We start from the raw sequence: 72089 nt of genomic DNA, 5'->3' as shown, positions 1-72089 counted from the left end.
AGATAGGGATTTGATGAGTGGACTGGAATTGGTTGGATGGTCGCATCCAAAAAGTAGTCATCAATGGCTTGAAGTCCAGATGGAGACCTGTGGTAAATGGTGTCCCTCTGGGATCTGTACTGGGAATGGTACTATTTAATATTTTTATCAGTGACATTGATGGTGAGTTTGAATGCACTCTCAGCAAATTTGCTGATGACACCAAGCTGAGTGGTACAGTTGATGTGCCGGAAGGATGGGATGTCATCTAGAGGGACCTGGACAAGCTGGAGGAGTGGGCCCATGTGAACCTCATGAGGTTCAACAAGGCCAAGTGCAAGGTCCTGCACCTGGGTCAGGGCAATCCTCGTCATCAATAAAGGCTGAGAGATGAAGTGATAGAGAGCAGCCCTGCAGAGAAAGACTTGGGGGTGCTGATGGATGAGAAGCCTGACATAAGCTGACAGTGTGCGCTCGCAGCCCAGAAGGCCAGTCATGTCCTGGGCTGCATCAAAAGGAGTGTGGCCAGCAGGTCAAGGGATGTGCTTCTGCCCCTCTACTCTGCTCTTGTGAGACTCCACCTGGAGTACTGTGTCCAGGTCTGGAGTCTCCAGCATAGGAAGGACATGGAACTGTTGGAAAGCATCCAGAGGAGGGTCATGAAGATGATTAGAGGGCTGGAGTATTTTTCCTATGAAGACAGGCAGAGAAAGTTCTAGTTGTTCTGCCTGGAGCATAGGTGACTGGGGAGACCTTATAGTGGCCTTCCAATACCTGAAAGGTGCCTGTAAGAAAGCTAGGGAAGAACTGTTCACAAGATCATGTAGCAATAGGATGGGGGCTAATCGTTTCAAACTAGAAAATGGGAGATTTAGGTTGGATATTAGGAAAAAATTCTTCAGTATGAGGGTGGTAGATCACTGGACCAGGTTGTCCAGAGACAGATGGGTTTCCACCTTAAACCTCTCTGTGGAAAGTGCGATGTTTATGGATAGCCGGATACCCACTAGTAGAGCCTTCCCTGCAGTCATCTAGGCCAGAGGCTGGGGAGAAGGTGGGCTTGGTGATTGGAAGGAGCTGCTGGGCAGCGGTTGGGTGTTTTCCCACTGAAATTTTTCAAAGTGAAAGGAAGAAAGTACTGGGAGTTTGTGTCTCTAATGCCAAAACATCACCCAGGCGATGGATGTTTGCCTGGCTGGATCATGTGCACTGCCATTGTTGAGCTGGCTTCAGCTGCGCTCTTCCCTTTGTTTCCTAGCTGCCTGTTTTCAAGGGCTCTGTGGATTGCACTCATTGTCAGTACAGCCAATTAGGGTAATTGTTGCCATTATTCCAGTGATATCTCACAGAAAGAACATGCTCGCAGACACAGCCTTCTCACTCCTTCAAAGTCATCACTGCACCATCAGAATTTTAGCTCAAAGGTTTTGCTTAGGCATATAAATAATATTTGTAGGTCTGTCCTTCACATGCTTGCAAATTCTTCGTTTAAGCTTCCATGTAGGAATGGAGATAATAAATATTCATGTATTTCTTCCTACCTTGATATGCTAATTCTGGTGTGAATAGTAATCAAGAAGCAGCTGAAAAAGATGACTCGATTCTGGTATTATTTATGAATCCTGCACTGAAGTATTGGGATGGGGGTATGTGACAATGCCAGTTAAGAGTGATTTAACATGAATTGCTCTCTAGGGATATCTTCTTGGCTTTAGTCATTGTACAAAATCATTTAAGATTACTGAATTCCCTAGTTATTACCTCAGTGAGTTGTCTCAAATTAGGTGAAATTGGTTCTTTCTTTCCCACCTCTTTCCCAGCCTTCTAAATAAGGTGCTGAACTCAAGTGCTTCAAGTTGTGCACCTAATAGTCTGATTGGCTTCAGTTAAATAGAGCCTAAATGTTTGTAAGAGTGGTGGATGTTTTACAGTTACCAGCTTTATAATATAAAGCAAAGAGTTTGTTTCTGAGTGTGCTGGATGGATGTTCAAGTTGGCTCATTTAGTGTTTGAAGCAGAGTCACACAAATTATTTCATAATGTTGGAGAATTAGAGATGTCTAAAATTAATTTAGATGCTAAGACCCTCAGACTTTGTTTCAGAAAGCTTCATATTTGAAAAAGCTGGGACAGAAACTGGTTTCTCTCGTGCACCTTGAGCAGAGATCTGAGCAGATACCTGATATCAATGAAATGGGTGGAAGTTTGGATTTAAGTTTCACATCGGGATTCTGAGAGGTGACTTTGTCTCTGCACAGATTATTACTGTGAAAATATAAAGTCACAACTGTTTCTCAGCAAATTATTTGTACTTCAGTGGAATCAAGACCTGCTTTCATCAGCATCAAATCCTAACCAAGTTAAAAAAGCAGTAGTGGCTCAAACCAAACCAGTCACACACCAAAGTAAACTCCATGAAGTAAACTCCATGATAAATGCTTGAAGAAAAGACCAAAGACAGCTTAAGCCACGTGTAAATTGGTAGCTCTCATCAGTGTGTCATGAACCATGCTGTATGTTTGCTAGAGGAGGTGTCATACAAATGGTGAGAATTAATTATTATTATTTTTAAAAGCATTTAAGTACTTAAGTAACAGGAAGGATTGGAAAAACTTATAACCCCATATAGCAAATTTCCTGAGTCACGAGCTGGTATCCATTTTTAATAAGTATGAATTGATGTTTGTCAAATTGACAAATCTTGACTGCTAGAAGATTTGAATTTGCTGACCTTTGAATGTAAGGGGTTAAAAAGACCAGATGCTCAGAACTGAGTTAATTGTAGATTCAAAGTGCTTAAAGCTAAAAGCTGAAAGACTGAGTGTTGTCTTTTCTCATCCAATGTTGCAGGTCACCAAGGTTACATGCCCTAACTGTGTGAAGGCCCTATGAACATGAAGACTTCTTCCTTTTCATCTAGTGGCTTGGTAGCAGAATAACACATATGGTTATAAATTACAATTTTCAAATGGTTGGAAAAACAAGAAGGGCTAAATTTAAAACATACATTCAAATGGTTTCAAGCTCTTTAACATGGCAACTGTGGGGATTGTGTTTAACTGGTGGTAGATGGCACTCAATTAAATAATATCAATTTGGCTCATGAGCTGCAGCATCACCAGATGTACCCATAAACTACAAGCATTCTCTTTATTCTGTTTCCCCATCAACACTGACTAGGTTAAGGAAGAATATTTGCCTTTGTAAGTGGTCAAAAATTCTCCAGTCCATAAAACGAGAGAAGTTGGTAAAAATGGTGTAAACATCTAATATAATTAAGTACAACTTCTCTACTCTCTCCCTAATAGGCTTACTGTAACCATATTATAGTTTTCAAACAATGTTTTCTGTTGGAGAGATCAGTTGCTTATCTGATTGATTTTATTATGCAGAGGGGATGGTTGCCAAATTCGACATGGTATTTATTCTGGGCCCAGGTTAGCTGGACCCAAATCATGAGGATGATGGAGGCTGTGGGATGCAAACCTATTTTTGTGCTTGCTCTTGAGCAGTCCTAAGGAGAGTGATATTTGTTGTGTCTGAGACTTATTCAGTCTCATTATTGCTATTTCATCCCGCTACAAGGAGGACTCTGAGAATGGGAGAGTTTAATATTAATTTCTCGTTAAGGACGTGCAGAGACAATAGAAGGAAGAGTGGGACCTCTGCCAGAGGTGTCAGGGGGAGAAAGTGGGTCATTGATGCCTTCTATCAAACTGACAACTCCCAGTAGGACTTCCTCATCGGGGACGGCTTGGGAGCAGTGGAAAGGTAGTCAGTTCTGTTAGTGACGGGGTGCTCAGGAGCTGGCATTGTCTCCATCGCACCCTCCCCCAACTGTACTGCGGTATGACCTGCTGGTGGGAAACACACTGTACAAAGACAGAGGCGCCGCTGGCATGGTGGGCGTCCTGCAGACGTTTAGAGACGTCAGGAAGGCGCTGACAGCCTGTGCTTTTCAGATTTGGTGACCAGCTGATGTGTGGCTTGTTTAGCAGAGCTATGGGAGGAGCAGGCCTTCACACGCTGCTTGGTGGTGGTGAAACTTGTTAGATGTGTTGGTCTTCCTCGCTACTGCTGAAGTTTGTGTGTGCTTTTTTTACTGTTTCAGGAAAGATGACTTCTGTTTCAGCAAAACACACCTCTATTAAAGATGTTCCTGGTTGACTACCATTTGGGGAACCTGCACATTCTTGTGGACAAAGGAAGGGTGAAGGACTTATCACTGCTAGACCAAGAGGGGACCTCTGCAGATGAGGTAACAAGGAGCTAAGTTACATCCCCATAACCAACCTAATTTAAGCTTTCAGCACATCTTCTAGACTGTGGTGCTTTAGGGTTATTCCCTGCTGTAGGGCATTATTACATTGGTCTCACCTAAATTTAACTGTCTGAAAGTTAGGTGCCCAGACTGAATTAGTTAGCATGACTCTAGAGTCTACTGCCATTGGGGTGACAGGGAGATGACCCATCCAGCCTGTTTCACATAGACAGACTCGACTCTGAATCATCTCATGCTTCTGTTCTTATGAAAGGATTTGGTGGCTGCATCATTCATAGCTAAGACAACTTGAGCCTCAGCTTTGCCATCCATGTTGATCAGACTAAAAAAGAAAGATGTGCTGTCCAAAACTGAAACGCTTCACAAGGATTCAAGTGTACCTACTGAAGATGGACTTAGAAGTGGTTTGCTGCCATTCCCATGTCAGCACAGATGGAATTTAATCTGTAAATATTTTTTCCTGAAATGTAATCCAGGCATGCATATTTAAAGTGCTTTCCAGATTCTGGCCTCATTGCTCTCTTCATGGGCGATTTTTACACTGCAACTGTTTTCTCCCTGGACACAAAAGGAATGGGTTCTCTGTAACATATAATGACACATTTTGCTAGAGGGACAGAACTGGCTGTTTCACTGAAGAAAGACCCTGTTAAACAACATCCAACTTCCTGTTTGCAAAAGGGGCAGTTACTATGGGAAGTTATGATTTATTTCTGTAAATGTCCTGGTTATAACGTGTTTTCTTTTGCATTTAAACTTTATCAGTAGCTCCTCACTAGTGCTGTTGTATCCTTAGGAAGAGCAATCCATTGCACTAACTGGCTGGAATGTCAGATGCAGAATCTGGCACAGAATGAAACTCAGATGGTCACTATCTGCTTACTAGACAGTCTGCCAGGAGTGGGATTCACCAGGAATATACGAGCTGTTTAACGCATCTTTAAAAAGGAGCACATCTTTTCTCCGTGCTTATATCTGTTCCCCTCTGTTCAAACAAACACTTGCTTTCCACTTTGTCAAAAAAGTTTGTTGGCCCTTTTTACAGTCTGCTAAAATACCTCATTCTTGGTCATGAGGTGTCCCACATTTTTATACGGGGCCATGGGATTTTTGGGTGCTGAATATTCCTGGATTTCAGCATCTAACAATGCTGAAATTTTTAAGTGCTTCAATCCAAAGAAATATGCAAACACAACTAAGGTGTAGGCACAAAGGATTTATTTCACCTCTAAAAGTCAGATGAAACTAGTTGTCTTTCTTCCTGTCTAATTAACAGAAAAAGCGCCACATCACAAATCTCAGACGCTTTATAGTAATATCATGCAGGTAATTTATTGAAATCACCTTCCTCTCTACTGATTTTAGAGATTAATCCCTCCCCGTGCTTCCTATTGTTTTCCCATTGACATCAGCAGGAAGTTGAATGTTGACAAGGAAATTAAGTATCTAAATATCTTTATGGGTATAGGTCTAAACTGGAAAATTTTGTTTGAAGATGTTTCTGTCTGCTTCTGAGTTCACAAATTTCATCTTACCTTTTTATTTTATTTTCCACAGGGCAGAGAAGAAAATTCTCTGCATAAATCCTTTCCTCAGAAAAATACTACAATCAGCTGAACACCAGTAATTGTGTTCTAAATCTTTATGGCCTTGGTTCTAGTCTTTAATGTATATTTAGAATAGCATATTTAGCTGTGTTTCTTCTCTTGCCTACAGAATGCTAGGCACACCAATAGAACTATATGAATAATAAATTATAATACTGTTTATCATCTAAATTGTTACCGTTTAGAATTTTTCTCTCAAGTGTTTCTTCTAGAAATCTGTTCAACACTCCCTGATGACACATTTGGATGAACATTTTTCAACTGTGAATGCCTAAAGTTAGTCATCTAGATCTATATTTAGACACAAAAATGAATGACCTGATTTTCAGAGTTGCTGATTACTTATTTTGACGCATTAATATGAAATTAATAGCTTAGCTGTAGGTGCCAAAGTCTTAAGAACGTTATTTTTTTTCTTGTGCACAACTTGTCTATCAAACTGCAGAACACATGCAGAATTAAATTACTAATGAATGATGACAATATGCCATATAAAAACAATGCTACATTGATTCATTTATTTGTTTACATGGTTGGCCAGGCTAATTTTATGCACAAAATCCACGATGAAAGTTGATTTATAGTGATTTGAACGGAAAAGCACATATTTCTCCCATTTCATGTCAAGACAATGGTGAATTCTCTGTGAAGAAATCACATCCTCTTGTTGTTCTTTGCCGTATGCCAATGAGAAATATAATCTGAAAACATTTTGCTCATTCTATCAGAAAAGCAAACTCAAGTTTTTCCTGATGACTTCCATTGCGTTAAAAATTGAGAAAAACTGGATACTGCACAATAAATCGATGCATCTTGAAAAACAAAATCCTTTTGGAAGACGTTAAGAACCATATGCTCATTTTAGAGATATATGTGCCGCTTTGAAATATGGCTTCCTTGCTGTTTAAAGACTCAATTCATTAAAGCCCTTGGCTACTTACATTAATGGGTCATAAGCATTCGCTTGAGGGCATTGCTGAATAGGAGAGGAATAGCCTGATTTGCTACCCCTAGTCGAACTGTGCTTGGGAGGGTCCCTAAACTACTTTGAGGATGCCTAGGACCCCTTAGACAATAAGGGTTGTGGAACTGTAGTGTGAATGGTAGGATCTAGACTTCAAAGATAAGAGCTACAAATGCCATTTGTTTAGAATTTTTTCCTAGTCTTTTTTTTTTTTTCTTTTTCTTCCCCACTGAATTATTCCTGTTGCACACAAGGGCTTATTTTGCAAAGAAAGAGATGAAGTGAGGATCAGCTGCTAGGTTTCTTCATCTTTAAGAGCTGATGCCTGGGCCCTGATCCAGCAGTGGAGGGATTCCTATGAGCCACAGGGGCAGTGGGTGCAGAGTGCCAACTCCTGCGCTTACTTTATTGGCAAAAACCCTTTAAGAAGGGCTTGAATAAAAGTAAGCTGAGTGAGAACTGCACAGCTCCACCTGACATTATATTGACAGCAGGTGGTAAATGTGAATGGAAGTGCCTGACTATTGCCGAATAAAGCACACAGTCCCTTCAGCGTCAGCAGCTGTGTGATCGCTGGGGAGTTGTTTGGTTACATGTGTTTTTTTCACATCTGTCATTTTAACTAAATTGGTGGTCTAAATGAGCAGTGTCATGCACAGGAGCATTACACGGATTTATGACAGCTGAAATGTATAGCACCTAGAGGACTTGGGGTCCGTGGAGCAGTGAATGGCTTTCAGGGAGTCATGATTTTCGTCTGTGGTAGATATAAGCTTGATCCATTATTCATCATGCTATGCAAAAGAGAATTGCGCATTGGGTTCACGGGGCAGTCTTCTGGCATTTCAGAAAGAAGAAAAAGGAATTTAAGAAAAAGATTTATATGTTTGTGTTGCCTCAGTTTATGATGTGGGCAAAAGAAGTCCAATTTCCTCCTAATTAGATTATAACAGGTGCAAGCGAATCCAACAGAAGGGAAGCTGTTTGTATAATATCTATACAGCATTTGGTGTGAGTGTAGCAGGGAAATGGGAAGCATCTCTCAGACGTGCTTTTCCCCTCTTATGGTCTGACACCTGGCATGTTCTCTGCTGTCAGAGAGCAGTGTTACTGGCCTTGGTGAGGTGGCATCACCCCGGCTCAGGTAGCACAGCTGAGTTCAGCTGAACGAGCTGGGAAAGTGAGTCCCCTTTTGAGACTCATTTCATGCTGCGCCTTGTTATTCCGAGAGCTCTGTCACCTCAAGCTTTCCCGTTCCCTCTCTTGCACACCCTCTGCCACACAGGCTTGGGTCCGTTGCTGTCACCCATGTGGGATGTGTTGCAGTCCTTGCCACTTCTTCACTGCTGGTACTGCCTCTTAGAATCATAGAATGGTCTGGGTTGGAAGGGACCCCAAGGATCATAGAGTTCCAACAGCCCTGTCACAGGCAGGGCCACCAACCTCCAGGCATGATCTGGACAAGGTTGCCCAGGGCCCCAACAAGGTTGCCCAGGGCTCCTCATCTTCTGCTTCACTTCTCCAACCAAAGAGACAGAAAGCAAAGTGTAACACATCCTGTACATGGACACGGCCTCCTCCAGCCATTTAAGCTGAGCTGCTGAGCTGCAAGCAAAGGTGGCTTGGGGAGTGTCACACATTCTGCTGTGTTACCACCGCACGGTACTCCCAGCAGAGTGATGTAGTGGACAGTTGAGAGGCAGAAACCTCTGAGAGTGTCATGCCAAGAACTTCCAGAACTTGACTGTCAGAGGTTTCAGGTTGTCTTGGTATGTGCAGGTGGTGAGGATTATTCTTTCTTCTCAGATTTGCACTGGTGAAGCCCTATTGAAGTTCCTGTGATATACCTCTGATTATGAGAACAGAGTCTAATTGGGCAGACGCTGAACAAACGTTGTAAGAAGACTGATGTTTGACCCCTGTTTTTAAGCAACCGAGGGAGCAATGTTACTTCAATTAAAATAAAGTGTAATAGAGAATCTTCCATTGCATTTTAAAGGAGGGCCAGATATTTTACTTTCATTTTGAATTGGAAGAAAAGTGATGATCTAATTTTTAATTAAAAAATTTGAAGAGATTAGAACTAAGATCCTGTTTGACTAGGATGCTAATTCTGTTCATTTAAAAACAGCTACTGAAGCAGAAAATCTAGAGGATTAATTTATGATTATTATAGAGAAATGGACAGAAACATTCATGATAGTGGGCTTAATAATTTTCTTTTGGGCAAAATGAACTATTCCAAAGTCATGTAGTCTATTTGTGAGGAAAGAAGGTCTATTTCTGTGTAAATACATTTTTACCACTGCTTCAGACTCCTAGTGAGATCATAAAGATAAAGCAGCACAAATACTGTCACAAACTGGCAGAAACCAGCCTGGCAGAGAAACTCCAAACCCAATGGCAAACTTCCACAGGCTATTGGAAATTATCTGCTGTTCCACTAAAACAGTGATTGGGAGTATGTCTTATGGGAAGGGGACTGAGTTTTTAATATGTAGATGTGCAGATGGGTCCTTGTCAAGTTTATAGTGTGACGCTCATTTACCTTCGGGGAGAAGCTGAAATCCAAACCGTAAAGAAAAAACAGGTTCCACAGGCAGGATATGTGAAGGAACATATTTGTTTGCAGATACTGCCACTGACTATTCAGAAAGGCATGCAAAGAAGTGCATTTACAGAAATTAATGGCTAGATAAGTGAACTTTACAATTCTGTTTTTGGGGTTTTTTTTTTACAAGCCAGATTTTCTGTCTGCTTCTCCTTCCTTTTTCCCATCGTTTCCTCTGGTGCTACATTCTTACCTGCTTTTGATATACATTTTGAGATATTTCTCCAGACTTGTCTATGTGGACATCTCTTAACAGATAACCATTCTCTAGGCAGGTGCTCTAATTGCACTGACAGAGTGTCTTTTCTTTCAATTAGCTTAGCTCAAGTCAAAGTGGACTTGAACTGATTCAGACCAAGTCACTCCTATTTTGAAATAGGAAACCCTGTCCAAAACTTGATTGAGGAAAGACTGACTTTTCTTTATAGTTGACACTATCTCAGTCTAAATACACTTGGTCGGGTAAACAAGCCCTGGGAGCATGCCATGTGTCCTGAATTACATTTGCAAGCTTTTGTGAGTGCTCCAACTCACGTTTGTGTGCAGTTCAACCTACAGCGATTCAAGATGTTATCAGTTCCCCATCTTCTCTGCTGTTCATCGCTGTGGTTCTGTCAGAAGTTCCTGCCAGGGTGGCAGATAGCAGGCTGGAGCACTGGCTCTTTCAAGTCTTACTGCTCCAGATCAAAGCTTACAGGACTGTAAACTGGAATGTGGTTGAGGATGCATATTTTGCTCCCTTGACTCAGTTTTGAGGCTGCTAAACTGTTGTGGGGAGGGCAGTTGTATGCAGCACCATCTTCAGCTGCTTCAGGGAGATGCACCAGTTGCAGAGGTTTGCCACAAGATGCCTGGGAGGTGGTATGGGTCGGTAGCTCACCCTGGGCTTTGGGCATTACCGGCTGGGGGGGTGGTGGTGGTGTGTGACCTTGCCTAGTGTCTTTGAGTTTTTCCTAAAAAAGGCAAATTTATGAACTGGCCAAATTGGATCAGATTTTTCTTGAGATCAACAAGAGAGCCTTTTTAGCCCCTGCACTAGGTTAATTTGAATGTCAGGATCCTCTGAAAGGCAGTGAGGCTGTTCAGAATTCTGCCAAAAAATAGCATGCAGGAGAACTCTCTGTTCTCCCTTTAACCTTGTTCTCAAAGAAACAGCAACAAAAAAATTGTTCTGGTTCTCCTGAGCCTTAAAAATACATTAAGGCAAGCACTGAGTTCACACACTTGAAATTCAGCTGTATTACAAAGGACTGAAAATGAGGCATTTGCCCTGGTAAATGTCTTAATAGAGGGGTCATTACCTGTGCTCTCTCTACAACTGGATTAAGCCCACTGCCGCTGAGGATGGATTGGACTAATAAACTCTGGAGCCTATAGTAAACCTGCTGTAGTCAATGGTAGGGAAAGTAATCAGTGTGCATGTTACAGCGTGAGCATTACTGTAGGAAAGCTTTCCTTGCTTAAGGGTCCCCAGAGCAGGGAGAGGGTAGGTTGCATGGGCCATTGTATTTTCTTCAGACTCTCTTGCTTCAGTTGCCTCACAGTTGAAAGTGCCTATGGTGATATGTTCTGAGAAGCAGGCTGGGTTGTGTAATAGCAAGTGCAGTTGAGGCAGAGCCTATCCCACCCTGAGATTTGCAGAAAACTGACTTGCCAGTATGGTTACAGTTCAGGTCAATCAGCTGCAGAGAACATCTCTGAGAATGAGTCTCCTTTGTGCTGCCCAATGTGCATGTTCTCCTGTGGTCCACCTATTTATTTCTAGGAGAGAAGGGCTGCTTTGGCATTGCTTGCAGTTGCCATTATGCAAAGTATGGATCTGGTCAGAACGTGTTATTGTGTCTATTGCAAAGCCCAATGCAAGCATGTCCACATCTACAGGTAAAATAGAACATGTTAATAGATCATAAAACCAAATTATTACTTTCTTTCCTGGGATCAGGTGTTGTCTGGGTGTGAGCTGTTTTTTCACTGATCCCTGAGTGACAAATGTAGCTGAAGAGAAGGGACTACTCACATGAACAGCTGCTCATCTGACCTGTTTGACCATAGCCAAGCTGCTTTATAGCCTATTCCGTGTATGAATGCAGCATGTCTATGGAGCACAATGTTGGGTTGTTGGAAGATACAATGGCCACACCTTGATCCTGGATATATTAATGCTCTCATGATGCTCCAAGGAAGCTGAGTAGTTGTAGGGTTGGTTTAACATTGTGTGTAAGCCACAGGAAAGGCATGAGAATATTCTCTTTACCTGGGAGCAATGAGGGTTTGGAATGCATGCAATGGGCCTCTTCAGGCATATCTAATATTAATGCGAAAATATTCACGATGCTAATGGATAAATAAAGCTGCAACTGTATCAAGCTGGTAGTCTATAGGTGACCTCGTGTTTTATTCCATCTCAGATATTTTCCATATCCTCATCATGGTAATATCTGGTTGAAGATGAAGACCTGAATTCTACTAATTCTTTCCTACCATGCCAAACCTAGAAGGTTTTGACTTTTGAAGAGCAAGTGGTGAATCATTTTTTGGTGTGGTTGAACATACTGCAGTGTACATCTGTTTGGCCAGATCCTCTTTGTATCTGTGAGAAGGAAAGTATTAGTAGAACTGCTGTGAAAGCCCATTTCTCATCTACCTCCTTAGGCTGGTCAAGGCAACCCTGGGCTGACATTGAAAACAGGTAGAAAGGGTAAGAAGCAGAGAACCACATCATTTGGCCATGGGTTTATCGTGGGGAAAAAGATTTTTTTCTCTCCTGTCCCTTCACTCTGCACAACGTGGTGTGTGTGTGTGCTTATTCAAATGGTCACTAAAGGCTTGCTGCCTCCTGGCTGGGCTGGACGCATTTCTTGTTCACAGAGCAGCTGGGGCCATCAGTGCATGAGGTTGGTGCTGCCCTGTGAGTTGACAGAGGCAGCAGTTTGCCTGGAACAAGCAGAGGCATAAAAGCATCTGGGAGACTTTTCCCTCTGGCTCACCAGCTAGCAGCATGTGTGAGCATTAGAGAAATGGCTTTTGTTTTTTTAATAAAGGTCTCACTGTTGTTTGGACGTGTGGTACGGTAGTGTGCGGAGCAGATGTTTCAAGGACCTTTCTGTATACAGTCTTTATTAAATAGGCGCCTGTAGGTGTCAGGGTTGGTATTAATGACTCACACCATGTTCCTCTGCTCCATGGGACTGGGAACATGTAAATGAAGGACATCTTTCTGGAGAAGTATGTATTCTCACAACTGGATGTGGTTTTAGGGGAAGGGACAGGGAACTATTGGCAAGAGTCTTGAGAGTTTTAACTGCAGTGTACTGAAATGTTAAACAAATAGCATCTTGGATGAGAAGACAACCCCTATTAGGTTGGGGGGTCTTTCCTAATTGCAAAGTCAGTTTATCTGCAACATAATACCAAAGTAAACAACTTCTTTCAATGTCATGCTGGCTTTGTTTCCAAGATGCCTTTTGAAGGAGCAGTTCTGTGTTGTCAGCAATAGGATGCCCCCTGCCTTGTCATTGCCCCAGGTTATTGTTCAGCAATTATCCTTTCTTCCTTAAAAGCATTTTCATGCAGGTTTCTTCTGCCTTTATACATATGGCTAACCATCCATGCAAATCTATCATAATCCCAGTGCAATGGTACACCTCTTTCCTAGCCCGACTATCCTTTGACCCTCCTTCTCCCATAGGTTTTCTTCTACCTTTGTTTGCTATGCTGTATGAATATACCTTACTCTCCAGTTTTATTCTTGTTTCTGTTAACAAAGTAGTTATTGTTTTTCCTCAAGTGTCCTTGCAATGGGATTTCATTCTTACTCACCACCACAGCATATTTTGATACTGCTACCCATGTTTCATACATACACACTGATGCTTCTTTTATGCATTCTGATGTTCTCTAACAAAATGTGCCAGTTTGCATCTATGCTCCCTTCTTTTTGCCATCCTCTCTCCCTTCTGCCTGTTGTCTTCGCCTTCTTAGAGACCAGGACTACACTTCCTTGATTTCTTTTGGCTTTGAGCTCACAGGCAGATTATGACAAGACACAATTAATTTATCCAAGAGTCTCTAGGTTGCTTTGTTTCAGGGTAACAACTTCTTCTGCTGAGCCACAGAACCTGTGGCAAATCATTTCTCAGCCTTCTGCCTGGTGTGTCCCTCTCCTCCTGTCCTTTTTCTCTTACATCTTCCTCAGTGAAGGTCTTTCTTTTCTAACATTACGGATTTTTCTTTTCTTCTTTCAGTTCTGGCAGCTCAATCAGCTCCGTTTGTGTCAGGGCATTTTAAGAGGTGTAAAGGAAATTTTGCCCTCTCTGCAAATAGTATTCTTTTTTTTTTTTTTTTTCATTCTGCTGCTTTCCTCTGGTTTCAGAAAACAGAGGCTCACCCTTATTAGCACCGCACTCACCCTCACTACCCTTCTTTTAAACTAGGTGTTAATATTTCTCCTGTGCTTTCTTACTTCGGACCTGGCCCAGAGGGATGGTTTTTAAAACACTAATCTGACATTCTCCTGATAAAGGGATTAAATGAAAGTATTTGCATAATGTCTTCTAAAAAGATGGGCTTTATGATAGATGACACCAAAATATATTGCATAAGAATGTGAATCCCTTGGAGGGGGGAAAAGTGCAAGTAATTTGCTAAGAGATTAGCAGAGTAGAACAGGGCTGTGTTGGTCATTGATATTGCAAAATAGTAAGTTTTCGTGATGTCAATTATTACACAACAACTTAGAGAAGAGAGCTGCTTCATTGTTTCTCTACAGGACCATCATATAGCCAAAGAAACCTGAACTGGGTAGCTTCAGAAAGAACCATTTTGCACCACCTTTGAGGAAAAAAAAAAAGAAAGAATATTAGCTGTTATGTTCTTGTACCACAGGATGAATTTGAATTAATATTTTCTCCATCTTTTTGGCTTTACTTCAGAAATACATAGTTTGGTGGGAGGGGGGATTTAACAAGCTTTAGGCAAGCTTTGCTAAATCCATCCACAGCACACAGGGTACTGGACGACATGCACTAGAATGCTGATTCCATGAGGCTCGGCGTCTTATCGCGTCTGCAGGCAAAGAGGAGAAACGTTTTTACATTAGACTTGCAAAACGTAATGTGCAGTGCAATACTTTCTGCCTGAACCATTCTGTCAAGTTAGCGCGATTAGGTTCTATGCCCCAGTTTGGATCTTCTTTTAATTTTTTGTTTTAATAAAATGTAAGCCTTACACCTGTCCTGGGAATGTCCTGAAATGTTTGGAGAGAGCTTGAAATTGTCACATCAGAGAGAACAGATTTATTAGTTGGTGATCGTTTGATAGGTAGAACCAAGATGCATAACTTACGTTCAGTTCTTCAGCCTGTCATTGGACTGCTGAGCTGGGACAAGTTATGTCCCTTTTTTTTTTGCTTTTCCTTTTGTATGTTTAGTGGGGTCCCTGTTCATGTAAGAGCCAAGTGCCTCTTATTCTGGCTAATGCATCTAATCTCAAAACATTGACTCTGAGGCAGGGAAATACTATTTTTTCTGATTGTACTTGGGAAACACAGATGCAGAGATGTTCATACTACCAAACATGATCAAATAATATTTGACTCCAATGACTTTGGATGCAGCCAGAAGCTTTAGAGAGCAGATGATCTGAATCACCCATCTCTCTTTTAAAAAACCCCAAATCACAGTAATCTCTGGTGTAATAAACACAGTGGTTAAGTTAGACTGGGCTTGAGAAGGGCTCTGCTGCACAGACCTCTGAGAGACAAAGAGGTTTTTTGCTAAGACATTTTGATCTGTAACATCCTACTGAAATCAAAGAGATGGACTTTGCTCTGGATTGCCCACTAGGTCTGTTGCACAATGAGGAAGTAGTGGTGGGTGCAGCTCTACAAAGAGAAAATCCATGTGTTTTGCTGCTTTCCTAAATGCGAATTCCTAAATAAGCAACACCTTCCTGTATGACATATAAGTAAAGTTTCTCTTTTCTAAAACACAGACTATGAGTTCGACTTACTTTTTCAGATGAAGGGCTCTGCCTAAATCTAAAGAAGATATATCAATTTAGTAATAATTATGCTTTGGCTCGGAATAAGAATGTAGGCCCCCATTGTCTCTGTGAGGTCATGTGCAAACAGAAGTATAAGAGAAATTGCCAAAGCAACTGATTAACTATCATCACTTAGCTAATATTTGCTTCCTGCCTCGGAACTGGCTTTTAAACATAAAGGACAAACTGTTGAGAAACTATCGCGCTTTGTGGGTGATTTACAGTACTGGCCTCCGGAAGGAACAGAGACTCGCTCTTACACTCAGAAAACAGGTTTTTCTCCTCATTAGAGATCCAGGCTCCAAACTCACAGACTGTCTACGCTGACTGCACAGCGCTGCCTTCAAAACTTGCATGCAACAAGAGCCCGTGAGCATGGCCATGCATGCTGCAAGGTCGCTGCCTCTGTGGCCAGCAGGACCTCAAGTGCCTAGCAAGGACAGTGGGCTTGTATGGGCCATGGCCTGCAGGTCGCCAAGGTGTGGATGGGGCATCCTGCTTGTTTGAGACCCACATACGTACAGATGCCCCTGTACTGCCAGGTTGTTTTCCTAACTCTCTGCGTTAGTCTTTCCCACAGGGCTGCATCTGTCCTGCAAAATGCATCTACCCTTGGGAATGATGCCTGGTCCACAGGGAAAGTGGCCTGTTTGCACCCTGCTCAGAGCTGGCTCCTTTGCAACAGCCTGGTGGTGGCTTCCCGTGCCTCCACATTTGTTTTTTGGGGTATCTTCTGAGCCCTTTGGTTCTAAGATGTGATCATTGCTTTTCTGTGCAGGTTGGTTTTTCTTTTCTTTTCTTTTCTTTTCTTTTCTTTTCTTTTCTTTTCTTTTCTTTTCTTTTCTTTTCTTTTCTTTTCTTTTCTTTTCTTTTCTTTTTTCTTTTCTTTTCTTTTCTTTTCTTTTCTTTTCTTTTCTTTTTTCTTTTCTTTTCTTTTCTTTCTCTCTTCTCTTTTTCTTTTCTTTTCTTTTCTTTTCTTTTCTTTTCTTTTCTTTTCTTTTCTTTTCTTTTCTTTTCTTTTCTTTTCTTTTCTTTTCTTCTCTTTTTTCTTTTCTTTTCTTTTCTTCTTTTTGTTTGGTGTCAGAAATAACCTGAGACACAGGTTGCAGCCCACCAGAATGATATTTCCGTAACAAGAGAGGGTTTCTGGTGGGCATTTGTCAGTATGGGACCTGTTGACATATTGTTGGAGGGCCGATTAGGATCAGGCAGGGTTGATAAGGAACAAAGCCTTATCAATACCACCTTTTAGGGGTGAACTATTTCCCAAACTTATGATTTTTCATGGAGAGCAGTTGGTTCACTGCAAAAAAGAGACTGGGAAGGAAGTGGTGATTATGCAGTATCAGGATATCACAATCTGAGAGTAAACTGGGAGTTAACTTGGTGGGCAGTGTAGGCTTACTACTTATTTGCAATACATATGTGCTGGTTTGCACCTGGAACCTGCTCTGTACTGCCCAAAGCTCCCATGATTCAGGTGGAAATGATTAGTGACTTACTTGGCCAATTAGACACCTACAAATCAATAGGGCCAGATGGGACCCAGCTGAGGGTACTGAGATGGCAGATGTGCTTGCCAAACCCCTTTCCATGATCTATCAGCAATCCTGGCAGATTGGGGAAGTTCCACTCGACTGGAGGCTGCCAGATGTTACACCCATATATAAGAACAGCCGGAAGGAGGATCTGGGAACTACAGGCCTGTCAGCCTGACCTCAGTCCCGAGGAAGATCATGGAGAGGGTCATCTTGGGAGCTATCATGCAGCGTGATGGCCAGAGGATCAGGCCTAGTCAACATGGGTTTATAAAAGGTAGATCCTGTCAAACTAACCTGTTTGCCTTCTATGACAAGGAGACCCGCTTAATGGACGAGGGAAAGGCTGTGGATGTGGTCTAATTGGACTTCAGTAAAGCCTTTGACACAGTTTCTCACAGCATTCTGACTACAACTACCTGAAGGGAGGTTGTAGAGAGGTGGGCAATGGTCTCTTCAGCCAGGTGACAAGAGATAGAACAAGGGGAAATGGCATGAAGCTGTGCCAGGGCAGGTTCAGATTAGATGTTAGGAAAAAAAAATTCACTGAAAGAGTTGTCAGGGCCTGGAACAGGCTGCCCAGGGAGGGGCATGAGGATGGTTGAGTCACCTTCCCTGGAAATGTTTAAAAAAAGGGTAGATGAGGTACTTAGGGATATGGTTTAGTGTAGGACGGGAATGGTTGGACTTGATGATCTTAAAGGTCTTTTCCAACCTTGTGATTCTGTAATAATTCATAGCTTATAGCTGCTTGATATAAGGCAGTCTGCTCTTCTTGGCCTGGAGCTCAGGGCTTGAGCCCTTCCTGAGACACTAATTACAGCTTCAGACTCTCCATTCCCTCAAAAGCACTCCTATAAAGCAGAGCATTATAAACCTGGGAGAAAGAGGCCTGGATTCATTTTCTTTCTCTACCACCATGGCTCTGGTTCTTTTTGCTTAGACATTTTCACATGCCTTCCAGATATTGTCTATCTTACATTGAATTATAAGCCATGAAATCCTCCAGTGGAGATGCAGCTTCTGCTGTGTAAAAGTGTTTTTGCAAGAACATATTATATCCATTCCCTACAAAATGAGCTACTCCTCAAAAAATATGCTGCTGCCAGCCTTGTGAATCTGTCAGGAGACTTACGCTTATGCGAAGCTGTGGTAAAAACATGTTACCTCAATGGACTTGGCTGCTCTGAAGGGTTTGCTAGTATGGATCTGCCCTAAGCCTTAGCTTTCCCATTTGCCACCTGGAGCTGACAGTGCTGTGGTAACACAGCAAAGCTTTCTGAGTTCCTCAGCTGCAAGGTGGGTTTTGTATGAGGTAGTACTGCTGCTCCAAAATACCATGGATACTGCCCTTGCCACTGCCCTCCAATGGAAGGGAAGGAGGGTCTCCTAACCACTTTGCCCACATACACAGAGCTGCAGCCATTTTGCTGCTGACACAGTAGAAGAACAAAGTCTGACACAACGAGGAAGGAAGGGCTAAATGCTTTGGTGGAGGTACAAGCACAGGCAATGACAAGAGATGGCAAATTTTGTCTAGGGACTTCTTTTTAAAGTCCCAACTGGAACATTCCTCCCAAACACCAGCTCACTTTCCCAGTGATACACAGAGATTTGGAGGGAAGCCCTAATTTCTGTTGCACCAGGTGGAAGCTGGCGGCTGACTCCACCAAGGTGGTAGCTTGTTGGAAGAGGGGAGTTCCTGCGGTGGGCTGGATACCTTGGGAACTGCAAGCAAATCTCTGCCTGTCATACAGTGGAGTGGTACAGCAGGCGAGTGTGGGGCCACACTAGAGGTTCCCTGCAGCCTCTTTTGTGTGTCATTCTGGATCAGTGCTCTGGATCAGAGACAAGGATCGCTGTGGTCAGGTGGCATGAGGTTCTGTGAGAAGAGAGCAAGTGAGAAAACATTGATGGGCATGTGGTGTTGATGGACAGCATTAATGGGTACATAATGTTAATGTACAAGGCATAAGCCTACTGGAAGGGAAACAGGAGGACACGGTCTGTTTGTGTCCCATCTGTGCTGGGGGATCTGAGAAGGTGTAGAGACCACTGTGCATTTTATTTATTGTCAAAGGTCTGTTGGCCTTTGAAATAAAGGGACAATGTTTCTGGTGTGTGAAAAGTCTAGCTTGACCTGCTTTTTGCTGTACCTATAAGAAGTAATAAATACCACACAGACCTGTATTGTCTGCATAACTTAGAAGGTATCTATAAAAATTTTTGTGATTGACTCACTGTAAGAGGAAACGTCTCTCTACCTGTACCAGCAAATAAGCACCCGATGTTCTGCATAACCAAGATTAAGATTAGATATGGCACCATATGGGAAAGCTTTCTTGTTAGGAAATTGGATGTAGTTAATTTCTGATGGCAACTTGTATGTTCTTTGTAAATTAGTAATTTGGCACCAGTTATTATATGACTTCATGACATCAGTTCTCAAAAACTTAAAAAAATATCATGCAAGTTCCTTAAGGTTTGGTTGGGGAAATCCCCATACTCTACTATAAAAAGACCTTCTTTGTCCCTTCCCTGACACATCTGCTGGCTGAGAAGATGAAGCACATGCGGGTGGCTGTGCTGCTCCTCATGCAAAGCCTGATTGCTCTGGCTGAAACGACACCAACAACTGAAGTGGTAAGATGGGGGAATCTCATAACCTTGGTGCCTTCTTGTCTTCTCATGTAATTTTGATTGCTGAAAATTCTTTTAAGGTTACTGGAAAATTATTAGGCAAATGTTGAGATCTCTACATGGAGAAAGTTTAAAGTATTCCTCCACCCCCCCCCCCCCCATCCCTCAGCTAATGTATAGGGACTGGGTAATAAATGTAAAAGTGAGGCACAGGTTTAAAATCAGAGTCAAATTTTGCCTTTGGTTAGATGAGTGCAACTCCCAGTGAGGATCTGAGTGGATATTAAGTGCTCTGTGTAGCTTCTAATTAATTAGCAAGGGCTTATAGCAGGAAAGGATCCACATCTTTGATGTGTAAGGAGTTGGGAGGTGGAGGCTTTCCCAGTTGCATGACTGCTGTCATACCCTGTGACCAGGCACATGAAAGCCATGCTGGGTGGTTTTTGTGGAGTGCTTTCCCTCTTGTAAAGCTGTATGTGGTTGTGCAAGAGAGAAGTTCAAATCAAAGACATCAATTGGGAAAAGGTACAAAACCCCAAAACCCCATGAAAACCAAGTCCAGGGAGAAAGGGAGAAGAAAAAACTTTGAAAAAATATAAAATATAAAAAAAATCATCAGTAAGATTTGTTTTGATTTTGTACTGCATCTTTAAAAAAAAATTAAAAGTGGGCTTAGGTTATCAGAAGAAGTTTGTTTGTAGCTTAAAAGCTTTTCCAAATGAAACAAAGCATTTTGGCTTTGTTTGGCACAAACTGACTGCTTTTTGGTATTTTTTAGTTGAAATTTGGGAAAAAAGAAATGACTCCCAAAGACTCTTTCTGGTTTGTCTGTCTTAGTTACTAACTGGAAAAATCCTGTGTGCCCCTCATTATATTTTGTGAAGTCTGGGGGCACGGTGGGTGCAGACAGTGAAGTCAGCATCTGCTGGGAAGGTGCTCAAGGAACAGAAAGTTGCAGAAGTCGAGTGGGAGGCGTAAATGTATGTTGGTAAGCTGAGGGTAGAAAACTTAATATGGGAGACGATTCTCCTTAGTCTGCTAAGCTTTAATTGTGTAATTTACACAACTCATGATGTTCTCAGCTCTGCCACTGTTAATTTCTGCTAGCTGCCCCCACCCCAGTGTAATCATATGAGCACACAAATGCTTGTTCAAATGGGTTCATTTGACAAACTGTCCCACAAATACTTAAGCTGTGCCCTTTGCTAGACCTGCCCTTTGCTGGCCATTTGGATTTCCCCACCATTCCCTGGCTCAGGAATGGGGCCCTGTTTGGGATTTGGGAAAGGCAGAAAGACCCAGGGGTGAGCGTCTGGTTGTGAGGGAAACTCATTTGATGCTCCATCTGTCACACCATTTGACACCGAGGAGGTCTTGCTACAGTTCCCAGTTTGCTGCAGATTTTGGTGAGACCCCGTTAGGGGTGGCAGTGTGCTGCACCACGGTGATGCGCTGTGCTCTGCACCCTGTGTGGGGATGGGGTAGACCTTTAGGGACACACACACATGGTACAGTGCCAGGGTGGCAGCTGCACTCCTTGCTATGACAGGAAAGCAGGTGCCAGCCACAGATGAAAGTTAAAAGGGATGCGTACACTCTCACCACATAAAAGACTCCCAAGGTGGACCTGGCTGAATCCTTGGCAGCATGGCGGCTTCCCCCAGCACTCCCTCCCTGCAGTGGGATGCTATCCCCACTCCTTGGTGCTAGAAGCAGAGCAGGACGTGTGCCCCAGCTGTCACAGCTTGAAGCCTGACAGCTTGGCGTGAAAGGGGCAGTGAGTCCAGCGCCAAGAGGCTGGAGTGTGAGCTGGGCAGTGAGGAACTGATGTCCCTGCTGGGAGGACAGCGGTCTCTGGATTTAGGGCAGGGGGACACGGTACTGTCGGTTTAGACTACTGCGCGGTCTGCCAGGGCTGTCAGAGCCACAGCTCACACCTCCCGAGCAGGCTGAGCATCGCCTGCCTTGGACTGGTCACACAGAGCCTTTCTTCAAGAAGAGGTGTCTACGAAGTGACACAATGCCTGGGGAAACGTTAGTCGCCTCAGCAGCAGATCAGAAAAGCCAATTAATTTTAGTGTTGCCGGGTATGGCTTCCATAATAGAAACAGAGTGCTTTGGAGCTGCAGGATGGGGGATAGCTGGTGGGGAAGGAGCAGAGCCACGTGCAGAATTTCACACTGAAAAAGGTTTTGCTTTGTCTTTCAGTCTCCGCACCGCAGCACGATGCTTTCATATCTGACTCCGCCTAGCAAGCCGGCTGCTGACAGGAGCACTGCCCCAAAGGTATGACCATTACTGTACACACAGTACCATTACTGTATGTAAATACAGTAACTTGTGTCTCGTTTTTTAAATGCTACACAGTGACTCTGCAATTCAGCCTTCCTATGTGTTCAGCAGTTAGGCTGCTCAGGAAAAGGCACTTACTTGTTGTGTATCTGGGATATTAGGCAGTAGTGAATTCCCAAAACCATGCAGTGTGCCCTGGTGGCCAAGAAGGCCAATGGGATCCTGGGGTGCATTAAAAGGACTGTGGCCAGCAGTTCAAAGGGGGTGATCCTCCCCCTCTACTCTGCCCTGGTCAGGCCCCACCTGGAGTATTGTGTCCAGTTCTGGGCTCCCTGGTATAAAAAAGACAGGGATCTCCTGGAGAGAGTCCAGAGAAGGGCTACAAAGATGATTAAGGGCCTGGAGCATCTCCCCAGGCTGAAAGAACTGGGGCTGTTCAGCCTTGAGAAAAGAAGACTGAGAGGGGATTTTGTTAATGATTATAAATATCTCAAGGGTGGGACACAATGGGAAATGGCCAGCCTCTTTTCGCTGTCTGTGGAGACAGGACAAGGGGCAATGGCTTCAAGCTGGAGCATAGGAAGTTCCGCACCAACATGCGGAAGAACTTTTTCACAGTGAGGGTGACAGAGCCCTGGAACAGGCTGCCCAGGAGGGGTTGTGGAGTCTCCTTCTCTGGAGATATTCAAGACCCGTCTGGACACCTACCTGTGCAATATGTCCTAGGGAGCCTGCTTTGGCAGGGGGGTTGGACCAGATGATCTCTTGAGGTCCCTTCCAACCCCTACGATTCTGTGATTCTGTGATCAGTGCTGCTGATTCAATGCCTTAAATCACATCCAAAGCTCTGGCATTGCCCTTGTGACTGCTGAACTGGACCCCAGGCATGAATCAATTATGGAGTTCGGAGCCTCTCTCTGAGCCCTAGTAACAGGACCCAAACCTCCTTTCCCAGCTGGGGTGGCCTCTGTCCCTTCCATGTGGTTTCTGTGGATCTCATGGTCCACAGAAGAGCTTAGGAGCCCTGAATTTAGGAATAGCAAATAGCTAATTCAGAGCTGTGAATGGGCTACGGTGTAGCTGGAAATTAAGCACTGAAATGGCTAAGCTGTTTTGAGGCTGTAACCTTAAGTCCACATGTAGGCAGGTGAATAAATTTCCTGGTTTTCAGAAAACCAAGTACCTGTCAGCTTCGTAAATTGAAGGGATGTGGGAAATGAACATTTCTCAAAGCTTCGAATATGGTATGTAACAGCTTAATTTTAGAGAGTGAAATGTTGCTGTCAAGTCCCTGCTGTAGACCTGGACAGCTTGCTCTCTCTTAAGCCTTTAGTGTAAATTATTAAACTTAAAAACCCACGCAACTCCATCAAAACTAACAGCCTATCTTGTGCATTTTTCTGCAGGATGAGGGAAGACATTTCTCTTACACGGTTATCGTTTGACTGGTACTATATTTTGATTGAAACACTTACTGACCCAAGGGGCTTTTAACTAAACTATGCTTCTTGGTCTTGTGAACATCATGATCCCAATGTTTGTGATGGCAATGGAAGACTGGGAGCAGTGCAGTCTGCTCAGGCTGTCTGCTCCACTGGGGAAACTGTCTCAGCTTAAACACAAGCTACACTTACTGCCTCCAGATCAAAGCCCTCTCATAACACAAAAGTGAAAATATTTAAAGCTACATAAATATATGTAAAATTATTATTTTTCATGTGGAGTTTAAATGCACAGGTTGGGGTTTTATTTTTGGGAGATCATCCGAAAACCTTTATGAGGGGTCTGTTTAGCACATGGAACAAGCACAGTACCTCTAGATAAACTGATGGCTACACAGAGTCAGGACTGCAGTTTATAGCAGAGTACACAATGTGTAGTTTGCACTATACTATTTAAGGCAACATATATATGTATAGTACATAGTATACTATCTATAGTATTCTCTCTCTTGGTATACATATACACATATATATTATATTTGTGTTATACACAGAAGGGATAGAATACAATAACACCCACACAAAAATCAGCATGCCAGAGCACAACAGCCTTATAGAAAGTCCTGTGTACTCACTAAGCCTCATTTATTGCTTCTTTTGGTCTCCCCCCACCCCATCTGTTTCTTTTGTTAGTGCTGAGCAATTTTCCATCCCTGTCACGGCCATACGCAGAGGACTCAGAGGTGCAGAAGCATCTAAATGACTTAGGAACCTATCTTTCATAGCAGTTTAAGCAGTTGATAGCCATGTCTTCAAAAGTACTAGGAAACTTAGAAATAGTTTGCAGTATGTTCTCAGTGGGATGTTCAGAAGTGCTTTGGTAATCTACCTGGCAGGAAAATCAATGGAAGTTATGTGCTGGGATGTTCTGGAATGCCATGAGATACTTCTCTGCTTCCTTTCATGTTAAATGTCTTCAGCAGTCTGGCTATGAGCGAGGTTTTAAGACCCATGGTGCTTGAATAACACAGATAAAACATCTTTTCATGCTTTCTTTCAAAATGAGATGCATGCTGTTTGTTACGGCTGTGGTAAAGAGGTTGCCAGAAGTGTGAACTGGGATCATTCCTGCTCTCTGCTGTTCTCTTCTTGGGCTCACAAATCAAGACAGCTTTGCTTCTGGCCATCACTGCATGCTCTGGGCTGGTTTGATGGTGAGGAAGTTAGTTGAAATCACTGTGAAAAAGTGAGGGAAGGAGTGCTGAAATGTCAGCTTTCAGTTTAGTTGTTTGCTTGTATATTTTTAAGAGGGAGAAAGAGGAAACACGTGAATAGCTGGGATTTCTGCAAAGGAAGAAGGAGAGATTATTGAAAGAAGTGCATTTAAAGAGAAATCCTGTAGTTTTAAAACATGCAGCTATGTTGCAGTGTGTGCTAGAATATTTTGAATCAACATCTAATATCTTAATAAATTTCTGATAGATTCATGAACTGAGAAACATTTTGTATGCAAACAAAAAAGAACCGCTTCAAACACGTTCAGTATTCAGCCCAGTGTCCATAGGAAATGGTGTGCTTGGACTGTAGATAATGGCAAGACCAGGAATTGCCAGGCCTGACCTTTCCATACACTATGCACGTTGCTCCATTGGTGATGCTTTGAACACTGAGACAGCCAGGACCAGGCTGTTCATGCTAATGGCATGAGCAATAGCTTTGCAAACTATCCACATACGTGGTGGAGAGGGCCGTGATGTGTGGGTCTTACAGCAAAATTAAGTATTTCTACTTTGGGCTGAGCCCACATATTTAGTCACCTTTCCGTGGTGTATAATTAAACGCACATGTCTGTTTGCTGGGGCTGCCTGAGAAACTTCAAATGAAGCATTTTTCTTGTCAAAACTTTCCCTGTTAACCATGCTGCAGGTGGGGTCTCAGCCTTTTCTATGGGCTGCAGGAGGACACCCACTCCGCCATGGGTTTCTCCACAGGCTGTAGGGGTGTCTCTCTCTCTGGCAGCTGGGGCATCTTCTCCCCTCCTTGATTTACCCCGGTGCCTGCACAGTTTCTTACATCTTCTCACTCCCTTCTCTGGTGGCAAAAATTGGCTGCTTTCTGTGTTTTTTTTTTCCTAAATATGATTCCCAGAGGTGCTGTGACCATCACTGATGGGCTCAGCCTTGGTCAGCGACAACTCTGGCCTTGACCTGGCTGGTGTTTGCTCTGTGGGGCCTGCAGAGAGCTTCTGGCTGCTTCTTGCAGAAGCCACCCCCGCAGCTCCCCTTCTCCACCAGAACCCAGCCACGCAAAACTATGACATAGTTCTGTTTCCATCTATGGATGGAAACAACTGGATTATCTGATCAAGACAATTCAGATTAACAGTACAATAACTACAAGATCTAACCTACCAAGTTGCTATTTTCCTGGTGTTGTATGCTTTTCCATCTGCTCAAAAGGCTATTTCATATCTCAGGAACATTGTCTACCAGACTGGGAAAGTAAGAACTATTGTGTGCCTCTGTTTTTCCAATGGTAAAATCATTACGGTGACATTCAGCTATTTTCAAAAAGGTTTGTAAGGCTGAGTCATAAAAATTGCTAGATATTTTTAGTTCCTTGGAAGGAAAAGGTGAAAGATGTTTAGTAATGACATTGTTGATCTCATGATTGTCATAGCTCGTATTATTGTCAGGCATTAACTACTGAGAAGAATATTAACACTTTTTATATATGATTTTTGTATTGCAGCTCTTTGCTAACGTGTCCGGCTCCGTGGATGACGAGGGAACCTGTCAGTGCTCTGTATACTTGCCGGATACCACCTTTCCAGTGCAGAAGGCTGAGGAATTGGAAATTATAGCCACAACACTCACACAGAAATTTGAGACAGAGCTTTCTCAAGTAAGGTGTTCTTTTCTCTTAAATGTAGCAATTGCATCTTTGCTGGAAAATGGTTCTCTGTGAAAAAGTACAGCAGTCAGAGATTTTCTGTGACCTGTGTTTTGAGCAGCAGGAGAGGGGGGGTAGTCCATAAGAGTAAAGAGAAGGGCGATTAAATCTCAAATCTTTGACATCGTAGCATGTCATACATTTGAGTATTTTCAGGTCTCTTTTCTAGGCCTTTACAGCTAGAGGCATATGGTATTTTTTTGGAAGAATGGTTATGTTTTTCCTCTTTTGGCTCAGTTTTATTGGTTTGTGATAGCTACACAGAGCTATAGGAAGCCAAGCCTCCTGCTCTTTCATGTGTTATTATTTGTGTCAAGCCAGCCAGATTGTAGGAGGGAAATGAAGGGAAAGAGGAGAAAGGTCACCACGGCCCAGAGTGAGGAAGTAGGTGAATATTTGTCCCTTCACTTCTCCTGCTCTCATAGACTTAAACAAAAAAGAAAAAAAAAAGACAAATATCTTTGTCAGCATCTGAAGTCGTAGCAGTGAGACTGCTGAATTCTGCAGTGTTGTTGGAGATGAACACACCTTATACTACTTTGGCTGCTTTTTGCATGAATTCAGATCCATTTTTTGAGGAACTCCGGCAAACCTACATATGCTGCAGTGCACAGGGTGAAGCTGCCTGTGAAGACAGAAATCTGTCTTTGACTTTTGATAAATATTCAGGATCCAGATTAGGTGTCCAGCAAAAGCGTTTTCTTCAGGAACCCAGAATCTTAAGAAATGAAGTGTCCTTGAATTAATCAGCAGAAAAGACACAGCATTAAATTATAAATTCTAAACATAAATATTCATAACCCTCCTCTGGTATAATCAAGAACAGATAAGAAGTTGTGCATAAAAACCACAACAACAGGCAGAGGAACCTGTGTTAAGATCTTTCAGTTCAAATAATTTGTTTTGAAAGAGCTGGAGCTAACAATGAAACACATTCAGCTGTCAACAGTGATGTGAAGGGCGAGTTGACAGAAGTGCCACTGCCTCCAAGCACAGGAGTTACACGATCTGGCTTAGAGTTAATGACCCATGAAAATTAGCAAGATTTCAGGTCCCCATACTGTTCCCACCGTGGTCAGTGCCAGCTTTTTAGGCTGATTGGACTGGGACAGGATGAGGGCCATGATCCCCAGCCAGAAAATTGACATGATTCTTGAAGGAGTTTGGGTACCACCTTTTCCAGTCACTTGCCCTGGTGTAGCCAGTCTCTTACCAGTACTTTCATTAGAATGGTGCATGCTTCCTTTAGGACATGTGACTTATCTGCTGGTGCCGCACAGGTCTGCAGAGCATCTCAAGTGCTGCGTGACTTCTCTGTGTGGACAGCCTCAGATCTCCATTGAGTTCAGACATCTTGCTCACATAAAGACACAGGTTACTATAGATACCTAAATTAGGTGTTCAGATTTGTATGAGAAACTCACTTCTAATATCAGGGCAAGCTGAATCCCCACTGTGGACTTTAATGTCTAGGTTGCCAGCTGGTGCCAACTGGTGTAACTGTGTTGCCATCCTTAGGTGCCCATCAGTGTAGTGCAGTGCAGCCACTGACCTTGGCTTTCAATTCTTACTGCAGACAGTGAAAATTCTTGACCTAACACAGGCTTTGCTTAAGTTCATCCTGTCGAGACCAATCAGCCAAGCAGTATTACAATGCATCTAGTTAGAAGTGTGACATCCACTTTGGTGTGATCTAGGCAAAGAGACAGTTTGGGTCAGAAAGGAAAACAAACATTTCATTTTGGTGTAACTCTGTGTGTGCAAGATTTTTCAGTTATAATCTTTTCCCGCAGAAAAGAAAGGTGTTGAACATTGCCCTATTGATATCTGAACTCAAGGAGCCTGAGATCTTGTGATACGTTGGTCTCCATGCTTAAAAATTCTTCCTTTCCAGTTGTGGAAAAAAAAAATCTCCCTGTGCAATCCTGTACGCTGATTTTGCCATGATAATGCTCATAGAAAGAAGGAAATAATTAAATGAAGGAAAGCCCAGTTCTTGTTATTGATCACTTTTAGAAATGATCTTGAGCAAAATCCTGGGGAATTATACTCAAACATAACCTAGCCACCAGAGGGGTGGGAATTTCTAAGGAGTGCTTGCTTTTTTGACTCTGAGAACCTATGCCTTATTCGCTCTTCTAAAACACCCTTGAAACTCATGGGAGCTTTTCCTGGGTAAGAACGGCAGGATTGGACCCTCTTAAAGATGCTTTCCATGTGCTAGAAGCCCCAGATAAACAACCTGATTGAATCGTTAACCTTTTCCCTGATTGTAGGCTAATTCAAAAAGCAAGGGGGTCCTTTTATAGAATCAGCAGGCAAGGAAGCTCGCAGATAAAGAGATGCTTTCATGTGCCAAATGAGTACAAACCGTAGGCTGAAAATACCAGACTAATTTTTCCTCTGTCACATCAACCTTTGCCAGCATAATTATGATTACAGAAGAAAATTAACCTTTCAAAGCAGAGCGGGAATTGGCTGCTCTTCTCAATAAGAAAGGGGAGAGGACACCTCCATAACAGGGATGGATCAGCACGTGATCCCAAGCAAAGAGAAAGCCTTTCACAACTTGGCTCACAACAGCCACGACATCCTCACGTAATGAAAAAAGGAGGAAAAAACCTCCTCAAAAAGCATGCCTGCCCTCTGCCAGGAAAAGCTGTTTTCAAAATAGGTTAACCTGCAGTGGAATTCTTGGTGTCAGCTTGCAGGCGGCTTGCCAACCTCATTTTTTGCAGGGTCTGTAGAGGTGAGGCCTGCCCGAAGCCAGTGTCCTGGGCCGAGTCACTCTGTGGAGACTCTGGTTTTGTCACTTCTTTCTTATCTTCCCTCAGTCCTCCCACTTCTTCTTCATTTTTTAAAAATTTTCTTTTGCATCTTCATCTTGCACCTTTGCTCCCACTTCTGTCCTCTCCAAATGCGTGCTGGAGAAGTGTCTGTTTGCATGCAGCAGAGCTGGTGTTGATAAATACCAGTTGCAGGTAAATGACAAAGTAAATGAGCATTGCAGATTTTTTTCCTGCCCTTTTCATTCCATGAGGGTGGCAGTGATTGGAAAGCAGGAAAAACTGAAACTGAGCATTTTTTTTCCTGCATACGCCTCACATGGCTCCATTCTCTTCCTATAAGGGGCTAACACAGGCCCTTATGCACCAGTCAGACCCTACTTCAGTCTTTTTAGAACAAATGTGGCAGTTATTGGTCTGCATCCCTAAATATGGGATATGAACAGAATTTCTGTGCCAGTCTGTCAATAGACAACAGCCAGCTCCTAGCAGGTAGCTACAGTTAGAAGATAGGGATTAAAAGCTGGTTAAATCTATCTGCCAAGCCACAAAACAACATCATGTTCCTTTTTCCTTATTTCTGAACTGGGGTAACTCTTGAGCCAGATCTGAGCAGGTGGGAATGTCCACACAGGGCATTGCAATGCTTGATGTATGTGCTGGATTTGTCTGCAGCAGCAGTATAGACAGACCTGTTAGAGCAGCACCACTGGGAAAATTATGTTTGTCCAGTAATTCGCCAGGGGAGCTTTTTAGCTTACGTCATATTGTAATGCTGGTGTGGCTGCACAGAGCACCGCGGAGTGCTGGGGCTAGTTCAGCCCCAGCTTGTGTGGATATCTCGCAGCTATGTTCCACTGGATGGTGTCGACATGTCCTTAGGTGACCTAGATGGCTGACTGAGTGAAAGCTCTCCGATGTGGGAGGAGAACTTCAGGTCCGTGTCCTGCAGTGCTCTACAATCAGGGCTGAAATAACTATGTACGCCTTGTTCCCGACCTCAGAGCTTTGTCCAGGCTCTCAGGACCCTGGAAAAAACTCCAAATTCACAGGTTTCTCGCTGATGGATAGTCATCACTAATTCCAGCAGTCCATTTCAGTGGTTTGTAGATTAGGTTTCTATTGCAACATTACTATTATTATTATTAGTAGCATTAGTGTTATTATTGCTGTGAGAAAGGTCATTCATACCTAGACAGATTTCCAAATACCTCTGTGATATACATAGCTTCACACAGCAGGTCAATTTTGTTCAGATGTGGGCTTGCTTTGTATTTCTCAGATTGAAATCATATATGCTTGCTTTTTTTTCTGTTGTGCAAACTCAAGGCACATAGTTTAAACCCTGACCTTTGAAGAATTTTGTCAGAAGATTTTTTTTAAGGGTATGTTCCTACTCCAAACTGACTTTGGGGACCAGTAAAAGCATGAGGTACAATTACATCTGGATTTTCCAAAAGCATGTTCCAGTTCTACCTACAGTTCCCTCCTAAATAAATGAAGGGGACAGTTAGGACAAGGGATACCAGCTGTCTTTGTTGCCAGCCAGATACAAGGCGTTAGGTCTAAGACTTTTTATACAATTTTTTTTTCATTCTTGATTCTAATAAATAGTTTAGTTATTCCTATGCTTGAAGTTACCTAGGCTTGACCTGGGAGATGTAGGACATCCAGTGTTATGAGTCAGGAAGCTTCTACTGCTGCTTATGGAAACATGCTAGTCAATATCAGAGCAGCTCAAATTCTGGCCACACATATTTAGAACAGATCTGTTTTGAACCCTGATGTAAATGCACAGGATTGAGCAGGGTGGTTTTGTTGCATATTGTGTATATGCATGAAAAGGGGTTCGTTCAGATTTATTGTGTCATTATAAGTCTGAATAGTGCAACCATTAAAAATTATACTTTCGAGAAGAGGGTCTTCTCACTTACGGTTCCCCTTCTTAAATCACATCACTGAATATCTTACGTTGTGAAGCGTCCCTTTCTGCCCTTCAGAAATTCCCACACCATTTTGATACACAAGAGATTTTGATCAAAATTAAAAGGAACTATTTGATAAGTGTGTTTTGGGGTACTTATCCCAGGGCCTGCTGCCAGAAAAGGAGTACAGAGAGTCCATGGTCTTTGTACCATCCCAGGATTTGAGAGGCCACTGGGGAAAAATGCTGTCTTTCAGTTTGTGTTGAGATAATGCAAGAATGGTTGAAATGACGTGAGCTAAAAATCTTTCAGTCAAGGAAGTGAAAGTTATGGGAATCATAGTGCTGTAGAGGGGGACTTGTGCCACAAACACCATCTGAGAGTACAAACATGGAGTCACTGGTGCAACGAACTAATTACATTTATTCCTACTTATCTTTTGTGGCATAATTATATTGTTTTAAAAGAAAACAGACATGAATTTTATGAAGCATATAGGAGAGAAACTTTGTATTTTTCAGTGTTAAATTTCAAGGAAACTAATATTTTCAGAGGAATGTTCTAAATGCATATAATATTCTTAACATTCTGTATCACAATGCTTGTGCTGTGACCTTTACCTCAGCAGATACATGTGTGAAAATATATTTATCTGGACAACTGTTTAATGGTTCAAAAGCTGAAAAGGCTGCTATGTAAATTACTTTAGCTAAAGCCTGCAATAAATTTTACACTTCCATTTAAACCAGATTTGATTTTTAATGCTGTTTTTAAACATCCCCCCCTGCCCAAAGACAAACCCCAAACCAGTTCTGCCAACTTTTGACACAATTCAAATGGACACAGGATAAAATACTATTCAGATTCAGAGTTATTAAGAAATAAAGCTGAAACTTGGGAGTCCTTTATTGTATTTTTCATCTTCCTTGGGTTGCCTTTGTGAGATGATAGACTGCAGATTTCCTAATAAAATTTTCACCAATGTAAATCTCTGGCATACTGAAGATAAAATTAGCTCATAGAGACAATATGGGGAAAAAAAAATTAGAAAAATGGAAGATTTCAAGTAAAATTCTGCCTTTGGTTATCTCCAGGCATTTCTGAGGGGACTTTGTGGAACTGAAAACAATAAATGAAGGTTAAATTTCACATTTTTTTATGTGTATGATGAGAATTCCTTTTATGTAGGTTATGTGAAGAATGTGGAAGTTATGAATGGGGTACTCAGAAATATGATATGGATGTCAAACAGTCTTGTTTTATTTGCTCACCTGGACTTGAGTATGTACTTTCCCCCTCACCCCCTTTTTTTTTTTCTTTAAGGTTCGAGAGTACTCAAAATTGATTGAACTGTATCAGCAGCAGATTCTTAACCTAACCGTCAGAGTGCAGCATATGGAGGGGAGCAGCGTGTCTTACACAGAACTGGACTTCCAGTTACTGAGAGTGGAAATCAATGACCTAGACAGACTGGTCACCCAGCTGAAATCCAACCTTGTTGGAAGCAATGTCATCGTTGAGCAGATATATCTGGAGGTATTGCCACAGTCTTAATTATCCACAAAGGATTCAAATGTATGGATAGTCTATTCTCTCTTTAGTGTTTAGGTTGAGGAAATGTAGCCTGTCTCTACTTCAGCCAGTGGAATTGTTTTAGCATTTCATCAGCATAAATTAAAAGAAAGCTTCACCTTAAATGTATTTACATCTTTTCCCTTCATATAGAACACAGAAAAACAGAGAACCCCCGAAACAAAAGAGGACAGCTTTATTTTTGCCAACTATCTGGTGCAATTTAACGGTTTTGCATAGTGCTATGTACATGAGCTGATTAAATTATTATAATAATAAATACTAATTTATAGACCCCCATGCTTGAAAGCCTCTGTGCTTTAACTTAGATAATTATAAAATTAGCTTCTGGTTGCTAGGGCAGTGGCCCAATCAATATGAAATCAAGAAGTGGGAAAGACTATCACCTTCCCAGCAGACTATAAATCACATTTTCAAAATTGTAATTAATCACTCACCTAGAGAGAATAATTGCTTCAGATGGAAAGTGAAACGTATTTTTCTTCATTGTCCTCTAGATCATCAAGTAAGTGATTGAGAACATGCTTTATCTTTGCAAATAAAATTTCCAGATACTTTTGTAAGGCTGGAATAAGCATGTTTATATATAACAGCTAGCACTTGCCTCAGACTTACTGGATGATTTTATACTATGTATAAAATAACACTATATTTTTGCATTATGGTATACAACTGAGTGTTGAAGCATATCCTTGTGGTCACATACCTCTGCTGTAAATGTTCAGACTAGCAGACAAAGATCTATTCTTAGGGATATATCTTAAAACCTGTTCTGTAGTATCTTCCATGGCACGATCAACCCTGCCTACAAATATCTGTAAAATAAAGTTGACAGAAACTTAAACTTGCTCTCTTTTACCTTCTGTTTCTCTAGATCAGAAATCTGACAATACTAGTAAATGAGCTGGAATCAATGGACAAAAACAATATCCTTGCTATTCGTCGACAAATTGTGTCACTGCAGAATCAATTGAAAGAGTGTGAAGAGTCCGCAAACAAAACCACAGTGCCCCCTTATTTCCCACCAGGTAAGCATTGCCCTTGCATTTCAGATCAGAAACAACATAATACACGGGTAGAACAGATGCACAGATTTCTCTTTGTTAATATTAAATACCATTGTAATGATACTACTTAGCTCTTGAAAAATTGAGCAGACAGCTCCTAATGTTTCATCAGCAGGTTCAAAAGAAGGAAAATGAGGGCAGGAAACAAACTCTTCCAGACATAGTAGCTGTTCTCAACTGGAAAAAGTTATAATCTTCCTCTCACCTGCAGTGCAAAAAGAGAATCTTTACACTCCTCTTTGTCAAAACTTTTTTTTCTTTTTCTTTTCTATTTTTTTTTTTTGGTGGGAAACTGCTTTTTTTTTCTGATCAGCTTTGATTTCTAATAGTTTCTGTGAAAGTGACCTTGGTCATGATAATTTTGCTCTAATGCTGCTTCTGAAATGTATGAGCAACAGTTGGTGTACTAAAGCTGTTGGTATGCAAGCTCTGGAAGGTAGCTTTGCATGAAGATTACTTCTGCTTCACAGGAAAAAAGATTCTTCTAAATCAGAAGGTCAAGAACCTTGGGGGGAAATTCTGGTCTCAGGAAAGTAAGTGGGAGCTTTGTTACTGATTTCAGTGAAACAAGGATTTTACCGTTTTATTAACTAGGGAAGGTTATGTTTTCAGTCTTAAATCAGTGGTATCCAGAGTGCAGTTATATCAGAGTACAAACAGTCACAGAACATGTGGTAATTAGTTAACAACTGGAGTAAATTTTGTCTTGGTGGTGTGTTCAGTTTGAAAAACTACGTTATGAGTGAGTCGTAGTCTGAGAAATTTTAAGAGTCAGATATGATACACTGGACATTTAGGAGACACTAGATGCCAGGTCAAGCATCCCACTTGCTTACAGACAGGAGGGTTTATCAAGCTGTGCTGATCCCTTGATGTTTTATACACAGAGGCTTCATTTTGACCAAGTATTGTAAAACAGAAGGTGCTCTGTTGACAATACCCAGGGGAAGGATCCTGCTTTTTCACATATGCTGCTTAGTGATCAGACGGGTTAGCCCATAAAACAGGACAAGTGGTGTCCTGCTTGCAAGCAGCACAGTTCTACATCTACCAGCCTTTACCTCTCCTCACCTTTGTGTCAGAAAATTCAAGGATCTCATTGGAAAGGTGAGAGGCAGAAGCACAAGCTTCCCTTAGGGTCAACAGCCTTTCCCTTTGTGATCTCCTTTGGGCTTCCTCGCAGTGCAGGCAGCTGCTGCACTTCTCTGATGGGACGCACAAGTAACACCTTGTCTGGGGAATCAGGCAGGAGAGAAAGGTGAAACAAAAACCTGCATTGCAAAAATCTCAGAGCCCTTTTCTGCACCTTAAGAAAGGGCTTAAAATGTTTCAATGGAAAAAAAAAAGGAAAAAAGCAATGTTTTAAAAGTATTTGAAGGGCATTTCATTGATTTATTGAGGGTGATGGTGTGTGGAAAGAAACAGCTTCTTTCTCTTCAAGCCTACAGCAAGCCTTTGTTTCAGCAAGAAAGTACTGAGTTCTGGAACAAGAATACTGTGTCCTTCCAGGAGTGATGGAGGAAGGGGCTGCTTTTACGCCTGGGTGGTTGGAGTAAGCATCTGTAGGATATAGGAGCTTTGATGGAGTAGGAAAGGGAGGTTTATGCTTTGCAGTGCATCTTCATGCAGGCAGAAAATAAACTAGAAGGCCAAAACCACTGGTGGTGTGAACAACGCTAGTTCCGTTGACTTTCAGAGAATTACAACCACTGACATCAGCTGAGGAGATCCTCTGATACTATCTGTGACTTTATCTTTATGGCAGTCAGGGGAAGTCCCTTGTGACTGGAAGAAGGACAATATTGTGTCCATTTTTAGAAAGGGTAAAAAGCATGACCTGGGGAACTACCAGCCTGTCAGCCTCACCTCTGTGCCTGGGAAGATTATGGAACAGCTTCTCCTAGAAGCAATGCTAGGGCACATGGAAGACAGGGAGGTGATTCAAGACCGTCAGCATGGCTTCACCAGGGGAAAATCTTGCCTGACCAACCTAGTGGCTTTCTATGACGGGGTGACCACATCAGTGGACACAGGAAAAACAATGGATGTCATTTATCTGGACTTCTGCAAAGCCTTTGACACAGCCCCCCCCCCCCCAACATCCTTCTCTCTAAAATGGAGAGATAGGGATTTGATGAGTGGGCTGTTCAGTGGATAAGGAATTGGTTGAATGGTCGAATCCAAAAAGTATTTGTCAATGGCTCAAAATCCAGATGGAGAGATGTGACAAGTGGTGTCCTTCAGGGATCTGTACTGGAACTGCTGTTATTTAATATCTTCATCAGTGACATTGACAATAAGGTTGAATGCACCCTCAGCAAGTTTGCTGATGACACCAAGCTGAGTGGTACAGTTGATGTGCCAGAAGAATGGGACATCATCCAGAGGGGCCCAAACAAGCTGGAGAAGTGGGCCCATGTGAACCTCATGAGGTTCAACAAGGCCAAGTGCAAGGTCCTGCACCTGGGTCAGGGAATCCTCGTCATCAAAGCAGGCTGGGAGATGAAGTGATAGAGAGCAGGCCTGCAGAGAAGGACTTGGGGGTGCTGATGGATGAGAAGCCTGACATAAGCTGACAGTGCGCGCTCGCAGCCCAGAAGGCCAATCATGTCCTGGGCTGCATCAGAAGGAGTGTGGCCAGCAGGTCAAGGGATGTGCTTCTGCCCCTCTACTCTGCTCTCGTGAGACTCCACCTGGAGTACTGTGTCCAGGTCTGGAGTCTCCAGCATAGGAAGGACATGGAACTGTTGGAAAGCATCCAGAGGACGGTCATGAAGATGATTAGAGGGTGTATCTGTCCTATGAAGACAGGCAGAGAGAGCTGTGGTTGTTCAGCCTGGAGAAGAGAAGGCTCTGGGGAGACCTACAGGGAAGCTGGGAAGGGACTTTTTAGAAGGGCATGTAGGATAGGAAAAGGGGAGAATGTTTTTAAATTGGAAGGACTGGTAGATTTAGACTGGATATTAGGAAGAAATTCTTCACTATGAGGGTAGTGAGGCACTGGAAGAGGCTTCCCAGAGAGGTTATGGCTACCCCTTCCCTGGACATGTTCAAGGCCATGTTGGATGGGGCCTTAAGCAGCCTGGTCTTGTGAGAGGTGTCCCTGCCCATGGCAGGGTTGTTGGAACTTCGTGGTCTTTAAGGTCCCTTCCAACCCAAACCAGTCTGTGATTCTATGATCTTTTGCCCACAGCAATAGGAACCCTGGAGGGGTTGGAGAATGTGTGTAGGCATATTGTCATGGCTACCTTTAGGGTGAGGGTGGACTCCAAGGCTGGCGTGGGGGACTGGCAGAGTAACTGTGGAGCTCTGGCAAGTTTTGTTCCTGTTGGGAGAAGCCAGCTGTACAGATAACACAGGTGTCATGTAGGATCAGATCCCTGTTAATCCATGTGGGACTGGTATATCCTGAATTTATGTGCCTGGCAGGGAGGAAATATTCTCTGGGCAAAGAACTTTGTAGAGTAATTGCATGTCCTGCAGACTGTATCTGAAAACAAGTGGTAGTAGGGAGAGGTTGTTACTTGGGGAGATGGAGTAAGTAGGTGAGAGAGCTGCATTTTCTAGATGGTCATTTTGGAGGCTTTGCATGGATGCTCACACCTAGGCCTCTGAAGCTCTCTAGCACTCATTTACGCCTTTGAACACAATTTCCATATGTTTTCTCTGCAAGCTTGAATGCTTTGAATTCCTGCCAAACCATTTGGCCTTGTCCTGCTTTTATATTCATTTTATATTTATAATGTTTGTATTAAATGGACTCTTTGTCCTGTTTTCAGACTGCATTTTCTCTCCCCCTTCATACTTTGGCATATTTTGGGTAGGCAACATGAACTAGAGAGAGCTTGGCTAATCCCCAAGCTGTCTAAGACCATGAGTCTAAAGGCAAGTTTAATTAAAGCTTCTTGCTTCTCAGTGCTGTAGTTTGCAGCCCCTCTGACCCTTTCCCCCAAGGCTTTTGCTGCTGTATTTCTTGCCGTAACCAGGCCTGTTCTCGAACAACGCAGCAGAAGGAAATCACTGGTCTCCATTTGCCTTTCACTCCCACTGGAGAGCTGGGTGGGTGTCTGAGTGTCTGAGGTGGGCCTCAGTAAATATATAGTTAATCAACCTCACCATCACCACTGGCTTTCCTATCTGCAGCAACTCCTGGCATCTCTCTCCTTCCCACTCCAGTGGGAAGAAAAAGTTATCCATTCGTTTTTTCTTTTGTGCTGCTCTCATCTGGTTGCATCAGGGCAGGTAGAGAGAGAACAGACCCCAGGATGGTTCTTTGAGGACTCTGCAGCAGATTCTTTGTCACATCGCGCTGACATGATCTGAGAGAGGCAGCAGAGAGAAGTGAGTCAGATGGAACTCTCAAAGGCAAAGAAAAAAAAGGAAAAAAAGAGCAAAGCTGTTTTTTTCTGTCTTTTATCCACTTAGAAATTAAGGATTTCAAGTTATTGGTGAATAGGTCTCAGCAGGAAGAAGACCTGGTGTAGCTTAACGCTGAAACTCAGGCAATTGTATTGGGGTCTTACAGTGTTTTCACTTTTACCTTACATTTTAATCTCTATATACCCAAGATGTCTGTGTTGGGTTTGGGTTTTTTTTGACTGCTTTGGGTTGTGTTTTGAAACAAATGCATCCTAACACAAAGGGAGAGACATGCCTACAGGCACCTGAAAGCAGCTCATCAGTGCCTCCTCTCCAGGACTGTCTGAATGCCCCCTGGGGACATGTGCACTTCTCCATTGGCAATGGAGGGGAGCTTAGCTGAGGCACCTGACTTTTCTAGTTGCCTGGAGGTAGGTCAGATGAATTCCAGCCCTCTACCTCATCCTCTGTTAGATGCTGACAACATAAGTCTTCTCTGACACAGCTGTCAGCCTGTGACTGTGCCCTGTGATACTGGTGAAGACTCAGGTGTCTGTGTGGGTCTTCCTATGACAGTGAGACAGTAGGAGCAAAGATGAGTCTTTCCCAGAGCAGGCGTCTCCTGTGTTTCAAGACATAGGTGGTAACTGTGCACACATCTAGTTGCAGTGGCGTGTCTGATGGGAGAGGAGGGTGCACATCTGTCACTTGGGAGCACATATGAGAGTATAGCACCAGCCTGATGCAGGTTTCTGTGTACCTCACAGGAGTTCCTTTAAATGTGGGTCCCATCATATCTCATGATTTTCAGCTGCATAGGCGAACTGTGGTCCCTTCTCTTCTGAGATCAGATGCAGATGCTTGGTGGGGAGAGCCTGCTGGATTATTATTATTATTTTGACACCTGTATTGTTGAAGTGAGAAGCTGATGGGCTCTATGAGTGCTTCAGAGTGAAGTGGGGGAAGCGAGATCCAACAGGATGTGTCTCATGCTCAGCTCTGCAGCCCGCAAGTCAGGCGAGTCAGGCTCCCTCCAGTCCTGACAATGAAGTGCCAGGTCCTTTTCTGCTGAATCATAAGGATTAGTAAACAACTGAGCTGAGATACTGGTTCTTTATCTATGGAGAAGATGTGTGTATGCACGTAGTCTGGTTCTCCTCTTGCTATTTGCTACATAAGCGTTGAGCAATGGAAGGCAAAAATACCAGGATGTCATTTATCAGTGGCCAAAAACAGTGGAGAATAGAGTTAAAAACTCGAAAGTTTGAATAATGCATATGGATTTATTTCAAGTACCTTCTAATATTTACAAAATTACATGACACTTTATTTCCTTTGTGCATTCTTTTCCCCCACAAGATCCAGACAGGGAGGCAAGTTTAGATTAAATAAACAACAATGAATTCTTCTGAACCTGTGCAGAAGACAGATCACCCCCTGACTACCACAGAGTTTTTTTGGTTAAAAAAAAAAAAAAATTCTGGGGGAGTTTTCAAGGAAATCAAAATGAAGCACATAGTCTATAGAAACCTCAGACAATTTTTGATGTCATTAAAACGGAACACGCTTCTAACTTTATTTTAATAATTCATTGTTTCATAAATAAAAACCAAACAAGTGTTCAGCAGAGAGATCTCTTTAAGGGAAGAAATAATAATTTATTATTTCTTTTGTAAAAAAAGGTCTCTCTGCTGAACACACGTTTGTTTTTTATTTATGAAACAATGTATGAATTATTAAAATAAATCTGGAATTGTGTTCTGCTTAATGACATGAAAAATTATTTGAGGTCGCATATAGATGAGCTTAGCAGTGCTTCACTACCTGCAAGCTTCAGTGCTATATTTTTCTAAACAAATCAAGAGTTTTAGAGCATTTAATAACCATTTAATTCTGAGATACGTTTATTGAGATTTAACCAAGGTAATATATTCAATATGTCACCAGCTTGAATGAAGCCCTCGTGCCGCAGGTAACAATACTAAAGATAGAAGAATATATAAGAAAAACACCCCAGTTCAAATTGATTTATGGAGATGGCAGGCTGCAAGCTGTTTGGCACTGCCTGACTTTCTTCCTTTGCATGAGCTGAGGTATAAGCACCTCCAAATGCTGGCATCTGTGCCAAGTGCCAAGGCCATGTTCCTGGCCATGCTGCGTGTCTTTTGCAGACATGCGGCCTGGCTGGCCATACAGCAGTGCTTTCCCCCTGGTGTGCTATATTTGGAAATGAGGTTTCTGCTCCAGGGCCTCATCCTTTGCAAAGCACTTAAGTGCATGCTTAAATGCTCATCTGCTCTGAGCCAGGAATGCTGATTTGCTGTGGTTCTTGGTGGCATGGAGTGAAGCAACGGTTCAAACAGGGTCATCCCGTGTTTCTCCTGTGAGAATCCCGGGATGTAAAAGGGACTGGAGGAGGTGAGGAGGCTGCTCATGACTCCTGTTTTCCTATCTACCTTGATCCGGGCACTCAGTGATGCAGGATTGCTACCATGGGCAATACTGTCCCAAAGGAATTTGACAATGTGGGCTGGGGACAGTAGGATTTAGCTCAGCATAGTGATTTGTATTTAATACAAAGCTGCTTCCCACCTTCCTCACAGATGTTGAGATGAGGTTGCAGGTGAATCCATGCCTCTCAAGTCACTGGCACAAGACAGCATGAGGCTGTGAGGGGTGAATGTGTTACACAGTAGAAAGAAAGAAAGATTACATTTTGAGGAAGGAGATGTGGAAAGTTTCACCAGCCAAATTTACTTTACACATTGGCACAAACGTTGCCCTCTTGGACATTTCTGACATTCAGACCACAGGTTTTGTTGTCCCAGATCAAAAAAATATTTCTCTGTGTTTGCAACAGTACATTTTTCACTAAATATCTTGTTTCCTGATAGAAACAAGAAAAGCAGGTTCTACTTTTTCCAAACAGAGTACTTCAGACTGGTCTGTCTCCACATTTCCCTCTATTTGTGGGATAGACTAGGATGCCTTTGAGCACAAAATACCTCCTAGGCTTTTTCTGTCGTGGCTTTAGGAGTTTTAAATTCAGCTCCATGAATATTGTCTGGTCTTGCTTAGGGATGGTTGGCTTTCAGGGCAAAAGGTAAATTCTCTCTTTGTTGTTTGTCCTTGTGCAAAGGCATAGGTTATTTATATGTTAGACATTTCCTCTTATGACCGAGCTTATGAGCAGCCGTTCTTTTCGTACAGGCTGTAAGCGATCGTGACATGGTACCCATGCAAAGTGTTATAGCCTTAAAAGATAAGTTTGACCTTCACCATGGACGCCATAACTGGCCGTGCATGGAACTACTGTGCTGAGGGAGTTATGAACATCAAAGAGTTGTGACCATTAATTTATCCATTAATTGATGCGTGAGACTTGGGTCTATTCATACTACACTCCATCTTTCATAAGGAAGGTTGTCTAGTGGCTAGAACACCCCAGTGTTCTGGGAAACATTGAATTACCACTAAGCTTTTGAGCTAGTGCTAGTCACTTGACATCTCTGTCTTCATTACCTGCAGTGAACATATACTCACAATGAATAAAACTGGGACACTTTTGTGGCAGTAAGACAAAAAGCTAATGTTTAAACTTGGGGAAAAAATGCTGGGTTTTGCCAGTAGCAGCTTTGGACTCAGGAGAGGCCAATTTATGAGTGGCAAATTTTTTCACCATGACTTTGGATTTTTCAAATTTATCAGGAAACAAGAATGTCACCTCCATTCTGCAAGAGTAAAGGGGAAGTATTTCTTGTGTCTAAATTAATTTCGACTTTTTTGTTCCAAAGAGCATTGTGGTGGTTTGACCTTGGCTGGGGGCCAGATGCCCATCAAAGCCTCTCTATCACTCCCCTTTTCAGCTGGACAGGGGAACAAAATACATAATGAGAGGCTCAGGAGTCGAGATAAGGACAGGGAGAGATCATTCCACAATGTGTGTCATGGGCAAAACAGACTCGACACAGAATAAAATTCATCTACTTTATTACCCAATCAAAACAGAGTAGGATAATGAGAAATAAAACCAAATATTAAAGCATCTCCCCCCATTCTTCCCTTCTTCCTGAGAATTCCTCCGAATTCTCCCAGGGGGATGGAGAATAGGGGTTGTGGTCAATTCATCACACATTGTCTCTGCTACTTCTTTCTCCTCAGTTGGAGGACTCCTCACACTCTTCCCTTGCTCCAATGTCACTCCTTCCCATGGGAACTTTAGTTCTTCATGAACTGCATGGTTTCCATGGGGTGCAGACCTTCAGGAACAAACTGCTCCAGGAGTCCCCCACGGAGTCAGAAGTGACATCAGCAAACCTGCCTCAGCCTGGGATCCTCTTTCCATGGGCTGCTGGTCCTTCCAGAGCTTCCTTCAGCACAGGCTTCCCAACAGGTCACAGCCTCTTTCAAAACCTACTCCAGCATAGGGTCCCACACAGGCTGCAGGTGGAATCTCTGCTCTATGTCCATGGGCTGCAGTGGGACAGCCTGCCTCACCATGGTTTTCTCCATGTTTTTTTCACCATGGGAATCTCTCCTCTGGCACCTGGAGCACTTCCTGCCCCACCTTCTTCACTAACCTGAGTGTCTGTAAACTTTCTCACATCTTTTCACTCCTTTGGTGGAAAAAAGTTGTTGATTTGATTGTTTCTTTCCTTCTTAAATATGTTATCATAGAGGTGCTGCTTGGTTTGGTCATTGTCCATTGCTGCTTGGCTTGGTCATGGTCAGTGAAGGACCTGGCCTTGAGCTGGCTGGCATTGGTTCTCTTGGACCTAGGGGAAGCTTCTAGCAGCTTCTCATAGAAGCCACCACTGCAGCCCTCCACCCCCACCCCTAACCTTGCCACACAAACCCCAAACAAGCCTTCATCATACCTGAATGTTCATTTTATTTTGTTGTTTATTCCTAGTAAGTGTGGAAAAAAAATCTACTCTGATCTACTTCTGAAAGATGTTCTGCAGGTGCAAAAAGCCAAAGATTTTGAGTAACAAGACAAAACAAAAATTAAAATAAAAGGATTGTTCCATGATCCTGAAAATGGCTTTGTAATCAATATTTGGAGAACAGAGCTGTTCTGGTTCATCTTGCAATCATATTCTTTTTAGAGTTGCCTCACATGAAAACTTGGAGTAATACCTGTCTACATTGCCTAGGCTGTGATTGGTACTGTCTGCAGGTTTCTTTGAGGGCCTGAGGTGGAAGGCACCATGCAGCTGTGACACACTGTTGTGATGCTGTGGTTCTGGCAGCAGAATGCTGATCTGAAACGTGACTCTGGAATTACTGCTGCTCTTTCCTTCCCCACCTCAGTGAAATACTCAGAAATCAGATGCTCCTCTTTCTTTTTTCCAGTCTCCCATGCTCTCGGTTCCACTGAGGTAGAAAATAACCTAAAATGCTTCTCAAATTGTATTTTCCAAGGGATTTCCTAGTGCATCAGGCTGGCATGCATCAAATAGGCAGGAACAGAAGTCTGCCCCTTGACTAGACCAGCAAAGTGAGCACTTGTTTTCTGTGAATTAATCCTGACTGAGGATGTGTGTCCCTATCTTCTTTTTTTTTTTTTTAAACAAACTTCCTGAGTCAACTTGGAACACCTTGTGACATGCAGTTGCTGACCTTGGCCAACAAAGAGCCTTTTACATATGAAGTTATGAGTTTATGTCGGTGCTTTGCCACAAAACCAAACCCTAGTAAGCATACTCCAGGGGCTACAGTACGCAAACCCCCTCTCCTAATGCTAACATTTGGGAAACCTGTATTTTCTCTTTAATTACAGGCAGCTGCCTTCACCGTGGACTGCTGAATGTTAGCCAGCCCTATATTGTAAAGCTGAACTGGAGAGGATCTTCCTACAAATATGGTTCCTGGGGTAGAGATTACTCTCCCTCTAACCCGGAGAAGGAAGTCTACTGGGTTGCACCACTGAACACGGATGGGAGATACTTGGAATACTACAGAATTTATAATACTTTTGACGATTTGCAGCTGTTTAAACCCATGTATGAAACTAGAATAGTATATGGGGAAGGAGGTGGTGCTGTCCTTTATAATAATTTTTTGTACTATCATTCTTATAATTCAAGATACATGGTAAAGCATGATATAAGACAAAACACTATGGTTCTGAAAAAGGAACTTCCATATGCTGCCATTGGTAACCGTTTCTCTTATGCAGGTACACCATGGCAAGACATAGATTTTGCCGTGGATGAAAGTGGGTTGTGGGTAATATATTCAACGGAGAATAACATGGGCAACATTGTGATTAGCAAACTCAATGAGACCACACTTGATGTGCTAAATACTTGGCAGACAAGACAGTACAAGCCATCTGTTTCCAGTGCTTTCATATTATGTGGTGTTCTGTATGCCACAAGGCCAATAAACACTAGGGAAGAGGAAATCTTCTACATGTATGACACAAGTACTGGCCAACAAGGTAGAGTTAGTATCTTTATGGATAAGAAGTTGGATACAATACGTGGTATTGATTATAACCCCACAGATCAGAAACTGTATGTTTACAATGATGGTTACCTTGTAAGATACGATTTGATGTTTCAACCTTAGAAGTTCAGTGACAAAAGCATATGATAAAATTGGCAGCAAATAAAATGAGAGATCTGACACACCTTTAGACAATGCTATTGCCAGTTTAGGGTTCATCTGGCCCAAGGTACTGTATCTGTGGGTGTTTTATATATATGTTACTTATTACTTAAATGCTTTTAAGGGATTTCCCACTCTGCTCAGTAATATTGCTGGCAGCAGAGTTTGATAGTACTGGGTTCTTTAGAGTTTGATTGGTGTTTATTGGTGCTTGGTGCTTTACAATTGTCCTGCCTCTAAGAGTAGATTTACTGCATAGATTCACCACATCTTGTTTACAGAAATTGATGGGCACAGCCTATTTACCAACCAAGAAGCTAATTACCGACTGATGTGCATTTGTCAGTGTACCACTGGCAAGGCACCCAGAAACTGAGAATGAATTTACACCGATCTTCATCAGAGTGAATTGAGCCCTCAGAGAAATTAATTGAAGGATTAAAATAGTATAGGAAATAGATAGATTTCCTTGGAAGACAGCAAGCCGTTTGTTGGGTAGAAGTAGGAGTTATCTGGCTCAAGGCTTCAGGGAAGTGGGTAGCAATACACTTGCCTGTTTGAAGGCTTAATACAGGTAGGGGAGAGGAGGCACTGGCACAGGGACAGAGTCCATTGACTTTATTGGCTATGGGTGGCTTTCAGGTATATATCATACAATGCCATAGAATGACAACTGTGTTATTTGAAGTGCCTCTATTCAGCATTTTTCTTATTCTGTAATTAGATTCCTGAGAGCCTTTTTAGTGCAGGGACCAATTTGCTCCCCGGGTAATTCTGTCTTACAGCAAGGTAAGAGGTCTTTTGGAAAACAGAAGTCTGGTCAAACTAGCTCTATATGTGGGGCTGTTTTTTTTTTTTTTTATAAAATGGGTACTGTGTAATAGCTTTTGAGTGTGTGTACTGTATCAATGTCTTACCTTCATTATGTCAGCAGGGTGAAATACTGAAATTCAGAGCTCTACAATGATGAAGAACACGGTTCATGTAGTACATATTCTTCTGTTGCCTATGCAGTCATGTCTGTGTCTTCTGATAATCAAAATCAGTATGTACAATTGCTTTTGTTTTAATAAAAACAATATTACAAGGAATCTCAGTGGTCCTATAGTGCCCTGTATAGTTACTTGTGACAAATAGGATACAATGGGAAGCCAGGACGCCAAATGTTTGAAACGGGATCACTGCATTTACTTTGGCTCCATGTGCTTAAAGAAGCTCTGGGAACAATGCAAAGGTGTGATTGAGTATGTCAACAGGCATATAAGAGGAGCTTTATTTCCCCACACAGAAATATGTTAGCTGGTTAGGGTAACATTTCTCTACCACGCTGAAATGTTACTTGAGACATTGCAGGATGATGAACTGATGACATGTTTTGAAGCCAGGTGCTGCCACTTATCAGGTATCAGCATCTGCTTCTTGGAAACCTGTGAAATGAATTTGAAAGCCATGGAGGCATTGGTGCAGTAATCTGATCAAGTCAGCACAGGCAGGGCTGCTGTGTGAATAATCTGTAACAGCTCAAGTAAAGATTTGGCTGAGAAAGGAAGAAGAAAATACTGCGAAAATATATTTTTTCCTCTCTACATCAGTGCATGTCGTGGAAGGTGAGCAGCTCTCCACTTACTATCAAGAAATGCTGTCAGCGTGGGCCTTGAGGCTCCTCAACTCACCCGTGTTTAGGGAGGGAATTGATGCTGGCATCTATGGGGCTGGTTCTGGTAAACTGACTGTGATTCTCAAGTCCTTCCTAGGGACAGGTCCTTGTGGTCTAGCTCCCTCATGTTTGGAAACAGCAGTCAGCATGGACTGGAGGCTTTCATGCTGGTGAGGGAGATAGGGATGCCATGGCTTCCCACCATGCTTGGTAGTGGTGTGTCCCAGATCCTTTGTGACCTGGCACCAGGGTCCAGCTAGAGCTCACTGAGGTGGCCCAGAGGTGGGAGTGGCAGCTGCTGTCTCTTCAGGGTACTTCACAATGTCACCGCAGAGAAGATAAAACACAATCAGGTTAGACCTCAGTACCAGAAGGAAAGCAAAAACACCCCTGCACTTATAAAACCTTGAAATATCTTGTATGGAGGGGCTAGGTCAGGATGTTTTGAACCTGACAAAGCTGAGCTTGTCCTTTGATTTGTTGTCCTCTGCTAGTATTTCTCTTAGGCAGTGAGTGTCAAGGTGCAGCAGGGGCTCTCTGGGGTCTGTCATGGCAGGGTCTGGAAGCTGGTGCCTGTTCCACTGCCCCAACCAGGAGTAGGGCAGCTGAAGGGCACCACAGCCACTGCAGCCTCAGGCATTGGGCACTTCCCTGGGATGGGGACAGGCCAAGGCTGAGCTGGGATGTAGGCAGGGCAGGGCTGTGGGGACGTGGAGAACAGCCCTGCTGCAGTATTACTGGGGCAGGGGCTGATGGCCTGGGAGGCTGAGATGGGGTCCTGGGTGGGGGGGAGACACGACAGGGTCAGGGTGGGCAACAAAGCACATAAGTGCTGTCGGGTCCCTGGCAGATGGCAGGGCTTCTGTTGATGTTATAAGAGAATTTTCATAGCTGTAGAAAGACCATTGTCCTTTTAAAAACAGAAAAATAAAGGCACAAAATGACTATATTTCAGCTATTTGCCTTATTGATTTGGTATCTCCCCGTGGAGGTTTTGAGGTATATAAACAATATTGAACATAAATAGTACCTGCCACAGAACCCAGAGGAGAGGACGTATGTCTGCGCAGTGATCCAGGGAACTGCAGTACAGGGACTTTGGTGCAATTTCGTTGATGAGTGGTTTTCATGCCACCTAACTCGAGGGATGTGAGGTTGGAGACTCAGCTCTGATCCGTGCAGCAATGGCATATGGGGAAAGAGGGTCCTTGTGCAAAGGAACACTTGATTTCTTCCCTCAGACTTGTCCTTTTGGGCCTTGGATCAAGTGGTCTTGAACTGGCTATGGCACATATTCTTGGTCAGGCTTCACTCTCTGTCCCTATTGCCTCTTGTCCTGTAGCTGTTGCTACCTCTGCTTTGGATGAAGGCTGTTTCCTCCTCTCTTTCCTCTTTGGACATGGAGAAGACCTCAGTACTGTGCTTCCCAACATGGCCTGTAATTGGGTACACCCTCGGCTGGGTAAGGAGCTGGCTGGAGGGCCGGGCTCAGAGAGTGGTAGTAAATGGAGTTAAATCCAGCTGGCGACCGGTCACAAGTGGTGTTCCCCAGGGGTCGGTGCTGGGGCCTGTCCTCTTCAATATCTTTATTGATGACCTAGATGAGGGCATTGAGTGCACCCTCAGTAAGTTTGCAGATGACACTAAATTGGCTGGGAGTGTGGATCTGCCTGGGGGTAGCAAGGCCCTACAGAGGGATCTGGACAGGCTGGAGAGCTGGGCTGAAGCCAATGGCATGAGGTTCAACAAGAGCAAATGCTGAGTCCTGCACTTTGGCCACAACAACCCCAGGCAGCGCTATAGGCTTGGGGTGGAGTGGCTGGAGGACTGTGTGGAGGAAATGGACCTGGGGGTAGTGATTGATGCACGGCTGAACATGAGCCGACAGTGTGCGTGGGTGGCCAAGAGGGCCAACAGCATCCTGGCTTGCATCAAAAATAGTGTTACTAGTAGGAACAGGGAGGTGGTTGTCCCCCTGTACTCAGCACTTGTGAGGCTGCATCTCAAGTACTGTGTTCAGTTTTGGGCCCCTCACTACAGGAAAGACATTGAGGCCCTGGAACGCGTTCAGAGGAGGGCTACTAAGCTGGTGAGGGGTCTGGAACACAGGCCTTACGAGGAGCGGCTGAGGGAGCTGGGATTGTTCAGCCTGGAGAAGAGGAGGCTCAGAGGAGACCTTATGGCTCTCTATAGCTTCCTTAAGGGGGGTTGTAGTGAGCTAGGGGTCGGCCTCTTCTCCCGTGTAGACAGCGACAGAACTAGAGGGAATGGTATCAAGCTGCGGCAGGGGAGGTTCAGGCTGAACATTAGGAAGCACTACTTCTCTGAAAGGGTAGTCAGGCACTGGAATGCACTGCCCAGGGAGGTGGTGGAGTCACCGACCCTGGGGGTGTTCAAGGAAAGACTGGACGTTGTATTGAGGGACATGGTTTAGTGGGAGCTAGTAGTAATAGGTGAATGGTTGGACTGGATGATCTTTTAGGTCTTTTCCAACCTTGATAATTCTGTGATTTCTGTGATTTCTGGTTTGGTGGCTCTGCACCATTTCTTGATGTAGCTTTTGCCTGCAGTGACTTAAGTTTCACTCTGACCCTTTTTACCCAGATTTTCCTGACAGCCACTGACCTTGTTCTCCCTCATCTGTTCAAAGTGCAGTGACAAATTAATCCTTTCTTGCCTTTTGTAGTCCTTATTATCATAGTCCTTATTATCATAGAATGCTTTGGGTTGGAAGGGATCTCCTCACTAGACCAGGTTGCCCAAAATCCCATCTAACTTGGCCTGAAATGCCTCCAGGGGTGGGGCTTCCAAAAACTGTTCCAGCACCTCACCACCCTCATTGTAAAGAATTTCTTCCTAATGTCCAACCTAAACCTATCCTCTTTCAGCTTGAAAGCCATTGCCCCTTGTCCTACCACTACACTCCCCGGTGAACAGTCTCTCTCCCACTTTCCTGTATGACACCTTTAAGTATTGGTAGGCTGCAACATGGCCTCCCTGGAGCCTTCTCTTTTCCAGACAAAACAAGACCAACTCTTGCAGCCTGTCTTCATAGGAGAGGTGCTCCTGCCCCTTGATCATCTTTGTGGCCCTCCTCTGGACTCCCTCCAACAGCTCTATGTCTTTACGGTACTGGGGACCCCAGAGCTGGATGCAGTACTCCAGGTGGGGTCTCAGGAGAGGAGAGCAGAGGGACAGTATCACCTCCCTTGACCTGCTGGACACGCTGTTCTTGATGCAGCCCAGGACACGGTTGGCCTCCTGAGTTGCTAGTGCACACTGCTGGCTCACGTTGAGCTTGGACCCACCCTCTCTTTAACAAGTTAAATACGAGCTCTTTATTCCAGGACTTTTAGTCCAGGACTTTCACATCCTTCCCTCTTAGCAACTACATTACCTGAACCTCCCTGCTTTGCTGTCTGAGTGATGTTAACCTCCTTACCCTTCTCTTCCCTTGTCACACTCTTCCTTTATCCCACACTGATACTTTTCTCCAGGATGCCCTCTCCAAACAGATCTATCAGTTTCCCTGGGCTCCTCCAAATTTCTTATTATTTTCTCTGCAAAGCTCTTGATAAATTGCCAGCTGACTACAGTTAACTTGTTGCCTTCAGTAGGAGACTGGTATTTATTTGCATCATGTATTCAATTATCTGGCACATGAGAGCATAAATCTGGCACACATAAACTCTCTTATTATTCATCCCCGTATGTCACTCCCTCACTCTCTGTTACATTCACTTGTTGTATCTTGTCTTAAACGGCGATTTTATGTTCCTCAAGGGAAATACCTGTCTCTTAGTTTAGGGTAGTAGAGCACCTAGCACAACAGGCTGCTACCTTCCTCCTCTCTCCCAGGTACTTCTGAGCAGCAAACAATAAAGAGCAGCGAGCGCTGGTCAGGGATTGTTGCATGCATCTGTGTTTTTGTCTGAATTTTCATGCATGCTGCTACGTGTGCTGCATATAAATTGGCTTTGAAAAGTAGGCAAACAATATGCTTCCAGACAACTGTGTAAACATTCTGTTGGAAACTGTTTCAGTAGCTATGTGCACATAATGTAACTACAATGCATCCCTAAATTTGTACCATGTGGGGTAGGCTCACTTTTCCTCCTGTAAATATTTGATTTCTTTCCTTCTTTCCTTCCTTTCTTTGCGATTCTGTGACTGCACAACGGTTGCTCCCTGGAAGCCCGGGACCAATGGCACAAGTGTGAACTGCTCACAGAGCCCGCAGTGTGACCTTCTTCGTGCTGACAAATAACCTGCGACTTTACTAGGACTAGGAGCGCTCCTTAATAGGACAAAATTCTTGCTCTGTAGCTGAGCTGGGTTGGGAGAGATGCGAATTGGGGAATTGGCAACATTATGGTTTGAGAAAAGTGAGCACGTGTGCGGGAGAACGTGTGTGTCTAGCAGGAATCCTGTCTTCCCCTCTACTCGCTGGGCTCCTGCCAGTTTGCAAGCTGTCAGCCACGTACGGGAAAGCAAATGAAGTGAGGGAAGCTGCACGGGCAACTGTTCTTTTGAGTCTACAGGGAATGGCTCCTGCCACTGGCCTATGTTCTTCAGGCCAGTTGGGCTGTACTTGGCCTTGGGCCACAGTTGAAGGCAAATCCGGCTTTAAACCATTGCTCTTCCACAATGATGCAGCTGGAAAGCGGTGGCTCAGTCCCCAGCTCTGCAGCTCCCAAACATCTTTACCTTCTGCCTGCTATGTGTGATACTTAGGGAACAGCAGGACACAGACACATCCCACATACAGCTATCTGCCTTTGGTACATGAATTATACTGGAGAGGGAAAGACATGGGCAGTCCTGCTTTACAGCCAGTGGTACCACGAATGGCAGAACGTGTTACTGGAAGAAGACATCTGAGTGCACTGCTTTGGCTGGAGCTGTGCAAGAGAGGGGCAGAATCCTAGACAGAGATCCCAGGAGGTCTCCTTGTCCATCCTTCTGCTTGAAGGCAGGATCACATATGTCTGAGCCACCCTTGACAGCTGTTTGTGTAATCTGCTCTCTAAAAGGTCTAATGATGGAGATTTCACAGTCTCCCTAGGTGGCCTCTCTGGGCACTTAACTACCCTCAAAATGGAGATTTTTTTCATAAATCTTCTCTGCTGCAAATTAAGTGGATTTAAGAAGATAAGCATGACTATGTTGCTGAGACCAAAGGCTCAGCTTCCCCAGCATCCTCTACATAATAGCAATCAATAGCAGAGGCTTCAAAGAAGTACACAGGAGCAAGGCAAGGATGCAGTGATAATCCTGCCACTGGACTTCCTCAGCCTGACTTTTGGGAATGTTTTCTTGGTCTGTCTGCAACAGGTTCAAAGTGCAGTTAACTCTCATCTGTGGAAGAACCATTTACGTAGTGGAAAATTATTTCCATATAGCTGTGATGTTTTCTCTTTTCTAGATAAAGAAAGCTAAGGTTCCCACCCCTTCCATCTATGTCATGTTTTCTAAACCTTGTAAAATTTGTGTTGACCTCTCTTTCTGGTTGATATGCAGCTCCTTTCATCATCATTGAGGAGAATGGACTGGTTTGTGTGGAACTCAGGTATAACACTTCAAACTTGCACCATCTTTTGTCTTGCTGGTGGGTTTGAGCCCCACCTAGTTTGAAAGGAAAGCACTAAGGAGCCAGGAAGAGAAGAAACAAGAAGGATGCTAACACTCAAATCCAAGCAAGTTCCCTGAACATAGAGAGTCCCACGGTCTGCCTTCAGTACCTGACATCTGTGAAAGGTGTGCATGAGATATACATAAGCTGTTTAAGATAGAGGAGCTAACCCTGAGATTTCGTCTTCATCAGAGAGGCACAGAATTGGGCTGTCATTACCCCTCAGGCTCCTGGGGTATTGCATTCCTGCTTGCATAGCAATACAGTTTTCAGAGAAGGGATGGAGAAACTACACTCAAACTCCACGCCCCAGCCCCTGAATTATTCCCTGCTGGTGCTGTAATGAGAGTTGAGGGCTATATGGCTTTGTACAGGGTTTGGCTCTGACTCCTGGTGTTGCAATAGACACTAACTACATTTCAGCTTTTGGCGTTTCCTCTTGGCTGGCTCAGCGTGTTGGTGGTTCTGCGTCCTCCTCTTAGAAGCTTAGATCTCTCACCGGCTCACACGGGGAACCAAGGACACGTCTGTGCCCTGCGGTGTGACTCTTTAGAGTGCCGCTTGAGCGCTGGCCCTAAGCTGCAACGATGTAAAGCCGCCAGTGCCTCTTGGACCAAGGACAGAAATCTCCTTGCCATCTTTCATTTGGCAGCAGAGACAGCTCCTTTAAACTGAAAAACAGGATAGCACGATGCTAACACGAGCACTTGGCCAGTAGGCTGTGATAATGCGACTAACGTGCTTCCAGAGGGCAAGCCTTATGCCACGGAGACGGCCCAGCTTGTTCAGAAGCACCTGGCAACCCCCCTGCGCAGCATGGCGGGCGTATGTCCCCAGGATCTTTCCTCAGTGCTGGGCACTCTGCAACTGGATGTGAGAATGCTTTTTGGGGCTCTACCCACTGAGCCATGCCTTTCCTTGCTTACCAGGCTCTTGGCTAATTTTACACGCGCCTGTGTGACTGAATTAATTAGCTCTTAATCCATAATCAGGGTGGGCCAAAAAGAAGATTCTGGAAAGACTGAGGAGGTGGAGGATTGCTGCCAATCCCTGTGTGAGGGAGGATGTGCATTTGAGAGACTGACACTAGGAGAACTCAGATTCCTGGTGTTTAGGTGGGAAGCACATACATAAGCTGCACAAATCATTACCATCTGTATTACGAACAGACCCCAGAGCATTAACCTGTTCTATTAGTTGCCTATGCTGAAAATACTGTTTATGTTAGCAAAGCTGAAGTACAAATCTTTCTTATGCATAATGCAGGACATTTTATACATTTGACAGGAAAGCAATTTGAAACATTTTGAATGGAAACAGTCTCTGCTGAATCGTTTTATTGTGATGAAAAATACCCCCAAGAAACAGTGATGTTAAAGATGGCTGGGTCTTTGGAAGTCAGGAAAGTTTGGAGTGATCAAATGCACCTTGATTTAACATTTTCTGCATCTCCCTCTTTGGTGAGTTTTAAAGGGGGGTGGGGTGGGTGGGAAGAGATTCGTTTGGCTTTTTTAAACAGGGATAATAATGGTTGGCTCTTCTTACAGAGTCTTTTATCTGTGAGCCACAGAGTCTTTCACTAACAGTAATTTAGCATGGAAACCTCAATGTGAAGAACGGGAAGATATAATAATACTCCTCATATTTATGCTAAATTCTGTGCCTTTTTAAATGAGTAAGGAGGAAAAGTCAGCTGGAAGTTGTGAAAGATCTCTTTATCTGCAAAGCATTCCTTTTATAGCTTTCTTCCCCTTGAGGAAGGTGTAGCTTTGCAGAATAGGGGACAGTCAGGTTTCTGTAGGTCATCCAGAAGGGCATACATCTGGGCTTTCGTCTCTACTGGGGTCTTTTCCCTTCGAGCAACCTGAATTCCTTAAAAACTTTGGGGTGCAATCTGTGCAGCTTCACACCACACCCTGCCATGCAGGGCAGGCAGTGGTATGGGGATTGGTACCGCTTCTGGCATCGCCAGCTCCTGCAGGGATTTCTTAGTGCAAATCTTTGGGAACCGGATTATGTTTTGGAAGTGATTCTTTGATGTCTTCTTACTGAGGGCCCAGGGGCTTTAACTGTGTGTATGTTCTCTGTGGGAGATGGGAAGTATTTTCTCTTTTTCCCTAGCTCAGACTAATTTCTGCTTTTTCCTTTGTATTGGCAGTAAGAGAAGTGGTCCAGAGAGATTCAGAGGTATGTCTGCAGGCACAGAATCAGGCTTAAGGATGATGGCAATTATTTTTCTTATTATGATCTTCTGGAGTGATGTTGAGAATCTGGGGTGATGCAGTATAAGAACCTAAAGATGCCAGAATGATCTTCTGTTGATTTTTAGGTTTATCTGTTCTTTTTAACTCTTCACATTTCCATGTAGAGAAATGTGAGTGAGGAACATCTTTCTGTTGCAGAGCGACTTTCCTGAAAGCATTTTAATATAGTTAGATTCATAAATCAATGTCCTTTTAAGTGCAGCTATTCCCCTCCTGCAAATGGAATTGTGGGTTCATAAGCTGATCACAAAAATGCATCTTTGCAACCCTCAGAAAAATAACCAGCACTGTCTGTACTGTAAAGGCAGTAGCCCTGAGTGCATGTGTCATGACTGACTTCTTTTGTAGCTAAGTCTTGACGAAACCTAGGTAGAGAGGTTCAGAGCAGAGCCAGGGAGTGAGGAAACACCACATAGTCCAGCATGGTTCCTCATCCTCCATTATTTAGTAGTATAGATCTTCTCTTAGTGCATGACTTCAGCTTCCAGCATGGGGATTTCTATGATTCACAGGCAGGTCATGGATATACTTTTATGCAGCTCAAGAAACTGAGTTCAATATCAAATACATGCAGAAAACACGAGCTGGAAGTTTTTCCACTGCCAGCCTATGCTAGGGGTTGTGGACAGGATGTCCTGTGCGGTGTTTCCAAGGTAGTCTGAAGATGATACTAATGTGAAGGCTGTAAACAAAGGGATGTTATCAGAGCAGAAAGAAGGGTTTTGAATGGCTTGGCTTTGAAAGGATTTTGGGGTGAACAAATAAAGATGACAAGCCGCAAGGTTTCTGGACTCTCAGTCCTCAAGAGCAATGATGCCTGACCAAGTATCTCGACACTTAAATACTCCATTAAGTAAGCTTTTAGCTGATTTTCCTTTAAATAAAGAGTGTGTGTTTACAGCTTGTAAAACAGTTCAGAATCCGCTTTTGGCCAAGAATTATTTTGTACCCATAAATCACACCAGCTTATTTCGTACAGTAAAAAATTGCGGTTAATTGAACAACACACTGAACAGGGGTTAGCAGCAGTACCTGGGGAGCATTCCCAGGAGTTAGTCCTTCATGTACCTTGGTGAGGAATTATTTGTAGTCTGTAACAGGGTGAAAACCATCCTGTATTGGTCCACATTGTAAAAAAAGCCTTCTGCTTTTGGGAGCAAAACACAAGATAGGTGTCCCTGTAGATACTAGTGGCTGCGTTGACAAGGTTTCAGTTTCACTGCTGAATTAGGGTGCTTGGTTTTAGATATTGTGGATGGATGTGATCAGCAGAAAAGTGGTTAATGTGCTGAGAGCTGGAAAAGAGATGATGGTTAAATGGAGCAAAAATTGCCATTTTGTACCTGACTCTTCAGAATCCTGCCTTCGTTTGCAGCTGTATTGTGCCATCAAACCATGTGCAATCCATGGGGTTTCAGCTGCATGACTCCCATTAACTTTAATCGGAGTCAGGAGAATAAACTGCTGAGCAAAGCACTCTGAAAGCGTACCCCTCCATTCCTAACAATTATATTACACTGCTTTGTGCAGTGGGGAATCTTTAGGAGACAGAGCTGACTGCTCCATCAGTACCTGCTCTTTGTGCATAATGAAAACAGCACTGTTTGCAGCCTGCTCCCTACTACGGTCGACGACTGATTTCATTACACAAATGACCAAATGATTGACTTCAGCATTTCTCTACATGGAACAGATACAAATCTTTCAGGCAGAGAGCAGCTGTGTTCTGTGAGGTTAGAAAAGATGGAAGAGCTGTTTAGGAAAATTCTATGTTGCCATCCTTTAATGAAAATTGTTGCCAGGATACTGTTAAGTCACACCGGATAGCTGCCACTGTGGCGAATCTAGAGTTAAAGAGATGAACAAATAACACCAGTCAGAATCAGGGCCAAGTATTTAACGCTAAAGCAATGGTCCAGGTGCAAGGTGATATATCCCCACTGCCCTATTTCCACGAACTATGGTAAGCATGCAAACCCCAGGGTTGTCCATGCAAACAGCCCTGCAGCAGTCAGAGCCTGTGAGATGCTGAAAACCCTCATCCCTCATTAGTGTCACTGACCGGGAGATACGGCTGCCCAGAAACCCATATAGGCAGCGAGCACGTAGAGCTGGCATCTAGCCCTCTCGCTGTATATGTGCTTCCTGGCTTTTATGCCCAGGCTCAATTGTTCCGAGTAAATAATCGCTCTCATTTACAAATCTGCATTCTGAATAATTTCTTCGGCGTTCAAACACGCCCCAACCTTTTACATGACCCTCAAAGTGCAGATAAAACCGCTGAGATTTCCTGTGGGAACTTTAAAAAAACAATAACCACAAACTCCTCTGAAGGACAGATAAAAATGTGGTGAAAGTTTCATTAGCAACAAACTCTAGCCCTTTTAGCTGCACTAGCAGCCATATTTTTTGTTCAGCGGGACAGTTTTTGCACAGATGTCAAGTTTTGCTACTTGAGGAATGTGAAAATGAGAACAGAGTTTTCAATGCATTCGGGATCAGTAGGCATAATCAGGTCTCAAGACTACCCTTCCTTATCCAGATAAACAGTAATTCTTTACAATGATTTCTGAAGTGTACCATGTTCCCATTTACTTAGACACGCAGTGCTTATAGTGGGAACCATTGAAAAGCGTTGTCCTGCATTATCTGAGGGATTTTGAAGGAAATGAAGCAAATCTCCTTTACAATACATTGTTCCTGCAAGGAAGGATCTCACAGAATCTAATCTTTTTTTCATTCAATTTTTAGTGTAGCCTGCACAACAGAGGCAGCTCTTCAGCGTCATTTGTATGATAATAGCATTATTTTGTCCCAAATATGGTGCACATCTCAAGGACCTCCATAGTCACCTCAGGGGGATTGTTCAGTCCAGACAAGGGGGAGGCAATTGTGGGTGAAACAAGTCCAAACACAGTGAAGTGAATTTCAAATATTACCGTTAAATCGTTACATTACCTTTTTCGGCTGCCACCAAAAAGCCTTTTCATCAGCGGCGACGTTTGGCTTCCCATGGAATTTCTGCCAGGCCAGAATAAACCGAGCTTTTCCAAGACACTTAGTCTTCTGGACGTCACCTGTCTGTCTAATCCTGGATTGCAAGAGAGCTTTAGGCAGTCAATAAATGCTTAGCCTCAGAACAGAGGTCCTTTTCAGTGTGCGCGGGTAATTAAACTTCTGGGAATTTTGAGGTGAAGTAGGAAGTCACTTAGACCTTAATGTAATTTAGGTCTAGAGCTGTCTGAGGTACATAATAGTACTGTGCTTGGACCCACAGATGTTGCAGAGGGGTCTGTGCTTCCTATCTGATAGTCATAATACCCATGGTACAGAGTCCTAAACGTTCACGTGAGAGCATCCAAATCCAATTTATTAATGATTTTAAGGATCTATAGCCTTGGGAGGGCCGTAAAGTCTGCAGAATGAGCTGCTGTCTGGGGTTTAGGTGGCATTTAGGGAGACTGCTTCCTTTTGCTCTTTGTGGATTACACAGGGAGCCCAGGGAAATTGGCCTCCTGATTTAATCGCTTCATTGGGATGCCTAAAGCTGGCAATGTGAATCCCCCAAGTGCCAGTTAGAACACTGCCTGGGCCTCCACAACTGAAAGTAAGTGCTGTTGATGACACTATAATGAGTAGCTTTATTTTAAGAGAGCAAATGATTTGGCATGGATGCTTTAATTACGGAACTGAACCCACTTTTCCTTTTTGTAAAATGTTAGTGAATAGCTCATGAAGTGCTCATGACTGGCAGTGTTTCATCCATGGTCCTCTCAGTGTGATGAGTTTTCTGTGAATATTCGAAGTTCACATTTCCTATTATGCAATTCCACTCGCATCAGATGGAGAGGATTTTATTTTATGCATCTTTATCAATCTACAGGATGTATTTAAACTAGTGGCATGGGCACTATCCATAAGAAGAGGCACTGTCCAACTGTGATCCACCCTCTCCTTAAGGAAAACCATGTAATAACAAAAACAGATAGGCTGGATAATCATAGAATCATAGAATGGTCTGGGTTGGAAGGGACCCCAAGGATCATATTGCTCCAACCCCCCTGCCACAGGCAGGGACACCAATCTCAGGCCTGGATCTACACAAGGTTGCCCAGGGCCCCATCCAGCCTGGCCTTGAACACCTCCAGGGATGGGGCATCCACCACCTCTCTGGGCAGCCTGTTCCAGCACCTCACCACTCTCTCTGTAAAAAACTTCCCCCTAATATCTAATCTAAACCTTCCTTCCTTTAGTTTTAATCCACATCCCCTTGTCCTGCTATTGTCTATCCTTTTAAAAAGTTGATTCCCCTCCTGCTTATAAACTCCCTTCAGGTACTGGAAGGCTGTAATGAGGTCCCCCAACAGCCTTCTCTTCTCCAGGCTGAACAAGCCCAGCTCCCTCAGCCTCTCTTTGTAGGGCATCTGGTCCAGCCCTCTAATCATCTTTGCGGCCTCCTCTGAACCCTCTCCAACAGTTCCACATCCTTCTTGTATTGGGGGCCCCAGGTGTGGACACAGGACTCCAGATGGGACCTCACGAGGGCAGAGTAGAGAGGGACAATCAACTCCCTGTCCCTTCTGGCCACTCCTCTTCTAATGGAGCCCAGGATACCATTGTCCTTGCGAGCTGCAAGAGCACACTGCTGGATCAAATGGAGTTTCTCATCCACCACAATCCCCAAGTCCTTCTCAGCAGGGCTACTCTCAAGGAGCTCTTCTCCCAGTCTGTATCTGTGTCTGGGATTCTTCCGTCCCAGGTGCAACACCTTACACTTGGCAGTGTTGAACCTCATTAGGTTCCCCCGGGCCCATCTTTCCAGCCTGTCAAGATCCCTCTGGATGGCTTCCTTTCCTTCTGGGGAGTCGACCACACCACTCAGCTTGGTGTCATCCGCAAACTTGCTGAGGGTGCACTCAATTCCATCATCGATGTCATTGATAAAGATGTTAAAGAGCACCGGTCCCAAGACAGACCCCTGGGGGACACCGCTCGTCACCGGCCTCCACCTGGACATAGACCCATTGACCACCACCCTTTGGCTACGGTCTGTTAAGCAGTTTCTTATCCACTGGATGGTCCACCCATCAAATCCACATCTCTCCAATTTAGAGATAAGGATGTGGTGGGGGACTGTGTCAAAAGCCAAGTAGATGACATCGGTTGCCTTCCCTTTATCTACCGATGCTGTCACTCCATCATAGAAGGTCACCAGATCGGTAAAGCACGACCTTCCCTTGGTGAAGCCGTGCTGGCTGTCCTGGATCACATGCTCTTCCCTCATGTGCTCCAACATGTCATCCAGGAGGATCTGTTCCATGATCTTCCCAGGCACAGAAGTGAGGCTTACCGGCCTGTAATTCCCTGGGTCTTCCTTGCTCCCTTTCTTATAAATGGGTGTGATGTGACCTTTTTTCCAGTCCCCAGGGACCTCTCCTGACAGCCACAACTTTTCAAATATGATGGAGAGCGGCTCAGCAACCACATCAGCCTCCCCAGGACCCTGGGATGCATGTCATCCGGCCCTATAATACTCTGGAGTTTTGGGGTTTGCATCTAACGAGAAAATAACAAGTACGAGGAAAGGCTGAAAGAACTGGGGCTGTTCAGCCTTGAGAAAAGAAGACTAAGAGGGGATCTGATTAATGTTTATAAATATATTAAGTGTGGTACATGGGGAAATAGCCAGCCACTTTTCAGTAATCTGTGGAGACAGGACAAGGGTCAATGGCCTCAAGTTGGAGCATAGGAAGTTCTCCACCAATATGTGGAAGAACTTCTTCACAGTGAGGGTGACAGAGCACTGGGACAGGCTGCCCAAGGGGGTTGTGGAGTCTCCATCTCTGGAGATATTCAAGACCCGTCTGGATGCCTACCTGTGCAATATGTCCTAGGGAACCTGCTTTGGCAGGTGGGGTGGATCCGATGATCTCTGGAGGTCCCTTCCAACCCCTACGATTCTGTGAATATAGGTTGCAACTTAATAGCTGAGCTAACAAAATTGTGAGAATAAAACCTCACTCAACTCACATTGCACTGGAGCATATACCCTCCTTTTTTTTTGAGGGGAGGTGCAGGCACCCAAAAATAACATGGTTTGCTCCATACTGGCATAAGTAAAATGTGTAGTCAAGTAAAACCACGTTCCACATACCATTGAATCCCCTTATTTTTAAATGAGGTCAATTTTGATATGAAAAAGCCATTTCAAAATAAAAAATGCAAAAGGTTGCTTTTGAAAATGTTGAAATGAAATGTTGTGCCATTTTGGAAGTTTCATTCCTGTTTTTTTCAGATGAAATGTCAAATGAATGCAAATCACATTTACATAGTTCATATCATGTGAAAACAACATATTTTATCAAATCTATTATTCACCTATATTTTCAGGATAGGTCTATTTCTGATGTGTGAGCAAACAACTCATAAAACTAGCACGATCTGAATTCGGTTATAAGAAGAAAATGAAAATTCACTCTCTGTAACTCTCAATATGAGAATGACTGGAAATTCAGTTCCCATGATATTTGTGTTAAAAAGGTTGGCTATATGATAATTTTTACTGAACAAACTATGAATGGAAACTAATTTTAACTTCTAAGGAAATAATTTTGCACTTTGCTTTTGCTTGAATTAAAAAAAAATGAAACTGAACCTGCCATATAAAATTAATTTTTAAGCTACTTCTTAAACAACCCTTCTAATTGCCTAAGTTTTCATATGGATGCCTTCTAGAAGAGAATGACAAGTGTTTCTGAAGAAACTCTGAAAAGTTATGCAGTCTGTCTATATTTGCTCACTTGAGTTGGATAGATCCTCTCCCTGTTGAAGCCTTCACTTTTCCACATATGCTGTGTATGGACTGAAGCAATTTAGGAGGACTGACTCATCATAAGCCCAATATTTAAAGCTTCAACTAGGGGCCAAGATCAGTAAGATGGATTCCATTCTAACAAACAGCCTAACGACATTGTTTCCAGCCAGATGGTGAGTGCTAGAAGTAGGACTATAGAGATATATATCATGCATGTTCCTAGCATGATTCATGTGGTCCCTTTTATTCCTTACTCTAAACCAATCCAAAAGCCAGTGGAAGTGCAGCATTCCTTAATGGGATCTTTTTTAGGGACACATTAGTAGCTTTGCAGGGTACAGGTGACTTGTTTGTATTGTCAGATGTTGCTGAGATGAGGAGGAAAAGAAACTGAAATAAAAAGTTTCTGTGGATGTGCACACTGCTTTCTCAACTGTGGCCTAAAATTTCTGCAGGCAGGGGCCTGCGCAGGAATTAGGATCTTATTTTTGGCAGTGCTGTCTTAAATTATTGCACCATAAGGCTCAGGTTCTGGGCCCTTCCTTCAAAGGCAGCCCTGCAGCCAAATAGGTCAGACTTTCTGGGCAGTGGCTCTGCAAGTCTGGAGACTCAGATGGAGTGAATCCACACCTTCTGCTCGGGGAGCTGGTCTCCCCTCATGCACAGAGTGTCTCTGCCGCACATGCTCACAGTACCCATGGCTTCCAGCATCCTTAAGACACCACTGGTTTCTGGAGCGAGTTTCCTACATATGACTTTGGACAAGTCACACTTTAGTTTCCTCCTCTGTAGGCTGAGGATTATATTGCTGCAATGAATGGAGGCTAAAGCCACTGATGTTTGTAATTTGTGTTGATATTCTCCAAGGGGAAGCAGGCACAATAGAAGTGCAAACAAATTGTTGTGACTGTTTAGTATTTCAGTAAATGGAAAAGCTCTTCAAAGCGGAGTTCAGAGTAAGTACAATAGAGTGGAAAATTACATGAGCAGAGCTAAGAAAGACGACAGAAAGACGCGAGGAAGCAATTTCATTGCAGTCATTCTAGTAATCAATGAGATGTGGACATTTATTTGCCAGCGTGGATTATAATATTAGCAATGAGTCACTCAAGAAGAAAAACATTGAATTTGGGCAGGCAAGGCAAATTTGGAACATCAGAAAAGTGCAGGTCCATGCTTGGTCACAGAAGTCCAAACTGGCTTCCACTCCCTGCTTTGTGCACGTTGTTTATCGTCAGAATGTGGAGCTACACATTTCTCTGGGGAGGGACAGCTGAGAGCAGGCTTATGACTTTAAGATGGACTCACACTTTCCTCACAGGTCTGCCTATGGTGGGACCAGAAATTTGACATCTCGGAGCAACAGAGGACAGTTGGAATCTGGTGCTGGCTGAGCACAGGGTGGACACACAAAATTGAGAGCATCTCTATGAGTATGGGCAGAAGGAACACAGACCGTGGAGCTTGTCATGACTGTCTCAGATCTGCCCACCTCAAGGGGGTAAGCATGGGCTTTGTAGACATTGGAGGGGTGAGATTAGTTCTTCTGAGTGGGAAGCTCTTTCTGGGGCCATGATGTAGGAAGGTATTGACACTTGGTGAGGAGGGACTGCTCCAGTGACAATGCAGGAGGCATGTCCAGAGAGTGAATTATGAGAACCAATTCATTGTGGGCAAACTATTCACATTTTGTCGTTGTTACTCCTCTCCTTAAAGCAAGGACAGTATATATAATGTCCTAACAGGGGTGAGCAGGGTGTCTGTAAGTGCATTTTGAATATGAAGGCCTCCATGTACATGCCATGGGCTGTGACAATTGACAGCTTATGGGAAATGAATTCTTGTTTAGCCTGACTCTTAGAGGAACAGTTATCCCCATATCAGTGTTGTCATCATAATACACTGCACTCTTGGTCACATCAGCAAAGATGTCAGGGCAGAATGAATGCATACTATTCCTATGAGCACGCTACCTCAAATTCAGCACTGATGCATATCATGAACTGAAGCCCTAGTCATGTTCCTACTTATGCTGTGCATGTCTGTCCCAGAGCAGGTTTCCTAAATTCCCTGATTGTCATTCCTACTTTTCTAATAAGCAGTTAATCCCCTTACAGGTGGTGTTGAACCAGACCCCAGAAGTAAACTATCCTCCATTCTGGGAGGTGGATAGGAGTGTGAGTGAACATGAACATAAAAGCTACAGCTGGGTCTGTATAACCAGCAAGCTTTCCTTCCTTGATTCAAATGCTCCTGAACTTTGATCTGCTGGGAGTATAGGTTAGAAACCATAACTGAACGCTTAAGTCACTTCTGTATAAAATGTATCTGTATAGGACGATATTTTGAACTGGGGAGGTTATATCATTTCTAGTGCAGTGGGACAATGATAGTACACAGCAGGTTGTAATATAAGCTCATTTTTAATATCTGTGTATCACACAAAGGATAGGAGAGAGAGAGAAAAGACCTGGGAAGATGAAAGACATGAAGAGGTAAAGAATGGAAAGGATAAAGTGAATCCTAAACCCCTGAAAGACTGACAGCTGAAAGCTATATGAGATGGAAGAGGAGGTTAGCTATCCTGAAGAATGAGCACAGAAATAATCTGAGCTGTGATTATACAATATTACTTTATTTAAATAATCTGTTTCTTTTTAGTTTGTGGGATATTTTTCTTGGAAACCAGGGTCCTTTTGACACTGAAGGAGCGTTAGCCCTCCTTAAAAAGCTGACCCTGCTACAAAAGGGACTGCTAAGAAAAATTGAAAACAGCCCCTTAACAATGGATGCTTCAGTTATACCGCGCAAGTGTTGGAAAAGCATGTCTCAGGACTTCCAGAGGGCTGCTGCATAGAGCTGAAAAGCGATTAAGACTGGCAAATCACTGTATAGTTTTGCACTGCCAGTCTTGAGACTGCCTCAGTGATGGTGTGACTTACTCAATTCAATATAGCCTTGAAAAGGGACCTCTTGAGCTCAGAAATGCTGTTGTGTAGACCACTCATTTGCCTCAAGGGGATTGTCACAACATTTCCATGGCAATTGCTCTTGAAAGCTGAGAAACGTTCAGGAGGCTGCCATAATATAGACACTGGGTAGTATGTACTGACTTGTGTGTGTATATGTGTGTGAGACAGAAAGGCTGCAACAGATCTATCTGACCTACTAATGTAGCTGCACTGGCTGAGGTGTTTCTCTCAGTGCTGTAAAGATCTGTTTTTAGACCAGTTTCTGAGCTTCAAGTGGATACATTTGCAGAAATCAGGATTGTTTTGTGAATTATTTGTCAGCAGAAAGAGAGGGCTAAATGCATGAGATAATGTATTCATAATGCATAATTTGACTATTTTAGAAGCAATTATGCTTTTGAAACCATCAGCATAAGCTTAATGCAGACAAAATGGAGCTTTTAGCATCTCCCCCCCCAAGCCCTCTTCCTTTCCTTTGCCATTGGGCGTCATATAACCTTTATTTCCTTCACCTGAACCCTTTCTCCAAATCCCAATATACAGGTCATATTAAAATCTTTATGCAATATCATTAACAGTAATCCTTTCTCTTCCCCCTCCCCCCCAACTATTTCCCATCTAGGCGCTTATCAGCTTCCATGTAACACACCAACACTGTGTTTAGCTACCTTAGGAAGATTTCTCAAAATTTGGTGCTGGGTTGGAATTTGGGGCCAAATTTTCAACAAAACCTTAGCCACAGTTCCTGTTTGCACCTTTGCAGGTCAAATAGCAGCATTAGTGGAATGTTGTAGGAACTTGGCTCCTGCCCATCAACTGACTTTAACCAGAACTATCAACAGGTTGTGTCTGTAGAGATGTGGCTGTAGCAACATGGACACTGCCACATCTTGAGTGCACCAACAAGGTGCTTGGGGCAGACTCTTGCAGCAGTACCATTGGAGCCTGGACTAGTTTGTTGCTGTGGCTTAGCTAAAGATGCAAGGAAAAGAATGAAGTCCTGTCTGGTGATGCTCTCTGTTTGCCTAGTGCTTTGCATGTACAATATACTTGCCACCTTTTTGATGCTATTGCCATCAAATGGCAGAGGCTATCATCACCCTGCTAAGGTTTGTAGCGTATCGTCTGCCTTCCCTTTTGATCTCGTGACTTGTTGTATGTTTGGCAAGGAACAAACAGCTGGTGTGTTTGTCTGTCGTTAAGAAACTTCTCTGCTATTATTTTCTCAGTGGTATGTCTCGTTCTTCCTTCTACTCCACCATGCACAAGCGTTGCTTTCCATGGTTCTATTTCAACATGTCTTAACTGTGTCAGTGGGTGAAAAAACTCCAATTCTATCAGGTTTTTTTTTCCTTTCTGGTGACAGAAAGTGCTGAGAAGAGAAGACTGAGGGGAGAAGTAAATGGGAAAAGGGCTGTGTCAACTGGGAAAGGAATGGACTGTTTTACATGTCTGCAGGACATAGGACCAGGAGTGACAGGCCTAAGTTGCAGCAAGAGAGCAGTATGCTTGAAATTTGGAAAAGTTCTCTAACTGGAAGGATAATTAAACATGGAAGAAATTGATTTAGTGTATTAAAATATCTTGAAGGTTTTGAAAGGTTGAAAAAAAATCTGTGAAGAATAACACAAACTTGGTAGATCATGCTGTGGTGCTGGGACAAGACTGAACAGCCTCTTGTGATACCAGAGGTACTGTTTGTGAGTCCATCTTCTGTCTGGCAGCTCAGAAATAGTTTTTTTTCTCTTCTGACTTGCAGCCCTGATTTTAAATCCTGGAATTAGACTTGATACTGATTTCTAGCTTTACTCCTAAATACCGCTTGTGGCCACTCACCATCTTGTTATCGACGTTCATGAGGCATCTTGCTTTGTTTTTTCATCAGTTTACACCTCTTGATGGTCTAAATGTAGCATCCTGCCTAGTTAGGATGTTTTTTACAATGACTTACCTTGCCTTTCTGTATTTCTAACCTTGAATCTTTTTTACTGTACCAATTATTTTTGCACATGGTTTCCCAAGGCTTTGGAGACTATTTCAGAATTGACCCAAGCAATCAGATGTGTCACACAGAGCTCAGATAGTTAACAGCACATTGACAGTTGGAAAGTATTTCATCTCTCCTTGATGACTGCAAAGAAAATTCTTCAGAAAAAGAGCCTTGAAGTGTTTGAAAAACTCTTGAGAAGAGCAGTGTGTTCCTGTTATTTGACCAGTCGCCAGCAGATGACCTGTTATCCTGGATCAGAGATCAGGATAGAACTTTGCCTTCCTCTGCTGACATTTGCAGAAGTTCATCAAAAGGTAGTTCATTTTCCATCTGTTTTGTCTGCTGTGCTTAAAAGAAAACCTTCTCATATCTAATCTCTCTGTACAACCAGTTTAGATTTACATGGCGTTTCAGTGTACATTGACTCTTTGCTGTGATTCCAAACCACCTTCTGGTTCAACAGCTGATTTCTTTTCTTTCAGTGGCTCAGACAGACACCTCCTATTCAAACCCTGAACCTCATTGTAACAGACGGAGTTATTCAGTTAAAATGTCTTTTTTTTTTTTTTTTCTCGATGGTTTTCCTGAGATCTGTTATCTTGTTCTTTTTATATTCTTTGTGGGGACTGCAGTCACTGTGACCATTGAAAAAATGTTTTCATATACTTTCTGTATTCTTCTACAGCTTTGAAAAGTGGGCACATCTTTAGCGGGTGTGTGCCTATGCCTGAATGCATATGTGTGTTTATTTCGGACTTGAATCAAGACAGTACAAGAAATGAAAATCTTATATGACAAGCCCTCAGTTGCCAGTAATGAACACAGAATAGAAAACCAAATTAAAAACCCGTATGCTGGAAGATAGCATTAGGAACAATTTGACATTTATTGAACAACAGATGGTGATTAAAACCGTAAAACCTTGATTGTCTTGCTAAAAGCCAAACTTCATCGTTCTGTCTAAGGAATGTCTAACATTTCAAATAAAACACTCAAGGCATCAAGTGAAATCATAGGAAGATCAACCTCAAAGGGGTTCTTATATATGTTCTTAGCAGAAGTGCAGTTAAAATCTCCCCTTTAAAAGTATCACATTTTTAGCTTGACAGTTTTCTGGAAATGAATCTTCTCCTCCAGGAGAAGGTCACAGATAGTAAACACTTAACAGAGAGACCATGTGCATTAAACTAATTATACTAAACAGGGTGGGGGTAGGGGGAGGGAGGGGATGAATACCCTCTTTCCCTTTTACTCTGTTCTCTCAATGTAGTCCAGCTTTCAGGGAGTTGTACATGGATGCAGCGTGCAGTCCTGTCCTTCAGTGTGTGACCCTCATGGCAGTGGTGAGGTGGCCTTGTTGACAATCCTGGAGTTAATCTGGGGGAAAAGAGAGACTCTGAAATTAATCTGTAGTCTGTCTTGTCCTCTTTCTCTTGCCACAGGATGAGATACCGGTCTCCACGGTGTGCCTGTGAGCCACCTAATAAAGGTGTTCTTTCTAATCAGGGGCTTTAAGTCACTATAAGTCTGTATCCTGCATGTGAAGGAATTTATGAAAAAAAGAGTAAGAGAAGCAATCTATTCTCTTCAGATTTATATTCTTTCTTGTGGAGAGAGGGTGGATGCACATTGTATTACCTAGTGGTCTTGGGCAAATGGTCCTATTTTTACCTCCAACCAGTGCATTTTATGTGGTTGACTGCACTCGAGATCGTCTGTCCTGAATGCACATTCTGCCTGAGTCTGTTGGTGGACACAGATTGAGATATGCTGAATTTAGATTTGTAGGATCGGTTAGCAGCAGTTTTGCCTTGTCTTCTTCCCTTTATGCTAAACATATTATCGTATTTTTGTGTGTAACCACAGCAATGCCCTTAAGAGTGACATACTGATAATTAGCAATAATTGATAGACATATTCAGCCTAATTGTTTCATTGTTCTGACTGCGCATCCCTCTCTCCACAAGCAGTTGTCATGTCATCCACTGACGGATGAATTTAGCTTTATTCTCTATATCTAAAGCCACTGTGCACACTTCAGGCTTGTTCGCCGCCATGTCCCTCTTTGCTGAGACTAAGCTGCTTCTCTGCATTGGCCATCCTTCTTTTTCTCCTTCAGCATTTTCTGTCTTCTCTGTTTCACTGACTGCACATAATGAAATTTCAGTCTCCGTTCACACATATTTGCTCTGCCAAACCTGTTCCATGGGTTGCTTTGCTGTGTCTATGAGCAATGGCTAACCTCATGGTCCTAGAGACTTGATGATGCAAAATATTTCCTGCCAGATGTATCCTTTAAAGCTCTTTGGAAGTCACTGGATATAAAACTCAAAGCACAGAGGCAGGCAGCAGTCTCTTAAAGAGGATGGAGATTCCCACCCTTGTCTGGAGTCACGGAGAAAGAAGCATATGCAGTAGGTAGTTCATCCTATCTTGGGATGGTATCATGATAAGATGGCTGAATCTCTTTCTGAGGCAATTATATCTTTCTACTAGCTATTAAGGCTGACTAAATGACTGCCTTAGAGTAGACATTGAGCTAATGGGAAGTAGATTATGGTCATGAATTGGAGCACGAGAATTCTGAGTTTTAACTTCCATGTGCAAGCATCTTATCAAAATACTACTTCTTTTTTTTTACTGTTAACATCATTCAGATTTTGAGGTTTTTGCCCAGAAGGTTGTGTGCTGTGGGTTGTTTGGCATTTTTAAAAATTATTTTTCTTTACCATAGCATTGTAGGCATTTTAAATCAAGATCTAATTGCAAATTATAATGTAACTTTGAGAAGAAGAAAGGTTAATATAAATATGTGGGATTTTAGCACCAGAAATGAACTCTAATGAAAAATCTGAATGAGGCATTAGAAAGTTAACATGTGTGTATTCTGAACTTTATCTAAATGGTGTGAAAGATCTCAGAAAATCATTACTTCTAGTTAAGGAAATAACAGTATCTACTTCTTAGTGATATGGAAGCAAGAGACAGAGAAAGTTAGAGGGTGAATACTGAGGACTATGAAGAAAGAAATGTGATCTGGAAGGGATAAACAGTAATGTTAATGAAAAGAACATCTGAAGAGTCTGGATGCTGGGTACAAGATCTCTGGATCTGCTTTGGGAGGTGCAAGATGGCTAGTGATAGCCATCAAAAGAAGACCAAGAGAATACATGGAGAAAGATGTTCAGATGAGAATATTGCAGAGATGCCTTCCAACCTCTGCTGCTCTGTAATTTTCAAAAACTTTTCCAAACTTCAGTCACAGGAATGTGGTATTTTTATTTAATTGACAAATGGCATAATTTCTTTTCACTGCTACTGAGTGTACAAAGACTTTCTGCTACTTTTCTATAAAACTTCATACTGAATGCATGGACTAAGGAAATCACCTTCTTTACACATCATTGCATTTGTAGAAAGGAGTAAAAGAAAGAGAGCAAGAAAAAAGGATAACATTTTATTTTGCTGATGCTTGCAATAGGTAATGACAATATCAACAGTAAGAACCTATTAAGCTACTTCAAATTAGTATCTGATCTGCTTTAAAAAGACACTCATTATCAGTTAATTCATTAAGGGTATTTATTAAGGTTTAAGACATATGAAACAAAAATATCTCATTTGCAAGTAATTAATATGGAATTACTTAAGCAATACAGTTTCACAAATGAAATACTTATATTTGAATTCTCTTTAATCCACTTGAAAGAGATACTTAGGTCTTTAATCATCAGATAAATTAGATATGTTTTCTTAATTACCTATCAATCAATATTCCAGTTCAGCATCTACATTGCTCAAGAGAAGGGCTCATAGTTGGGACAGGACGGTTGTTTTTCATTAAACATTCTTTCTTCTTTATTTTCTTTGTGTAGCTGGCATTAAGGGTATTAACCAATTCAATTGTTCAATAATTCAAGGCAGAATGACTGTGTTTGTTTATTTATTTTTTGCTGCATTGTAAGTAAAGCTCCCAAGAGATTTGATCATGTATTCCTATGTGGTCAAAACTATTCAACTCCCCTTCCCTTCCCTTCCCTTCCCTTCCCTTCCCTTCCCTTCCCTTCCCTTCCCTTCCCTTCCCTTCCCTTCCCTTCCCTTCCCTTCCCTTCCCTTCCCTTCCCTTCCCTTCCCTTCCCTTCCCTTCCCTTCCCTTCCCTTCCCTTCCCTTCCCTTCCCTTCCCTTCCCTTCCCTTCCCTTCCCTTCCCTTCCCTTCCCTTCCCTTCCCTTCCCTTCCCTTCCCTTCCCTTCCCTTCCCTTCCCTTCCCTTCCCTTCCCTTCCCTTCCCTTCCCTTCCCTTCCCTTCCCTTCCCTTCCCTTCCCTCTCCCCTCCCCTCTCGTATCCTCTCCTTTGTTTTTGTCAATAATTTCAAAGTAAGCACAATTTTGTTAAAAAACATAATCAGAGAGACACCATTACATTTAATTCCTGATTTCAAGCCTAAATTGACTGGACTGTGTTGCAGTTGTGTGGATATATTGCTTTTGGAGAGCCAGCTCCCTGTCCAAGGAAGGCACACTCTTGTGTTTGAGTGGTCTGCTAGGTCCTCAGGTTGTGTAAAGCAGAAGGACTCTACCTGCAAAGGTCAGAATTTGATTCTTTAGTCTTCTGGTATATTTTGGAGGAGAACTGGAAAGAAGAGATTCTGCAAGAAGAATGTTACACCACTGAGAGAAATTGCATAGGCTGCAGTTTAAGGTCCAGCATTCTGTAGAAATCCTGCTGTGTTTTCCTCCCTGTTGAAGAGCAAAAATGGTTCTTCAGATAAAAAGTGGGCCAGGCTGTTTCCTTAAAAATTATCCCAAATGATTCACACCTAGGTTGAAAATATCTGCCAGTCTAAAGTCAGGGATGAGAATTGTTTAAATGTCTGATTTGAAAAATGCTGAAAAAACAGTGTTAATAATGAAATGCTGACACACTTTATCTAGAGCTCTTCTAGCAGAGCAGTTATAATATGAAAAAGTAAGGTTTGATAAAATGCAAGGCAGAAACAGCAAATTATATTAGATGTGACATATTAGCCATAAGGCCTTTTCTAAACTACAGTGGAAAAATCAGGACAAGGGTATGGTAGTATATTTCTCCCCACAGCGTGAGAAAGGCCTAGCCCCCAGAGCATTCCCTCTGAACTTGTATTCTATTTCTAGCATGTGTTTTATTAACTTTTATTTTTGTTTTGCAGGCTAGACACACAGCACCAACCTTAATGTCAAATTAGATAATGAAAAGCAATAGTCATCTTAAGAAAAATCATTCAAATAACTGTCATGTTGCATTATAGTTTTTGCTGCCAGCAAAAGCCTTAATTAAGTCAGCAGAATGGTTTCTTTTCTCATCTTCTGATTTCAGATGCTCTGAACTTCCTAAGCAATTTTTCTGTTAGAGCTGCATCTTTACGTTCTTACAGAAATCACCCCATGTATAGAATAGAGCAATAGCTAAAAAAACACCAAAAACACCCCCAAAAACAAAAATATAGGCAGGAAGAGTTTCACATAAAGTTGTGCCATTTATCATGATGTAGGAAAAAAAAATGCAAGCTGGAACTTTGAGTGTTGCCAGATTTCATCTGGGATGATGAGCACAAGCCTAATGACTGCCACTGCTGTATAATGCTTAACAAATCAGAATGGCAGCAAAGGATATATTAATATCATAACTTGGAAATACTGTATGGAACAGACTCCATCCTCCTCATGCTGCAGTGAGGTTGCCCAAGCTGGGAGTAATCTCTGACTGGTGAAGAACCAAGCTTACCCCAAAATAAATTTTCCGAAAGGAAAGAGCACTGGTAAATTCACTGCTGCTCCAAGCAATCTCTGACAGAAGCAGTAATTCCTAACAAGGAGTCTAATTATGCCAAGGGCTGAAATGGTACGTAGAGGGACCAGAAAGTGCAAGGAAAAATTGAGCTGTCCTTGGGTGCTGAATCAAGCAGGGCACAGCCAGATTTGGAGGAGCAGGACTAATGAATGCATGCATAATAAATTGCAATTAATGCCACTGAAGGAGATATTGTGATAGGTGTTACCTACCATAAGTGTGTTACTGGAATTAGTAA

The 72089-nt window shown here is 43.0% G+C and overlaps 1 protein-coding gene across 1 annotated transcript; it reads left to right on the top strand.

Annotated features, from left to right (window-relative positions):
• Window positions 1-19455: 19455 nt before the first annotated feature.
• On the top strand, window positions 19456-44655 carry OLFM4 (olfactomedin 4; the record flags this gene model as incomplete). The annotated part of the gene is given in 7 exon segments (XM_084275829.1): window positions 19456-19536; window positions 19538-19666; window positions 21872-21949; window positions 26149-26301; window positions 32384-32596; window positions 33528-33681; window positions 43862-44655. Coding segments are annotated over 7 exon segments (1602 nt in total).
• Window positions 44656-72089: the final 27434 nt, after the last annotated feature.

The sequence above is a fragment of the Gallinula chloropus genome, assembly GCF_964237585.1.
Source record: "Gallinula chloropus genome assembly, chromosome: 1".
Lineage (NCBI taxonomy): Eukaryota > Metazoa > Chordata > Aves > Gruiformes > Rallidae > Gallinula > Gallinula chloropus.
The sequence above is the reverse complement of the archived record's forward strand: the minus strand, read 5'-3'. Positions and strand labels throughout refer to the sequence as shown.